This window comes from Thermobia domestica, chromosome 14 (assembly GCF_964235325.1).
Source record: "Thermobia domestica chromosome 14, izTheDome1.hap1.1, whole genome shotgun sequence".
Classification (NCBI taxonomy): domain Eukaryota; kingdom Metazoa; phylum Arthropoda; class Insecta; order Zygentoma; family Lepismatidae; genus Thermobia; species Thermobia domestica.
This window is the reverse complement of record NC_137467.1, coordinates 53,781,769-53,853,857: the sequence shown is the minus strand read 5'-3', so window position 1 is coordinate 53,853,857 and position 72,089 is coordinate 53,781,769.

The window sequence follows — 72,089 nt, the reverse complement described above, 5'->3', positions numbered from 1 at the left end:
TTACACGATTTTGAAATACGTTTAAAATCATGTTTTAAACTGTTCAAAATGTTTAAAACCAGTTTTTTTAGTGTGTGTGTTTTAAAACATATTTAAAACATTTTGAACATCTTTTTCATGTTTTAAAAACATGTTTTGTTCTTTTTTTTTTAAACTGTTCTTTTCAACACTGGTAAATAGTTAACATTCAGAAAATATAGTGTGTCCACAAAATAAAGTACTGAAATGAAAATGAAATGCAATCTCTCTTTACCGACAAACGATTATATGATCTTTAAGTGAAAGGACACAGAAGATTAATGAAAGTGAATTATCATTAAAGAATAAGAATATGAGAGGGGAAGGGATAACTTTTAAAGAAACTTGCGGAATTGATGTTATCTACCACAATAACTCATGTGACCTGGGAACGAAATAGGGACCCTTCATACTCTAGTGAGCACTTTACCGTGCTCGCTAAATAAAATGTACAGTTTATACCTTGGCCGGTGAACGATGATTTCTGACAGCTTTGCACAAGGCCACGGCGAGCAAGCAGAAGACAGCAGGTCAACCAACCTTAGGCTCAGAACCTGTCGCGTCTCCACGGTAACCACCGCACATTGCCAAAATTTCACTCACCCCCTCCCGTCCTCAACGAGGAAGCAGACGATTCTCCCCCTGCACGAAAAGCACATGGCAACACCGCACTTCTCAGTCGTCCTCACAAGCTTAGCTGTCAGAAATCATCGTTCGCCGGCCAGGGTATAGGTTGTTTGATAGATAAAGTTACAATATGGAATAAACAACTTTTATTCCTATAACATACAAAACGCTGTTATTACACTCAGTATGCCTTGACATACGCACCTTGGTTGCTTGTAGATGTCCTCACGATGCAGAATGTTGTGTGTTTGACACTACTAAGTGAATTCTCGAAGATCATTGTGTCTTGCAAATAATGCTTGATATTGTGTGATACAAGGAAACTACACGAAATTGTATCAGGCAAACAAATTAGCTATATCGGACTATCGTATGAAACAATACAATGGCGAAATACTATTCTAAATGTTTTACGTTTATTGATTCCTTCATCGGAGTTCTAACAGTGGGAGATCTAGAAGGTAAAAACTGGCGGGGACCAGTTTCACAGTCCTAATGGATGCACTATTATAGCCCAGGCCTGTAGCCAGCCCAAAAATGTAGGGGGGGCGCTGAAGTTAGAGGAGGGCCCGATGCAACCATATTCTGGTTCATCACCATATTATAGTTCATTTGCCAGTCTACCGTGAAACTTTTAGGGGGACCAGCCAAAATTTAGGGGGCCGCCCCCTAGACCCCCCCTGGATACGGGCCTGTGATAGCCCCCAGTCCAGACTAGATAGGTATATCATGCGTACAATTTTTCATGGGTCCTGAAGAAATCTCCAAGTTAACTCTCTCCAGACAGATATTATGAATACGTTGGACAGTGACATTATGGATTCCAAGTATTGTTTTATGCATCGCATAACAGAAAAATTGCGACTAAAACTATGTCTAATGTTTAAAAAAAATTGTAATAAAGGGTTAATAAAGGGTAAAAGGCAACTCTTACTATAAACATTCAAAAAATATATAAATAATAGCTTCAATTATTTTTGGCACTCAAAGATCTGGGGGTTCCAGGTCCCCCGGCCCCGAACTAGATCTGCCACTGACTTCTAATCTTGGAAAGCGTTAAGCAAATTTGACAGCAGTCAGTCAGTTTTTCTATCGGAGAGAAAACATACGTATAGGACTTTGAATTCTACTGGAAGAGGAAATTCTATATCTCTTATATACACACACAGCATTACTGAGTGCAATAGTGTACGTTGTTAATGTGTTCCTCATTTGCAAACAATTCATGCAGTGTTACGTCGTATTCAGAGAGGAAAGAAACTTGAAATCACGTAGCGGAACTAACGGGAGGTTCACGAAGCAGATGATGATGAACATTGTTTAGCGTTACCAGTCGAATAAGAATACACACAGATGTAAAGAAAATTCAGTTATGTACAAGATGTAAAATAGAGTTGGTTGGTTGTACAGAATGTCCCTAAAGAAATGCAACCCAAACTTTGATGGAGTATGTTTTTTGAAGTAAGAATGATAGAGACAGGATTTTTGTGACAAAAGTTAGCGTTGTCTATGGAGATATTTTGAGAATAAAACCAATGAGACAAATTGTAACGTTGAATGTTAGTAATTGTTTAAATGACCAGGAGTGTAATTCAAAAACATTGCAAATTGCTTGCGAGGAAAAGAAAAAAAAATAAATAATTGCAGTAATTCTTAATGTAAATATTTAGTACGCATCAATATTTATCGGTTAGGACAAGAACTGCATGTTGTTTTGCAGCATTGACAGTTGTAAAGACTATTTTTAAGTGTTCAGAAAAGAAACACATTTTTTTTTTTTAATTCAAAGATCGCATTCTGGCAATAATATTCAAGCAAAAATACTACCACAGGTCTAATTCACCCTGGCACATGTTGAAGAATGTGATCTATCAATAAAAGGCTTTCCCGCTGAGAATCGCACCCAGTATCCCGTGAACGGAAAGCATTGGAGCTAACTAGTGGGCAGCGGGAATTGACAAAGAGGGAAGTATTTTAAGGGGGCAGACTACTAAATATTTTCCGAAAGCTAACATTTTTTCTTTGGCCAGTTTTTCATAAATGAAAAGAGATAATGAAATGTAACTTGCCTCAATAATAGATAATGTTATTCTACACCCGAAAATACGAATCGGAAGAATTTTCAGTGTTGCCATCCATAGAAATTACCAGAATTTGAATTACCCAAAAATCTAGGTTAAGGCAACTACTAGAAAAATGAACTCAACAGTAATTGATGACTTATCATGCTGTGTGTGTTCCTTGTTAACTACTTTTTAAATAATATTTGTATTTATTCTGTAATAATTTGCATACGTTATTACAAAATAAATACACATATTATAGTTGGATAGCTACTTCTGCAGGACCCATGAAAAATTGTAAACTCATGATATATCTATCATAATCTGGGTTCTAGGTGCCCCACTCCCGCTTTTGTCTTCTAAATCCACCACTGCCAGAAAATTTCATTTTCAGAAGAAACCATAGGAAAAAATACGTAAGTTTATGTATTTCTTGACGATATAACGAACTGAACAAATGCGAAGACAATCTCAAATGCATTGATTAGTTTAATTACGTATTTACTAGTGTAGTCTTAATCAGTGGCGGATCTAGTCCAGGGCCGGGGGTCCTAGGCATCCCCAGTTTTCTTGAGTGAGAGAAGCTATTATTTATGTATTTTTGAAAGTCTATAGTACACTCATGATATACCTATCATAGTCTGGGTTCAGGCTGTCCCCCCCAGTTTTTACCTTCTAGATCCGCCACTAGTCTTAGATTATGTTCACTGGCGCAAATCCCGGGAGTGAGGGGGACATGCGCCCTCCAATTTTGGAACTGGGGGCTGTCCCCCCAAATAATCTGATTTGAGTTGTGTTTTGGGGGAGAAATGTGATGATTCGTTTCTAATTGCCACAAAGGAAAGTGAGATTAAATTGATCCCCCCTCCCCCAGAATAAGGTTCAAACTTGCCCCCTCCCAATGTTCAAGACAACTTTGCTACCCCGATCCTCCACAGCATAGTTCTTCAACTTCATAAATATTTTGAACATCTCTCTCTTTCTCTTAAAAAAAAAGTCTTACTCGTCCCCCCAATGTTGAAGACATTTGCGCCGCTGATTCTATTTCGAGTTGACCATAATTTTCGTTTAAGTGGTATAGCTTTACTAAAGACCAGAAATTATGTTAACTAATTGCATTTGTAAATTATTGTATCGAAGGGAATTTGTAACGCGATGTGAAAAATATGTTATACGATCACATATCTCTCTATGAGCTTAAGATAGCTTTGCTTACGTAATGAGTGTTCTTATTATGGAAAGCTGGCACAGACATACGTATTTCTTCCTTATTTTCTAAATTCAGAAAATTAGTTAAAATTTGCAATGGAATTCTGGAATCCAGATTCGGAATAGTCATCTTTCTGCACGTGGATTTACATAATCTCCATGTAAGGGCGCCCATATTGTGGTTTCCAAGGGGGGGCAAGTATACGCGACATTTCAAATATAGATTCAAATTTTGCTGTAACTAATGTAAAAATTCTATTGGGTTTTCGATATTCAGAAGTACAATTTCCTCTAGGGGGGGGGCGAGTTCCCCACCTTGCCCCCCTTGATGGGCGCCCTTGTCTCCATGGGCGTTTAGGTTAACAACGTCAGCAAAAGTCCTGATATAAGAACTCAGGAAATTGTAGATGGTGATTCAGTGGATAGATGGTGCACACTCGTTGCCATTCATGGGGAAAGTTAGAACAGCAGGGTTCAGTGGCTTGACGACGCGTTCCTATGATACTCATCATGCGATAGTGACAAACAAAAACCTTACTTTATGAAGACCGATATATTCCGAAAGTTGCAATTACTTAGACGAGCATGGAGCTCACGTTAAGTTCATCACCAAAGATACATAGGGTAATCTACACTGGCATAAAAATTTAGTATGAATCTTTGGCTTCTATGAATTTTTTTCGATGAATCTATAAAGTGAATACAAGGTTAACCAGCATTTTAAAGCTGTAATTCTGTTAATCACATTTCTTAGGAGAGAGATAATATAGCGCACTGACTACCCTGATCAACCACTCCCTATATTCCTAATGGAAATTCAAATTGTTCCCACAATGCAACAAAAGTGACTCTGCCACACTACGGGCTAGTGTTGTAACAAACTTCATCGTCTGCTACTGGCAGTAGCTAAGTGTATCATTGGCTAATTCTATCAGACTCACGCGCTCTGAATGATTTGATTCGTTCTTGCTTTCAGTAGTTCGTAGTACCCAACTTACTTGAGTGGCGGCGTTACAGTCTCCACAGTTTCAGTGGGAAGCAGTGTTGCCACACTTGATACAATTGTACCAAATTCAGCTCGTTTTGTTATTCATTGGCCCGTTGGTACCACGCTGCCATTTTCAGGCTCTTTTGTGAAAAAAAAAATGGTACAATTCTATCCAATTCAGCACCGTTTAACAAATCAAATAAAATGAAATCTTTAAGTTGTTACGTCCCACGGTATGCCGGTTAGACTAAAGGAGACGGTGATGATGAGAAATGAATGAAATGGTGGAATGATGATAGTGGGAGGAAACGGGAGAAGCCCGAGAACCCACGAACACGGTGTTTGTCCACCACAAAGTCCACCCGGCGCGAGCTGGGATCGAACCCGGGACCCCAAGCACCGGAGGTGAACAATCTACCACTGAGCCACCGCGCCCCCTCCCCATTTAACAAATACTTGTCACATTTTCAAAAGAGTCAGTAAGACTTTCCTTACATCTCACGTTACTCATGTTGTGTTGGACTGTTAAAAAGTACTGTTAAACATTCATTCTGTGACATTGAACCGCATAACGCTACGAACTTTGTGTGGAAAATTCGTAATTCGAACTATACCGGGAAACAAATGACGCAATAATCTATATTTTAATATTGTATTATAACTGTTCTTTACACACGAACTCGGAGATATAGGGTTTGTTTCTCGTTTTATATATTTTTTCATATATGGCCATAATACCGTTTTGGTTCATTGGTCACTTAGAAATAGAGGCATGTTTGGTTTCCTTACAATACATACCAAAAACGATAACTATTTTCCCTTTTAATTTGCGGCCTCTGTTGTATGTACTTTGACGTGCGAGAAATGTTTCGTCTACTTTCACGGTTGTTCGGGGTCCTCCTATTTGGATGTTTTAGAAAGTTATTTTTTAAAAGAGCACTTTCTTGATTTAGACTCTTGGAAGAGGGGGGCGTTCTAGAACTTTATTTATTTTACTTTCGGGTTATAGAGCCATGTATTAAAATAATGAATTCAGTCCTTTTTGTATCAATTTGGTACTATTTTTCAGCCCACTCTAGAGATAGGACTGTGGCAAAATTGGCGGGAAGAGCAGTTGAAACCTCTTGGTACAGCGGGAAGCACTTGCTGTGTACCTGATAATCTTTTCTATTGGTGCACGAGTCACAGTGTATTTTTGATCATAAGTAAAGACTAGATCAGTCTTTGACAACCACGATTTACACGCGAATGTAAGCATCGGCTTAAATCTGTCTTCAATAAGGGCGGGGTAAGACCTTTTTTTTTAAGCGATGTTCAAAATAGATATGAAGTTGAAAAACAACCCTGCGGAAGATCACAAGAGCAGAGTTGTCTTCAACATTAAGTGAGGCTTATTCTGGGAACGGAGAGGGGGAGATGAGACTGACTCTGCTTTCTGAGGTGAAGCCGTTGTATATTATATATCAGGCGATGTAGATGAAGTACTGGTATTGTGAAGTAGTGTTTCTCCCCCAGAAACACATTTCAAATCGGATTATTGGGGGAACAGTCCCCTCCAGTTCCAAGATTGGTGGGTACATGTCCCCCTCATCCCTCTGAATTTGCACCACTGGATGTAAAGCAAAGTAAACAGTATTCACAGTATAGTTAGCTTTCCGACGATTTTGGATAGCCCTAGCTCTGAAAGTATTCACATTTCCCCACAGGTTCATATAAACTTTTTCTCTTATTGTTATGAAGTATCACATCATACAGTTCGTCAGTATAGTTTATTAGCGGGGGATATCGGGCTCAAGCCCCCTCCCCCGAAATAAATTTTAGTCTTTCGCATTCCACGCAATCCTTACCATTTCTAAGAATTTCATTGACTTTCCATTTTCTTATGCCCCCTGTTCAGAAATAATACTGTATTTGTCAAGTTTCGCTCCATGTAAGAACTGCGTTCTTTTTTTTCCTTCTTTTGTGCATTCTACTCTTCTGTTTCTTTTTCTTAGTTGTTACTTTCTTTCGTTTCCCCTATCATACCTTCGACCGTTGTTAGTTGTGATTCAAATCGGCCGTTTTTTGTCACACCGAAACTAACAGGAGCTGATATGCGAAACTGGTGTTCCACACCAACTTGCACGGGTATCAACATAACGGAACCTTAGTTATTATTTTAAAGGAATATTTACCATGTTTAGTTATAAAGAAAGGTAAATGTTTGAATTAAAGAAAATCGAGAGGGGGAAATAAGTAGCCCGGGAAGTTAGGTAGGCCAAGAGGATGCTTCCTTTTTTCTTCTCTAAATAGAATAAAAGATTAAATTCACTTCTAAATTTTCGTATGATATCAGATAAGATTCACCAGTCTACAATTCTTGGCATTAAAACTCAAATCATGCATAAATTAAAATACATTTAATTCTCAATCTCAGGTGAGCAATTGCCCCCTGCTTCCCTGTGTTTTGCATAGCCCCAGAAACAAAATCCTAAATACGACACTGATATATATATATATATATATATATATATATATATATATATATATATATATATATATATAGAATATAAATAAAATAAAGAGTTTGTTTGTGTGTCTATCTGTGTGTATGTGGCCTGGGGATCATTCGAGTATACCCAGAGTTACCAAATTTTGGTCACGATACCTTTGTTCAGGTCGCAGACCAAGACGAAGCGCTTTTTTCAAAATTTGAACCAGGGTGGTCTCAGGGAGGGCGTTTACCGGGATATGTAAAAGTAGTAGAAAATGACCGATATTAGTTCGAATTCATAGTTTTTGCGGTCACTGAGAGCAATTGTGAAACTCCGATCGCATTAACTTCCAAATGCATCCCATTCGAGTGCGGGCTGGAGGTCATCTTGAGGGGATACCGAGACATGTAAAAATAATCCAAAATGACCGATGTTAGTGTCAAATCGATAGTTTTCGCGGTCGCTGAGATGAATGGTGATACTCCCCAGCCATTGACTTCCAAATATAGCCCCCATCGGTTGCGACCCAGAGGCGTTTCTTTTCCAAAATTCGAACCAGAGTGTCTCAGGGGACGTTTACCGCAATATGTAAAGGTAGTAGAAACTAATCGATATTTTTATCCTTTCGTTGTTCAGTTTGTTTACGTGGATATTTTATTTGACCCATGAGAATAATGTGTATTTCAGCTATATTTTTATAATTGCGTAAATGGGTAATAAATGCTTTTAAGCAAATAATTAATACCATCTTAACGTTTAGACCTTAAGATAATTAAATTTCATAACTTTCTTCGAGTAACTTCCTTTAACTTTACTAGTACCAGCACAATACATGATCCATCGTCTTGTTAAGCTACAAGACATTGCAGAAGAATGTTACCCACTTGAAATGCATGAGTTGTTAAGGGAATATTGATGTCACTTCCTTGTACTCCATCTTAAGGAAGATTTAATTGAGTGTGGAGGCGATGGTTGCGAAGAGAAATTGGAAAATCCTACTTCTGCTAGTAGGTTCAAAATGAGAGAACGGAATTAACCCTGATCTCCAATTAATGGTGCAAACGTGTGTTGAGGATTATAGAATGCGAATACAGCGAAACAAGGGAAGAATTTAATTGCTATACGAATTAAAATGGAAGACGATAAATTCACTTCTTTGCGATAGTAAGTCGAAGCAGTATTTCCAAGTAAGTACTGTTTTCACTAAACGTAGTTTCTTTTTTTTATCAAACTTTCTAGCAATTATAAAGGGGAAGAAATTACAGTAATCGAAAAGAGAAACGAATTAAAGATTTTACAAGATTTATATATATATCATGCACCCTTCATGAAGAAAGAGCGACTTACAAGGAGTTTGGTTAACGAAAAATTCCTTTACATATCGTATTTACTCTTCCGTTGGAGAGAGAGAAAATATCAAGAGCTATTTGATAGATTACAATTAATTTTAGTTCTTGCGCCTAGGTCGTGCAGTCTTGCCAATATAAATGATATCGAAGTAACACACAAACCCCAATCATTAGTAACTGAAGATACTCATTACTAGAGACCGAATGTTAGGCAAAATGTCTATTCTTTAATATTAAAGATATGATCGAAAATAACGTTCTTAACTTTATATTGGTGGGGGGTGTAGTTTCAATTTATGCCAATTTTATTTTGTCTGTTTTGCCTATTTCTCCTCTTCCCGCCTAAATAATTACTTCAGTGCCTAATATTTCCTACTCTATGCATTTTTTTTTCAAAAGAGGAGTTTATTGAGAAAAAGTTCGCTGTTTTAAGAAGAATTCTGCCTTTTTCGAGAAATATAAGTGTTATTTGTGGTGATAAGATGCCGTAAAACAATGGACTGCTATGTACACTGATAAAGTGCTGTGAAACTTTGAACTGTTGTGTGTACTGATAAAGTGTATAAAATTTCGACTGTTGTGTGTACTGATAAGGTGCTATACATGAAATACATGTGAAGCTTCGTTTTTTACATATACAGTAAAAGAAGAAATTAACAATCAGGTATATTTCTATATTCTTTGAGCTTTATCTGTGACTTGAATTTAATTTTCAATTGTATTGAGTATTTACCTTGATTATTTCGAGTTACATTTTAGTGCCTATTTTACTACCTACATTTTTAAATTTCAAGTGCCTATTTGCCTGCTATTTTTCAGATTTTTTAATGCCTAAACATCCGGCCTCTAGTCATTACCGTATTTTGCTTGTTGGCTTTCGATACTCTAATTGTAAGAGAATTCTCACTAAAATTGAACATAATAAATCAGATTGTGATTTCTATAAAGCTCATTTGGAGTACAGGGAGACTAACCTTTGGTCAGCTGAGGGCTTCGCCGCCAGCCCCCACGTTAGCTCGGCTTACCGCCTCGCATCTCATATGTAACAGTAACTGCCATAATGATAACATAAAATAACAATAACCGTGTAGATTAAGGATGTGGTAACGACACAAAACATCTGTAACAGACACGTTCCGTTATACGGGTTTTGCTTCGTCCTGCCGCCTCGTATCTTTTAAACCCACAACTCTACCGAATTTCAAATTTTTATTCTAAGTACCTAAAACATGAGATTGTAAGTCCGAAAAAGGCCTATTTAAATAACATTAGGAATTTCTTCATCGCCTCTTTAGACCCATCCTATAGACTTTCCTATAGGATAGACCTGAAAGGTTACAATCTTGCTAAATTTAATCATTGTGTAGCCCTACAAGAAGTGCCCAATAATTTTGAGGCGTAGGTATTCCATATAAATAAGATGGGAAAGATTTTTCAATTACCCATAAGATTAGTCTTGGTAAAATTGGTCTTATTCTAACGGTAAGACACGTTTTCCTAAAAGTGACAACACACACACACACACACTATATATATATATATATATATATATATATATATATATATATATATATATATATATATATATATATATATATATATATATATATATACTTAACATTGATGCTAACTACTTTAAATAAACATCTACGTTCATTTTTGCATGACGTCTACTGTATAGAAAATATAAAAACATAGAGCATCATGGTTCCAACACGGCCGATCACCTACTTATAACCATAAATATAAACTCCCTTCTGCCTTCCGTATTTTCTCGTTATCGAACCCATCTTTAACTAGAGAGTTCTAGTCTATTTTCCTCAGAACGAGAAAACTACAGGTTTAATATCACCACTTCCTGTTTTCATACAATTCCTGAACAATATCCTTTATACTTTTGGTTGAGTAGAGCGTAAAAAGGGGTGTGTGTGCTGCTGGTTTTCCATTTTGATTGAACACCAAATCTAATTTCCCCTCTGGCATTTGGTTGTCTGTCCAATTTCTCTCCTGTGTTTTAGGCATAAAACACAAAGGGCTGTGCAGACACGTAGGTAGTTTCCGTGCCATTGGATGACATACGTTCTACTGCAGCCAAAGGGGTATCGTGATCAATTCATCTGTTATGAACACGCAATGCTGCTGTTTTCTTTCATGTTTCTTCATATACTTTTTTTAAATCTTTAGAATATAACTTTAATACATTCCTTTCTTTGATAATTCAACAGGAGTTCAGTGGTTGAAATTGTTCCTTAGTTTTTCAAATAACCATGACTAGAAAAAAAAAAGCACTTCATTTGTGATATAGACATGTAACTAAAACAGAAGTGAATGTCATCTTTCTTTCACGCTTTCAAACTAGTATTGTGCACAAGAAGAGAAATTTCTCGTCCCATCCAGAAAACTAAGCAAACACATCTTCAAATTCGAGACGAGACAAGGGAAAGTTTCTCGAATCTTGTGGACGACACTAGTTCACCCAGGTCTCAAACCTCAAACACTGTTTTAGTGTTAGTGGCTCCGGCCGGTGTAGTTACTAACGCTTTCGCCTTTGGTGCGAGTGGTTCCGGGTTCGATTCCTCTATCAGGACACTCCTTGGTCGAAAAGGTGTCACAGCTTCGTCAGGCCAGCCTTCCTGAGTGATGCTTCTTCTGTGTTTTTCTCGTTCCTACCAGGCATATGCCGAGAAGGTTCCTAACTTAACATTTCCATGTCGCTTCCTTCCTTCCCCATTCCTTTCTTCGTATCCAGTTTCCCGGGCAGTGTGATCACCGAGGGACGTCATCCCTCATATATGTGCGTGTGCAGTGGCGTATTTACGATTTTGTTTCGTAGAGACTTTGCTAACTTTCGGGGGGCTTTGCCTGATAATGTGAAAATTCTGCAAAATATTTCATATACTTTACTATAATAAAGAACATTTCGGGCGGGGCTTAAGCCCGGAACCCCCCCTAAATACGCCACTGTGCGTGTGTGATGGGCTAACATGGCCATAGATGCCGAAACTTCAGAAATCTAATTCCTAACTGCCTTAGTGTTTGATGATTCACAACTTAAATATTATAAATTGATAAATTTATTGTTCGAACCTAATGAAGAACACTTATAAACTTTTAAAAATACGCAAGTCACTACACAATATATTCCAATAATAAATATAGTTTAAATATTATTGATTCACACCCTTCGTGTATTTCTCATGACGCGGAAAGATTATGACAAATTCTAGATGAAATTAAAGAAAGAAAATCGTCAGGGCACAAATTTCGTACGTAAATTTACAGAATGAAACACAATGAAACTTACAGCAAACTTACAAGAAGACGAAGCGAGAAAACTTTATTACTTTTTTTGCCTAGTTTTGTGAGCAACACTATCTGTCTCTCTATCATAACCGGGATTCGAATAAATCACTTCTAGTCTCAATATAAATATTCATAGAGCAAACAATTGAGAAATATATAAAAGATTTTTCATTTTTTTAAAATGTGGATTCAGTTTTCCAATGACAATTTCAACCCTCACCAGTGTTCCTTCCTCGTTAGGAAACGTTAATTTGAGAGATTGTTACAAACTGGAAGCAATGTAGAGCAACCGTCAAATCATAACTGGACGAAACAACCTATTACAACGAAAAGTGGTTTTTGTTTTTTCATTATCGGTTTCATTACTGATTTTAATGAATGTTTTCTCCGAATAATATATATATATATATATATATATATATATATATATATAATAGAGAGAGAGAGATATTTCGTTTTTGCAACCAGATTTTCTCAGAAAAATCTCACAGCAAAAACTGACTGTGCTAATTTAGCACAATGGCTCTGTTACACTTGTTACATTTTAGCATAAGCCTAACACTACTTCAGCTCTATCACACTTTGGAGTAAAGTTTTGAAAATGTAGTTACTTAATTTAAATCAACTGTCTGACATGGTGAGAAAATTTTTTGAAACAATTTGTATATAGTTCTGAAACAACTAATTTTACAAAAAAATCTTATTATACGAAGAAGACCTTACGAAAGATAATACAGTGTAACACAATTTATTTACTAGGAGCTCCTTCGTGGCTAAGCGGCGAGCGTACCCGCCTTTGCCGTGAGAGACCCGGGTTCGATTCCCGGCGGGAGCTCATGTAGTTCGGATTGCACGTTAATCAGTAGGTCCCGTCTCATACAGCCTCGCTGCTGAAAGGGACGTTAAACTTAAAATTAACTCAACAAGTTATTTACAAGTGGTTACGGGGAATGAAATATACTTGGAGATGATGAAGAATATAGTGAACACGAAACAACAGATGGCAGCACTTCTTTTCATTTAAATATTGTCAGACTTTGTACATCTACAAAACTGTTTGCTTAAAAGATTATAGGAAGTATAACACGTTACTTGTTGCTTTGTACAAAGGTCAAATTATATCTTTCCTTATATCAAAAATGGAACTAATAATACAAATTTTAAATGTGAGTTGCAAGATATTTAGGATATTCTTAAAGGGTACTGTGCAGGTTTAAATTTACAATATATATTAATCTATCTGATAACCAGAATTTTGAGGCGATTCTGTCATACATTTACCTATCTGGTTCTTTCAGTCAGGAAGTATGGTTGCCAAATCGTAACATAAAATTCCACAATATTACTTTTTCTTAGACGACTATATTTTGTTCCTTGCAATCACTTTCAAATCATTTACGCCACATGCTTTATTATCCAACATAAATTATTTGTGTTTAATGAGAAATAAAGTATTGTGTAGTAGTTGTTTGGTAACCATACACAAAACAATATCAGTAATTTTGTACTACTAAAACAATTCAGTACTTAGTCATCCTGTCAGGTAGGTGACATTACCACTACCATTGTAAGAATTTACTCCAAAAGTCTGATGGAGTTGAATTAGTACAAGGCGTGTGTCAATATTTAATGCAACTCAACTAACACAAAGCTACTGTGCTAACAGTCATTATACAGGGTGTTTCAGAACAACACGGACAACGTTTGGAAGGTGATTCCTGACATCAAGATAAGACAAAAAGTATAGACCAACCTGGGTGCACAAATGATTCTTTTCGGAGTTATAGGCTTCCAAAAACATGGAAAAAATGAACTTTAAAGGTCCATAGCTCCAATACTATGGAATTTACCGTAGTCGAGTCAAGGCTTCACTTAGAAACTATTATGTGGCTACCCAAATATCCAAGTTTCAGAATCCTGTTCACTTCCGCAACAATTTGTATACAGGTAGTTGGAGAGTACTTCAAATTATATGCCCATAGTCAAACTTCCTCTGTAAAATTGCTTCGTGAGTACCTTAGAATTGTGAAACATGGATTTCTGGATAGTGCACATGTTAGTTCCTAAGCGAAGTCTTGACCCGACTACGGTAAGTCCCATACTATTGGAACTATGGACCTTTAAATTTCATTTTTTTTTCATGTTTTCGGCAGCCTATAACTCCGAAAGGAAGCATTTCGGAAACCCGGTTGGTCTATACTTTTTGTCTTATCTTGGTATCAGGAATCATCTTCCAAACGTTGCTGATGTTGTTTAGAAACATCCTATATATACTTACTTATAAATATATTTTTCAGGAATAACTGTATTAGCGGTTATAAACAAAATAATGTGAAAATTAAGAGTGCGACATATTTTTCGTGAAACTTCAAACCTACCCAGTATGCTATGAGAGAACTATGTAAGGATCGATATTATGCTTTACGGAAAAGAGTGAGGTATCTGATGGTACCAAGTTTAAGAGAAAGCTGAAGTTTCAAAAGTCCTTTTAGATCTCAGTTAATCGTTCCTTGCGGAGTAGTTATCTCAAACATACTTCTTTACTGAAATTTAATGAATCTTCACTCTCTGGTAACTTAGGTCAAACGGAAACTACGGACCTTCTATCCTAGGTTAAGTTGTTCTGATGATTTTTCCCGTAAAGCAGAAAAATAACTATTGTAACGTAGAATATACCATATTATAATATGTGAGTTTACTCTGAAACTTTGAAATTCTCCTATAAGTAAGTATGAGGAAGTCGTATGAATAGATATGCTATCCGTCATTCTGTCTGTCTAATTATTCGTCTCTTCATCGCTTCTCTTTCGACAGATTATATATATATATATATATATATATATATATATATATATATATATATATATATATATATATATATATATATATACAGGGTGGTAGGTAATTCCATCGACAAACTTTGGGAGGTGATTCCATATATGAAATGAAAGAAAAAAGTTCCGGTAAACATAGGTCGCACAACGTCTCCTTTCAGAGTTATGAACCGCCGAAAATTCGAAAAATCATGTTTCGAAACGCCCTGCCTTAGAAACTATAGGACCTATCCGAAGCGGTTTAAGGAATTACACAGGAACTAGTATGCGATCTATGTAAATATCCATGTTTTAACATCCTCCGCCATTAGTACGCGCCATTAGTACTTAAAGGAGTATTCCTTTACCTCAACTTCCTATTTACAGTTCGTTTCGCCGATATCGGACCACGGTAGTACATGGATATTTAGATAGAGCGCATACTAGTTCCTTTGTAATTCCTTAAACCGCTTGGGATCGGTCCTGTAGTTTCTAAGGCAGAGCGTTCCGAAACATGAATTTTCGAATTTTCGGCGGTTCATAACTCTGAAAGGAGACGTTGTGCGACCTATGTTTACCGGAACTTTTTTCTTTCATTTCATATATGGAATCACCTCCCAAAGTTTGTCGATGGAATTACCTACCACCCTGTATATATATATATATATATATATATATATATATATATATATATATATATATATATATATATATATATATATATAATATGTTATCCCAGAAAATAAGCAAACATTTTTAGGAAGATATTGAGCTAAGTAACAATTCTGTTGAAAATATTCATATGAACTATAATAATTACAACTATATGTACATTATCTGTGTCTTTGTGTCAGGTAATGACTTTACATGTTTCGACATGTGAGTATCAACATCTCTGCACAACTTCTAAGTATCCTTCGTTGCACGCAACGCACTTCGCAAATGGGATTATGTGCTCAGGAATACCGCATGAAAATTCCGAACTTTGAAGAACTCCATGCAGAATATGTAGACATGTATTTAAAAAAAAATCAGCCCCACACTATAAATCTAATGTAATAAGATAAAGTGATTGGGCTACTCATGATTTAGTGTTTTCCTGTCGTACTCGTCAGTTTGGAAACGACTCAAATAATCCCATACTACTACAGCATGATATGAGTCCCTCATACTGTTGAAACTAGGGATGGGCAAAACATTTTTTATAGAAACCAGAAACCGGTTTCTAGAAAAACCGAAATCCAAAACAGACATTTCGGTTTTCTCCGAAACCGGTTTTGGTTTTCACCGGAACTGATTTCAGTGAAATCTTTTTGACATTACATAAAACTATATTTGTAGAAACGGAATCTTTTCCGAACAACGAAACACTATTCTGGTCAAAAATAGAAAAAATATTTTGGAAAAAACCGGAACCGGTTTTGAAGAAAACCGAAACTGGATCCAGTGAAAAATCGAGCCAGTTTTGGAGAAAACCTATAACCGATTTTGGAGAAAACAGATAATCGGTTTCGGTGAAAATCGAACCGGTTTTGAAGAAAACCGGAACCAGTTTTGAAGAAGACTGAAACTGGTTTCGGTGGAAAAACGAACCGGTTTTTGGAGAAAAGCGAAACTGGTTTTGGAGAAAAGTTAAGCCGGTTTTGGTGAAAACCGTTTTTTGAATTTTTTTGAAAACCGGTTCCGGTTTTCCTAAAAACCGAAAAACTGTTTTTTGTGCCCACCACTACTTCAAACAAAACTGTGTCGAAAATAGCAGATGAGTAAGTTGAAACAGAGGGTTTAGGGTTTAGATTTCTGGGGTTTCGGCATCTTAAAACCATTTAACCTTTCACGGCTTGAGGGATGACGTTCCTCGGCGAGCACACAATCCGGGTAAAGGGAAGGAAGAAAGGATAGGGGAAGGAAGGAAGCGGTCTGGGACCTATAAGTTAGGTACCAGCTCTGCCTGTGAATGAGGGAAACTCAGGAATACCTCATTCAGGGTAGCTAGCTTGGAAAAACGTTTTACACTTTTTCGATCAAGTGCTCCCACCGGGAACCGAACACGTAAGTTGAAACAGAATCCAATTACTCAGTATATTATTTGATGTTTCTCCTAACGACGCAAACAGGACGCGAAAATGCTCTTTTTTTTTGCCAGCACAGTCACCAGTGCGTGGGTTTCCTCGGGGTTCTCCCGTTTCCTCCCACTTTCTTTATTCCACCATTTCATTCATTACTCATCATCACCGTCTCCATTAATCGAACCGGCATAATCCTGGGACGTAAAACTCAAAGATTTCATTTCATTTTCATTTTAAATCTAGAGTTCCCACAGCCTAAGTAGTAAATGAATCAATCTCAACAGTAGATAACACATTATCAAATTACATACAAATCACTAAGTTTATCCAGCGTTTTCCTGAATATTGTTAATTAAAAAAAAACTATAAAGATTAAAGCGACTATCCAGGTTCTACGGTGATTATAGAGTAATTGTGGAGTAAATATTTGAGTAATGCTTCAGGGACTATAAACTAACATAAAAAAGCAGTGTTGGTTTTGTGATTTTAGTGTTGAATGAGGTCTGAAGAAACTGCTACTACGATATGTCCAAAAATTAAAGCTTAACTAAATTGTTAACACAGCTGTTTTCACCAGTACTTTTTCCCTTAGCAGCGCATCGATAAATGAATCTTTCCTCCTATTAAACACTCATATGCACACATTCCCATATCCTCGGTGTTACCCATACTAAAGGACATCAAATGAATAAGAGAATAGAGTTTTTTTTTTTTTTTAAAAAAAAGTCTTTATTGAAATCACAGTGGTCATTAGTGATCTCTTTTCAATAATTCCAGTGGAGAATTGTGATTAATGGGAAATCGAAAAGCCTTTTTAATTGTGCTGAAATAACATTGTGTGCTAGAGTGCTTTTTGTATCCCAGCATCAAGCAGGCTTTCATAGTAAATGAAATTTATCGTTTTGATAATTGTCCAAAGCTAAATTCTCTGGACACTGAAAAAAAAAGGGGAGAGAAATCTGCTGTGTCATCAGATATTAAATTTCCTGTTTCACAATTGAATAATTCATAGAATAGAAAGATAAAGCAAGTTTTTTTTTTTATAATCTTCTAGAAATGAAACGTTAGGAATACATTGCTGGAAACTGGAATTGAAGAAAATAAGTTATCTTCTTATAAACGTAATGTTCAACTATTTTCTCACGCTTATATTTGCTTGTTTACTTTGCTATCCATTTGGTGTAAATTTAAGAATTAGTTTCCCAACAATCTTTTAAGCAATCAATTTCTCTTTTACAAATCTTTTCATAAATAAATTAGCTTCAGTAATTGTCACCAATTGCGATCCACACTCTGAAGGTTAATTATTTCAAAATTATGTTCCTTGTTGGATTGTGCTGCACATATGCACATAACACAACATGTCACTATCAGTTAATTTGTAATACCCCTGGTATGAGGACAGTTCATATTCTGTCTTTCTAATCGGAATGTTAATTTTTGACTACTTAGCAGAGATCTGAGAGATATCCGATAACCAAAAAGATTTTTAAGCGATAAAATTTTATTTGAAAAAGACATTAAAAATTATCCAACAAAGTACAAAATGGATTTGAATATAATTTTATTATTTTTAAAAAATTGCATGAAGTATTAATTGAAGCATAAAAATATTTTCCAAGTTACAAAATTTTGTTTAAGAAATGCTTTACGAAATATCTTACTCAGAATAAAAAAAACTTTTCATATGATTTTTTTTTTTTTTTTGAAAATTGAATTAAGAACTACCAATTAAAGCACAAAAAGATTTTTCAAGTGATAAAATTTTATTGGTAAAATACGAATACATTAAGAAGTATCAGACAAAGTTGAAAAAAACTTTTCATATTACAGGGTGGCCCAAAAGTAGGTATACACACTTGATCAAGTATAACATTCTAGTTTATGGGTTTATTTTCTTCGGCTCTTCCGAGTTTCAAACGTAAGTAAAAACACATAAGTACAAATAATAAAGAAACCAAGTCTACCTGATGGATAAGAAATGATATAAAATGCAATGAACTGATTTATTTTGCAATAACTTCTGTAAGTTTTTACAAAATAAATACTAATATTATTCAAAAAGTACTTAACAAGGAACCAAGACAACATAAGCCATCAACTACCGTTGAGTTCATTTCTCTAGTCGCTGTCTTAACCTAGATTTTTGGGTAATTCAAATTCTGGACACTGTTTCTATGGATGACAACACTGATAATTCTTCCAATTCGTATTTTCGAGTGTAGAAGAACATTATCTATTACTGTGGTAAGTTACATTTCATTACGTCTTTTCACTTATGAAAGACGAACAAAAGAAAACTTGTTAGCTTTTGAAAAATATTTAGTAATCTGCCCCCTTAAATGGCTACCTCCAACAAACTGGTGCAGTTATATAGTTAAAATTGATAATATTACTTCTTCCATTGATGCCACTATATGACACGAACGACTAATTATCAGTAACTCGATATTTCAGTGACATGCCAGAAACTATACTCTCGTATGTACGTATGTTTTACACACAACTAAACTTACACTTTATAACGAGATACTTTGTATCGGTTGATAATTACTTGTATCTTGGGCAGAAAGTGCTTCTACACAAGCACTATACCTGATATAATGTTAACTAAAAATAACAAAAGAAGAATGTTTTAATATATGTAAGAAATATACATTATTATTGTATAGTTGGTTGCTATGTAGTTGTTTATGGATATATAATTAACATGTACGATTGCAAGTCAGTTTATGTGAATATACGTTAAAAGAGAATCAACGAATGAATTATCTAATACTTATCATGGACTTGTAATTTCAGTATAAAAGGTGATAATACTAGTGACTATAATTACGGAAGATATTTTAAGGTGTAAACAATTATTGCCACTAAAGATTTACTTATATTATTAGCCGAACCAGGGTTGACGACTACCTTTGGTGAGTCGTTGTAACTTGACATTGTTCTCTGTGATACTCAAGTCTAGGCGTACGGAAACTTCTCGGACATTCTGTATTAGTACGCAATATTTATGATCGATTAAGTTTCTATTATAAAATTAAATAACAGACTAGAGGGCGGAGAGTTGGACGCTGCTGGCTTAATATATACATGCACTTTTGCCAACGATGAACCAGAGCTTGCATGCCGTGCTTGTAAAAATCGGAACCAGCTTAGACTAACCACTTCCTTAGAGCTTTGACAACAGCTTTCAAGTCTTGAAAATGTTCGCCACATTCAGCTTTGTACATAATTCTCGGGTCGTTATCCGGCGATCAGCACTGATGAGTTGATCAAAACGCTCCTCATTGCGAGGAATGACAGCTGTGCAGGGTCGACTGGGCTGTGGCTTGTCATGAACACCCTTTTCACCACCTTGAAAATGCCGTACCCACCACCTCACACTGCTCACGTCTATTATATCGTCTCTATAAACTTTTACAAAGCGTCGATGGATTTCAATCAGCGCAATTCCTTCAGCAGTGAGAGGAATTCAATCACACTTCGTTGTTTTATATGCACGTCCATATCAGGCTCCATTTTGGAACACTCATATGCTGGTGCCAACTACCGGAGAACAATGGGGCCAGCTGCAAATAAAAGAGGAAGGTTCAAGCATTAGCACTATACCAACGACATCTGGCAGGGATATACCAAGTCGACACAAAAAATAGGAGGTATTGATTTCGGAACGACCCTCGTAAATTGCATCTCATTTTTTAGTCCTTTTTTTCGGGTTATCCACGATTTTCGCTATCCACATGCCCTTGCTACACAATTCCACGGATAGGGGAGTGGTAGGCCAATGATAGAGCGTTCACCTCTGGTACATGAGTTCTTGTTTCGATTTCAGTTCGCGCCAAGTAAATTTTGTGGTGGAAAAACACCGTGTGCATGAGTTTTCTCGGGATTCTTCCGTTACCTCCCACTTTCTTCATTTCACCATTTCCTTCATTTCTCATCCTCGTTTCCTCTAGCCTAGCCGACATAATCGTAGGTCGTAAAACTTAAAGATTTCATTTCGCAATTCCGAGGTTAATGTTGGCTTTACTGTATTTTTCATTCAGCATGATACCTCAAACAGGTGAAACGTATTTTTTTTTATATAGGAATAAATTCAATTTTTATATTGTAACATTTGAAAACATTGTAAGACACATGTCTCGTGAACATATAAAAACAAGGATAAAAATAAGAGTGCTTCTCTTACAGCAGAATGCACTCAAAGAAATTAACATTTACACATTTCTTATCTTGTTAACTGTAGAGACATCAACCTCTTTGTAAATTCCAAAACAATCCTTTTTAATCTCGTCTCTCGTTTTTCACTCTTTCCATTTTCTCCGCTGTAACCATTCGTCACTTTCAAAACTGCTCCCTACATCTACAATCTGCTTGTCACTTCTTTATTTTTGTTTTGCAGTTCGTGTCCACGTTATAACTTGAGGGAGATACTGTAAAAGTTGGCTCGTGTAATAATATATCTAGAGTGTTGGATTTGACTCACGTATATTGTCTACTCTTTGTCTTTGCTGCACCAAATAAATTGCTTGAAACTTGAGCCGCGTCGGTTGCGGAGAGCTTATACAGTAGAAATGATGACTGCAATTTGTTAGTAAATATCCCGAGTGACTCTCTTTTATTTAATGATATCCCGTCATGGCTTGATTTCCCTAAGTATACAGAGAGAATATTCTTGGTAATTGTACGCTATATATATATTAGTTTGTAGACTCACTTTTTTAGCTTATTTTTATTGCTGAAAAAATATGTATAACTTTAATTTAGTAACGTTATTTTTAATTTTCTTTGGATTGAAATCAAGTGTCATGTTAAGCATTGAAGCTATATGAGACTTGAGTCTACATTTTAAAAGTGGAACCCGAACATCCCTTTATAGAGTTTTCAGATTAATATATATTGACAGGAGCGGACCAACGTCCTGGAAACCCGGACAACTGACCGGGACGCCACAGGCAAGGGGGCGCCAAACGAGCCTCAAAAAGTAAATTTTCTAACGTGTTTTCTGCTGACATTTTGTTTTATATTCTTGTAAAATAGTCAATTTCAGCATATTTTTTCCATTCCACCATAGATAAAGAAAGTTCCATAGTACTAGGGGATGTTGCGTTTAGTCGAAAAATACAAATATGTAAAATGTTTGTTAATAAAATCTCAGTTTTAAAATGGCAATAGGTTCGTGAGATACTCGTAACCGGGTAATTTTCAGTAGCTAACCTTAGTCATTCATATTGGGTAGAGAATTCCTATATTATTTAACGTTTCGATAAGAATACTTTATTGCGTTTAAAGTGGGGATTTTATATCTAAAGATTCGAGTGTTAAACAAATCCTTGAAAAAAAATCGTCCCGTGTTGTGTTACTTTTCACATTGGATGTTATATTTGAGAATTGATTTACTTCAAAGGAGGACTTTCGTTATTATATTTCGTACATGTTATTTGTTACTGAATTACACAAAATAAAGTTTGTTAGTTGTTAGTTGAAATTGGGATTTGCAGTGATTTGGAACAGATGATAACCTATTCTACCCTTCTGTGGTAACTATCGCGCTCACTTGATGTGTGGACGTTAATTGTCAGTACTGGTTGTTTTATTTTCGGAAAATATTTTGCAGTAAAGAAATTTAATGCTATTTATATTCCTAGTGGGTAAAACAGCTAGAACTGGGAATTAGCGGATACATGGAGTTATATATGTGTATTTCACTACGCAACACAAATATAATTTAAGTAAGGTACCTAGGTGAAAATACTTGTACCAAAATAATTGGAGGGTTTTTCATGAATAGGCTATATCTCGCTGAAAGTTTCTGTATAGTAGAGTTTCTCTGTGGAAGGATGTCCTGCTTAATGCTTTTTTGCCATTTTGTTTCTTTCAATTGGTACTGTTTGTATATAGAGATAGATGATAGGTGTTAGTACCCCTTGCATTGGTTTATGGCAGGTTGCTAAATGCGTAAAACTGATAGTTATGGAAGTCGCATGCTAATGTGGGAGGAAACTTGATGGAAGTATATTACAGAAACATAATAGATATAAAATTCCCAATTTATTTTGTAGTGTTTATATGTATATATGTAATTCCTCTCTCCCCGTTATATGATTTTGTATTTAAGTGTAATATGGCGCAGTTTAATAATATGAGGGCTGGTTTTGTACACGATAATGATCAGTCTAGCTCAAGTGGCGATGAGTTTGTGGGGTATCAATATGAAAATCCCTTATTTGAAAATGACCTGAGCGGAAGACAAATTCCTAATTATAATAGTGCTTCTCCTAATATGGGAAGGGGAGCCTCTAATATGAGAGGGGTGGTCGGACCGAAATGGTACCTCCACTAACCCGTCAATTTCAATTCAATTTTTCTAGGCATGCGTCGGATAGCATGTATAAAGTCTTAATGGAGGGAATTAATAATTTGCCAGTAATTGATGGAGCAAATACAGATTTGACCTTCAAGTTTTTGCTTCGTTTAGATAGTTTTCTCAGGGGACGAGATTTCCCATTGGATTTGGTGCTAATCGCTTGTCTTTCTCGAACAAAAGGGGAAATTCAGGAGATGGTACAATCTCTGATTGGAAGTTCCCTCTCATGGGAGACTGTTTGTAGGCGAATAAGGTTGCGTTTCATCTCTACTATTGCTAGAACTCAATATATGAAGTTATATTCACTTACTTTTGATTTCTTAGAAACGACACCGCTGTACCAAACTGTCGGCCTTAGTTGAATCTAGGAGATGTTATTATTTCGCTATGCACAGTTCTTGCCAACTCATTCATTTCGTCAGTGAAATCGAATATAACACTTTGCAAAAACATGGGAAGGAGCTATTAAGCTTTAGTCTTGTAAGTGTGTTGAGCTTTTGTACGAATTTATGAGAGACGTTTTATGAATGATAAGAACTTCCATCTATTAGAACCTACATGGAAAGGATTATTTCTATTGCTGTGCAATGCCAAAACCGCGAACGTGCAAATTTTGCTATTTTCACCTACGTGCAATTTCATATCAGATTCCAACACCAAAGTTCCATTTGTGAAATATATTATTATTCATATGTGAAATATGTGAAATAATATTAGAAGTTATCGTAATTCCTAAAACATGTACCTAAGTCTATATACTAATTTTTCAGGGTAAGTTGAATAGCAAAATGCTTATAACTCAAGTCAAAATTAGCACATTCGCGATTTTGGCATTGGATCGACTCCAGGTAATTAGATTAGCCATAGCCTGGTGAATACCGTTCAACTGGAAGCCCTGGTTGCTATCTTCGATTTTCCTTGAGATATAAGGCCTACAAGAAAATATTTGAATGAAATATATTGGGTCTTTTTGATACAAAAACTATACTTCTGGTAAAATTCTTGTACATAGTATATATATATATATATATATATATATATATATATATATATATATATATATATATATATATATATATGAAATTTCAATTTGTAGAGCTCTCAAAGTATATAATATTGAATTGAGTATTGAATTAAAATAGATAAGAAGAGAGAAATAAGAATAAACTAATGTTTTTCAGTGAACCTTTGCTTCTTCTGTAATTCAATCACTAAAGGAGAAAGAAAAGATAAAATTTCAGATTGTTCCTGATAATTGAGCACATCTTTACTTAAGAAAAGATTCTTTTCCAGATATTCTGGATTTGCGGTCTATTCTAATGGATTCTCTTCAGACATGATTTGTGCTTTTATTTGTATTAAGAAGAAGGCGGGATTACCACTACTTTTCTAAGTTGAACTTCTAAATTTAAGAATATAAGAAAGAAAGAAAGGAAAGTAAAACGAAGAACAAAATATATAGATTGAGAGACAAAAGGGAACTGTTCCCTTTAAAGGAAGAATACATTTATTGTCTAGGCAGGAAACGGGATGTAGGTAACGTTAAACAACTATTGCTTTCAATGGCTGTTAACTTAGTACTTTCGTGCATTTTGTCTCTTTGACAAAGACCTCTTTCATTTCATCTCACTTTCATTAGTGGCAAAGAACTCCTTGAGCTTCATATCTAAAGTTATCTCTTGAATAGATAAACAGATTTATCACAAATGAAAACCATTATCTGTAGGGTTTCCTTAAACCTACGCCAAGATAGAGCAATACGATTAAAAGTAATTTAACAACACACACACACACACACACACACACACACACACACACACACACACACACACAAAAAAAAAAAAGTTCGTTGGCACGTGTAGTTGTTCAATTTCTCAATCTTTGTCTTTGAAAATCAAAGTTCAAGGTGAAGTTGTCATTGCATTGAGTTTTGAAAGTGGAAGGAAATATCGCATGGAAAAATATACTCGAATCTAAGACGCCACCCTCAAGTCTAAACTTCAAAACTTGTGCCAATTTCTTGTATTCAGTTCTAAGACGCATCCTGGATATTCACTGAACCAACTCAGAATTTGACAGTACAAATTAATTCATACGTATTTATTTGTTCAAATTAAACATTTGTCAATGTTAAAAGGAGAACAAAGGTACTATCTTACAAGTGTGATGTCAGAGTCATGATCACACAGTCATGCTGTGCGTGTCCCGGGAAATAACCGGCGGCACACATTTTAGTCAGTCCCGTTGCTGGAGTGACTTTGTATGCGATTCCAAGACGCACCTCCCATTTTATAACTGAAATTTTGGCAGAAAAAGTGCGTCATAGATTCCAGTGTATATAGTATCCAAATGTTTAGAAACATTTTAGTCTTTTTTTTTGTCTGTTAAGGTGTGAAATCAATATCTTTTGTTTTTAAAATTTCCCAAGTAAAGTTTGGGACACAAACAATGGCGTGCAGGCTAGTCGAATGAAACTAAGACTATGACTCGACTTTGCCGTGCTAACAGTGATTAAAACGGAACTCAAAGCATTGCATTTAGACGCATAAACGTTGTCTCTAAGCATAGCTATTCTATATGCGCTTCGTAATGGATCTGATTAGTTAATAGTAATGAAACTAGTAACTATAAATAGGTTCTATTTTGTTTCTGTTGCAGTATCGGAACTGACTTTCCTGAAAAAGAGAACAAAACTATCCTACGGGTGGAATCGGAAGATATTTTCTTTTTAATACAAACGATCCGGAATCGAACATTTTGTCGTTTTCCTGGTTCCGGAAATGAAACCAATAATAATATGGGTGAGAAATTACAGAGAAAATGAAAATAAGTTTAGTAACGAAATCAAGAGTAAAAGTTAATCTGATAAGGTAGGGGGACGGTAGGTAGCGGCATGACGTCACATCATCCCCCTGCCTATCTTTGCCCATTGTAATATTTTAGGAACTGCAGGGACGCCGTACATACTTTTTGGGAATGGAGAGACGACATCCTCGCTTTCCCTCTCACTTTTACCCCTGAATGAAACCGGCCGTTCATTGTTGTAAATGTTTTCCTCGACTTAACATTTCACACTTGCTTAACATCGTTTGTATCTTGTTTGTAACGATATTGAATTAATGGTATTTTGCAGATGATGATGTGAATGAAGGAGTTCATCCTACATCTCTTTCAACACCACGGCAACTAGAAAGTCAGTTTGCAGCTTGATTTGTTCTCTCTCTTTAACACCAATGTATTAGAAACGTCAATTCAGAGCTTAATTTAACATCCCTTTTTAACATCAAAGCTATTGAAAACATCTATTTGCAGCTTAGTTTAACATCACTTTTTGACATCAAGGCTATTTGAAACTTCAATTTACAGCTTACGAGGAAAGGGCGCGATGTCAATCAGAGATAATTGCACCAAATTTGGTGTAGGAGTCGATAATGGGAATAGAAACAAACGTGTGGAAGCATTTGTTTCGCAGGCATTCGAAATCAGAAATAATGGGCCCTACCTTTGTGGGGAAGTATGGCCTGTACACCAGATATTGATGGGACGGAGCCTTTGCTCGCTGTTGCGGAGAATGCAGAGAAAGTTAAATAAAATAAAATGAAAACTAAAAGATGAGCTTAACAGAATTTCCGCCCTCAGTCCCATCAGCCGAATGCTGAGATACTAGATCTATTAACTGGCCTTCCCATTACCCATTGGATATGCATCACTAGTTAGTTTAACGAAATTATATTAAGAATAATAAAGAAAATATGTACAAAAATTAATCATGGGCGTCACCAGAAGTTTTCCGAGGAAGGGGTCGAAATGAAGTTGCTCTTTTTCTTCATACTATAAGACATGCTGTCGGTACGAAAATATTAAATGTTTGAACCCACCAATATTAACTGATATCTACGAAGTGGCGCCGACCAAAATTAAAGTACTACGTGTTTGTGAGGAGAATTTAAATATATATTTTGGGATTAGTGATGTTTAAAATGGGAACGACTGTGGATGACCATGACAAAAATAACCGTTTGAATACATACAAGATTGTTCCTTAACACGACTATGTTAACGCAAAAGATAAAGAAAATATTTGAATTTGGTCTATTCACCACTAGAAAATAGCAAATTGTATTACACAGAAACAGCCTCGTAACAACAACTTCGTTCTAAACGCCAAATATAACTCACGCATGTTTCACAAATAATGCACTTTAATAGTATGAACACAAAGTGGACATGAGCATTTCGTGACATCGATTTATTTCTGTGTATATATTATATTTATTTGCATAATATCATTTCATTAGGCTAACTAGTGATGCATGCCCAATGGGCAAGAGATAAGGTGGGCAGTTGATGGCAAGGGAAGTTGATAGATTTAGTATCCCGGAATTCGTGTAGTGGGACTTAGGAAGAATATTTTCGCATTCTGTTTGTGTTTAACTCATCTTTTCCCTTTTTATTCTACTTTATTTAACTTCTTCTGCAGTGACCACAACAGCGAGCAAAAGCTCTGTCCCATCAACACCTGATTGATAGTCCATACTTCTCCATAACTGTAGGGCCCATTCAGGGACGGCGCCAGGAACGCTTGATGGGGTGGGCGGAAAGAGGCGGACCTAGTTGCTGGGTGGGCGGACAACGAAAATGAGAACTGGGCAATGTAGACATTTTTTGACAATAATTAAATTTCAATTTTTATACTCTTTAGTTAGCTAAGGCTCAGACCGAAATAGGGGAGAAACAAGGATGTGGAAAACAGCTGTGTTGGCCTTATAGAAGGTGCCATTCCAGCATTCACCTGGTAAGACTGAAGAAATGCAGGACTTAGGATGGGCTGCGGGAGTTCGTGGCAATATGCTCGACCTACCGAATTTCGCGTGGCACACACACTACCTCTACTTTCAGCTTTTTAAATAATAATAACGGTGTGTTCTGTGTAGTTGAAGAAGTTCAAGACTGCTTTAACTCCTCTCCCTCCAAGAATGCACATGAATGCATAGAAATAAAAGAAGGTTCAAACAACGCAGACTAACAGATAATACTCTACTTTTCGTTAATAACATAAAATACACAATAAGTAGGTGAAGTAAAACAAGGATAAAATAGGCTGCTGCAAACATTTTTATCTTTGAAGTATTTATTACAAGAAAGCAAGAGACAAAAAATATAAATGAGTAACTTCAGAAGCAATGCTGTCGTCTTCGCTCTCTCCAACATCTAGTTCATTTTCACTTTCCTCGAAATCGAACACTTCAAATTGCGAATCCTGGTTGTCACATGTATTTGTATTTTTTGTCTTTTTCCCCATTGAAGAAGAAGGATTATCACTAACATCAACGGATTGAAAATCGCGCTTCTTTGAACACGAGAAAGACACCGAGCCTGAGAAGAAATCGCTAAATTTTTTCGACATATTAGCTGAACAAGCACCGACCGCTAAGACTTCTGAATGCAACAGAGATCAACTCAACAATGCTATAATAAGGGTTTTTTCAAATCTGTTTAATGCCACACGGGTAAGACATGTGGTACATTGCTGTAAACAATTGCAAGTTGGAACCCTCTTATAAGAAGCTATCGCGCCAACACAAAGCAAGGGCGCCGATTTCTCTGTAAATTTGGGGGGGGGGGGACATTCAGATGCAGAAGGCATGCATGAGGATTTTAAGACAAATTGAATTCAAATTATGCCAAATATTGTATATTCATAAATAAAATGCGGGGGCGCACATAGGCTTTGGGGGAGCCTGGGCCCCCAGGATCGGCGCCCTTGACACAAAGCACTACTCTCCTCCCTCTCTTTCTCAAAATGAGACAATAGATAATACTGGCCAGCTCTGTCCATTATTTAGTTGGCTTTTTAGAAAGCACTTTTTTTTCAGTGCAGCACATACAAACACTGGCGTTTCAATAGCACGATTGTGCGTGTGTGTTAAATTTCAATTCATTAATCACGACTTTTGGCATCATTATATTACTACAAGTATCTGTCTTAAAATCATTGTCCATTGCAGAGTTAAACAGAGTCATAGAACCTATTACATTACAATCGAAAGTAATACCTATTGCTTGTGAAGTACAGGATGTCACCTTCAGTGCCGGATTTGCGTATAAGCTAAACAAGCTATAGCTCTCTTGGGGGCCCCAAAAATTTTAAAGAAAAAGTGGCTGTAATGTCATTTCCAAATAATAAGAAAAAGCAAATAAGATAAAACGCACATACAACAACGGTGTTCTGTACTGTTATGTATTAAGCTCTCATGAAGCAAGTAATAGGGCCCTGTTTTCCAACCCGCCTGCAATGGGATTTCTGTTGCCCAGCCCCGCTTATAATGGAACCCTCGTTTCCCAGCTCTGCTTGTAATGGGGATTTTGTTTCAGAGCCCCATTTGTAATCGGGACCCTGTTTTCCAGCCATTACACTTAGCTACTTTGATAAGACTTCACAGCATAAGTGATACAGTATCTTGTATGCGGATAGAACTCTAGTGCTACCCTTTCTTGTACTATTTGGAATTCGACAAGAAATTGAGTCTGGTAACAGTGGATGCTTAAGAAGAAGGCATAAAACGACAAGCTCGCGAAATAATAGTAAAATATAAAGGAATTACAGCCCTAAGCGGCAATAATCTTTACATCGCGAAATTATAGCTATTTTATTTCGCTGTACGTAAGTATGAAAAGTAGTTTGCAGAAGTATTTTCATAACTTTCAGAACTTGGCACTGATTTTCATAGTGATCTATAGAGTTGAGTTGATTTTGAGTTTAACGTCCCTTTCAGCAGCGAGGCTACATGAGACGGGACCTACTGATTAACGTGGAATCCGAACCACATGAGCTCCCACCGGGAATCGAACCCGGGTCTCCCACGCCAAAGGTGCGTACGCTAACCGCTTAGCCACGGAGGAGCTCATATAGTGATCTATAGAGTGCAATAATAGATCACTAAAGGCAGGGGCGGATCCAGGGGGCGATCGCCCCCCAGAATTGAATATGTTTTTATTTTAAAAATAAAACCTATCCTAAGAATTTTCACCTTTGTATTATAAACGTAAAATAAAACCTATTGACTTCGAACGACTGCCCCCCCCCCTAAACATTCAGAATGGATCCGCCCCTGACTAAAGGAAAGAATAGGAGCACGAATCGTAGTGATTTCATCCATTCGTTCTAGGCATGAGTCGTTCGTTTGTATATATTAACAGTATTTTATGTATTGTTACGTTCAGAACTGCCCGAATTTACCTTGTGTAAGTTAGTATGCAACAGGCTGAATCCATTAGGTTATCGGCACTATTTACTACCAGTGGCGTATTTACGATTTTGTTTCGGGAGGGGCTTTGCTAACTTTCGGGGGGGGCTTTGCCTGGAAATGTGAAAATTCTGCAAGATATTTCATTTACTTTATATACTAAGTGATTTCGGGGGGGCTTAAGTCCGGAAGCCACCCCCCTAAATACGCCACTGGTTACTACATAGCAAGGCAAGGTGCCAACATCTTTTCACGTCGGAGTAAAAAAAAAAGCTACCTACATTTATAGGTCTTATAATAATTTTAGTGCAACAGTTAGGTTTTTTAACGATGTTTTTATGATTTTCAGCCAGAGACGTATCTAGCCAGGGGCCGGAGAGGTCTACGATCCCAGTTTTTTGAGCGACAAAAATAATTGAAGCCATTACTTACATATTTTTGAAAGTTTAGAGTAAACTCACGATATATCTATCATAATCTGGGTTTTAGTTGCCCCTTCTCCAGTTTTACCCTTGTGTAATTTTCGAGGGTTGCATTCCATTTTGAGTTACTCCAGTAACCTGACCTCGAAAAAGCTCACACGATTAGTTGAGCTTCAGGCAGTAATTACCAACCCTGGATGATATTTAGACTGTATTTACTTACACGGATCCCTGGAAACGTTTCAAACTTTACCCAACTGAATAGAAACAATTTGAAATGAGAAATGATGCGGTCTCCACATATTGTAGAAGCATGGCGTGGAGCGTTGATCATAGTTGGTGCAAAAAGATGGGCAAGGGACTTTATTGGTACCAAATTAAACTACCGCTAATTTTACAAATTTTACAGTTTTTCTGTAATGTATTCAAAACAGTAAGTTAACGAAATATACACGAAAACGTATTTACTTAATAGATATGTATTAGGTCCATAAATTACCATATAGCATATATTCAAACAGAAAAGGCGAAATTTCGTCGCTGAAAAAGAATGCTAGAAATAAATTGGCCCCATTATCTTCAATAGCTTAGGGCCCCATCAAACCTAAATCCGGCACTGGTCACCTTTATTATTCTCCTTCTGTTGCAGGGGTGTCATTTCAGACTTCGCTTGAGGGGGCAAGAACACCAACAACATAAGACTTTCACAGTTTGCACTAGTATATGAGTACACAATCGATAAAGTATATGTATTCCTCAAAATCTTGAGGGGGGCAATTGCCCCCTCCTGTCCCCCCTTAATGACACCCCTGTTCTGTTGGGGTGGGCGGATGGGTGGGCGAGGCCATCCATCGGGTGGGTGGTTGCCCACCCCCGCCCACCCTTAGCGCCGTCCCTGGGCCCATTATTCCTGATTCTGAACGCCGGTGAAACGAAGGCCCATTATTTCTATTCTCATTACCTACTCATACCAAATTTGGTACAATTATCTCTGAAGGACATCGCCGTCTTCCCTTGTTAGTTTAATATCAATTGACAGCTTCGTTTAATATTTCTTTTTAACACCACGGCTATTAGAAACTTCAGTTTATAGCATTGTTTATTATCTTTTTTTAACACCAAGGCTATAGGAAACGTCGATTTGCAACTTAGTTTTAACATTCGTTTCTTACATCAAGACTATTGGAAACGTCAATTTACAGCTTAGTTTAACTTAAAGGCTATTGAAAACGTAATCTTACAGCTTAATTTATCATCTCTTTTTAACAGCATGAGTATTAAAAGCCTCAATTTACAGCTTAGTTTAACTTAAAGGCTATTGAAAACGTAATTTTAGAGCTTAATTTATGATATCATCCCTTTATAAGGGCATGAGTATTAAAAGCCTCAATTTACAGCTTCGAACTCAATTTTGAACTTAAAGGCTATTCAAAACGTAATTTTACAGCTTCATTTATCATCCCTTTTTAACAGCATTAGTATTAGAAACCTCAATTTACAGCTTAGTTGAACATTTCTTTTTCATATCAAGGCTATTGAAAACGTCAATTTACAGCTTGGTTTAATATGCCTTTTTAACATCAAGACTTGGAAACGTAAATTATGAGCTTAACGTGGGGTAACTGTGTGTACTGCTATCACGAATCAAACTTAAGACTTGTAGTAAAAACAAAAATCTTTCAAGCCTTTGGTCACAATGGTATTAACTTCTAAAATAGTTTAAACTTTTCATTTGCTTATTCTTTTAGTGCTACTGAAGTAGTAAAAAAAAAAAAAAAAAAAACTATTCTCTAATTGGAAAATTTTCACAAACAAGGAAAAGATAAAGGGAATTCTAATACGTATTTTTCATTAAGTTTTTTCTTAAAAAAAAAAAGAGCCTTCGTTTCCTTAATTCACTCTTTCTGAATACAATACCATTAATCTTTGGGAAAATGTGTAGTTCTATCTGCAGAGTTTTAATTTGCAAATGAAACTGCAGTTTTATTGTTAGCTTTTTTTTTTCTGTGTCTCTGAACCTTTTGTAATTAAATCAAATGAATAAGAACGCTTTTATCTTATTTAACGGATAAATTGAAACGGTACGAAAGTTTAGTAATTAACCAACTAGTCCACGGTATTTGTTTTAAAAAAAAAGAAAGAAATAGACTTGAATAGACAGTTTCATGATAAATGGTGCTCATTATATTGGAAAGACTTTTAGCAAGGAGCGGAAAGATCACGCAAAAATCTTGTTATTATCACCTAAAGTAAAAATCACATTATTTTAACGTTCATCTCAGTTTGTTAAACGTACATCTACTCTGTAAATGTTGTTGATTCAAGGTGAGGTGACTTTACGTTTCGTAACTCAGTAGTATAGTTCTCATTTCTAGCAAGAACTTGTAGTGAAGCACATCGTGTCTGTGTATTGTCTAAGAGATATCTTTCTTTCTTTCTTTCGTTCTCTTTTTCTCTTTCTCCCTTTTCTTTTTTCTCTTTCTTTCTTTCGCTCTTTTTCTCTCTTTCTCTATTTTCTTTTTCTTCTCCTTTCTTTTCTTTCTTTCTTTCTCTACTCTTTCTTACTTTTCTTTGTTTCTTTCTCCTCTTTTTCTCTCTTTTTCGCCCTTTTCTCTCCATTTCTCTCCTTTCTTTCCTCTCTCTTTCTTTCCCTCTCTCTTTTTCTCTCTGATTTTCTCTCTCCTTTCTATCTTTTCTTCTCCCTTCCTTTTTTTGTTTCTGTGTCCCTCGCTCTTTGTCTCTCGATCTGCCTTTCTATCTGTCCCACAGTTTCAATCCCCTAGTTACCTTATAATTATTCACCTTCAATAATCATCCGCCTTTAACCTTCAGCGTTCAGGGCATTGTCGTGGTACGTAAAATTTATATATATATATATATAATTGTCTTTTAGAAGGAATGCTTCTAAAGTGTAAAATAAATTTTTGGAAAATCTCTCAAATGGATTTGAAGTCTCCTTAAAGGTGTTCCTTCTCAAGCTATAGCCCTTTACTATGTTTAACAACACAAAAGTTTTACCTGAATAAAAATTCAGCTCGTTAATCCAGACCATGGTAAAATTATGAGATTAAATTTCTCAAATTACACACCCTCGTCACATTAGCCTTAATTTATCTATTCTCTTTTCCTAGACCTTGGACCCCATGCCTATAAAATAATAATAAGGAAATGGAAATAAGTGAGGATTAAGGGGGGGAAAGAAGTGAAAGGTTAATGTAGTGGATAAATGGACTTCAAATACATGAATTATGGGATTTGGAACGAATTAAATGATAAAAATCACGGATATGAGAAATTATTAATAGAAACAATAGAAATAAAATTGTATGATTGAACATTGAATGAAGAGGAAATTTCAAAATTAACTGGTATTTGGAATAATTCTTTAATAATAATAAAAGAGGAAAAGTGATAATTAATAATTAAAATAATAATAAATTTCAATAACACACAAATAATATAGAAGATATAATTGTCAGACACAAATCAAATTATTTTTCTTCAAGCAGAAAAAAATAGGTAACATAGTGGAAGGTGTTTTAAAGCAGGAAACTATCGTCTAGCTTTTTACCTGGTGATATGGTTCCCAATATAGAGACTACATTACCTCTTTGTACTGCCATACTTATTCTTTGTATTAGGAAGATGCTTTTTCTATCATTACCGGTTAAATGGGTGATGCGTTTACCTACTTCCTTTATAAAGTTCAGACTTTCTTTGATCCACGATCCACTGGATTCAATTGCAATGGTTACAAATTAGTACTTCTCTGTTAGGTACTTCTCTGGTATTTTTTCCTTTGTCTGTTTCTTTTCGACTGGCTACATTGCCCGCTTGGAGCAAGGAAAAACGAAGATTGGAAAGGGCTCAAGTGTCTGTGCATGTAAAATCCGAAATCAATGATTTGTCTCTCTTCTAAGGTATTAAGATCATCCCATCTGGTCTTGTATCATCTGCTCTACAACATTCATTTGGCTCTCTTATTGCTGGTATGCCTCTTGAAATGAGTGCTCTCATTATAATGTTATTTACACTTGTGTGTCGGGTATATCTTCCTGTTCTTTTTATGCAAGAGAGCTCATACAGCCCCTTTTTATCTACTGGATTCTTACATGCCTGACATTTATGAGGTTCACAAATATTTGCTCCCAACTGTAACGCAACTGCTATTCGAAAACTCTCGAATGAAGATCTAGAGGGAACAAAGGTAAAGCTTTGAGCCAAGCTCTTACTTCTATGGATAAATGAAACAGTAAATTATAACAATACCTGATTGTTTCATATTAAAAATATAATATTATGAAATTCAGCAATTAAAATGATATAACAATAATAATTTAATGTTATGGAGATCTCTCTTCCAGTTAACGTCTGATGAAGACAACGTTAAGTTATTGAAACTGTTACGCCTTATTTTAATTTGAATAAGTAAGAACATACTTTGCTTAGAAAATTTTAAATTATTTCTGTACTAGTTCCAGATTCGAGATGGATGAAGTAACACAGCAGACATATAAAAAAGTTCTGGCCCATAGGTAAAGTTATGAGTAAGTCCACGGTAATCCATGGTTTTCATCAATCCCCATGTTCACCTTGTTTCAAACCACGGGCGATATTTATGTGTGGTAGACACCTAAAAAAGCGTATGACCGTGGTGTCCAAATATTAGCAGCGGCTTTGTAATGTTGTGGGAAGCAATGTTCTGGTTTTCAGTGAGTTCTATGCTGACGCTTACCGGCCGCTCCATTGCCCATAATTAGGTCACAATTTTAGGAGGCCATATGCATTCTATGATTCAGATATTGTTAGTAGTAAGGACGTGACCTGATCGCGTTTTGGACTTTGACCCCGAGGTTTGTGACGTCATAGGTCAAAGGTCAATGACCTTGGCTCGGGTCAATGACCTAGGAGTACTTAGGACCATCCCCTCTAGATTTTGGCAGGGATACCTTGGCTCACTCCCTAAATTTTGGCAAGGATACCTAGGACCACCCCCCTTAAATTTTGGAAATTGCCAAATTTAAAAATTTGATGTGTTAGCCTAGAACCATGGTATATACTTCTATAATATCAGTATTGGGGGTCTATCTTGTTCCCTTTCATGGGTAAAAAATTGCCAAAAAGTCAAATTTCGGGGGTTTTGACCTAATTTATCCCCATTGATGAGGTTTAATTACCCTATATGGTTATATGGGCGTATACATGGGTCCATTCCCTTTCACAAAACATGGGTATATTGATGCACCTCTTTAAAAATTTGGGAGGGGTACCTTGGCCCACCTCTTAAATTTTGGAAATTGCCAAATTTAAACATTTGGTATCATAGCATAGAACCCTAATATAAATCACTATAAATTTAGATGGTCCACCTCGTTCCCTTTTAAAGGTAAAAAATTGTCAAAATATAAACGTAAGCAATACGTTCTGCCACGTGTTTCGTTTTGGCCCAATTGATTCCCTTTGATGAGGTACTATTACCTTATATTGTTATATGGCCATGTATAGGGGTCCATTCCCTATCATAAGATTTAGGTACATTGGTGCACACCTTTAAAATTTTAGGAGGGGTGTATTGACCCACCCCTTCAATTTCGGAAATTGTCCAATTTAAGCATTCAGTATCATAAGCACAGGACCTCAATATGTATCATGATAAATTTCGGTGGCCCATTTCGTTCCTTTTCATACGTACAAAATTGCCAAATTTTAGTACAACCACGTGTTCGGTTATTGACTCAATTTATCCTCGGGGGCCGCGGTGACTCAGTGGTAGAGCGTTCACCTCTGGCGCTTGGGGCTCCGGGTTCAAACCCTGCTCCCGCCAAGTGAACTTTGTAGTGGACAAACACCGTGTGCGTGGGTTTTCTCGAGGTTCTCCCGTTTCCTCCCACTTTCTTCATTCCACCATTTCATTCATCCCTCATCATCACCGTCTCCTTTAACCTAACCGGTATAACCGTGGGACGTAAAACTTAAAAGATTTCAATTTATCCTCTTTGATGAGATCATATAGGTGTGGATGAGATCATATAGGGTTATAAGGTGTGGACGGGTATCCCCTTTCAATTTGGTAGGACCCTTAGGGTGTCAAATGCCAGAACGGTTAAGTGGTCGATGATTTGGTTTTGATGAGCGAGTCTTTGATACGACGACGGTTCCCTGGTCAATGTTCTCTATGAGTTAGGTGTATATTTTGAACAAGATTCATGGCATTTAAAAATGTATTAAACTTTCAAATTAAAAAAAATCAAACTAAAGTTTTCAAAACAAAAAAAGTTTGAAAATAAAACTTTTAAACAAATTTTTTCAAACAAAATTTTTAAAACACAAAATTTCAAACAAGAGTTTGAAAAAAAGAATTGTCAGACAAAAAAGTTTCGAACCAAAATTTCAAACGAAAAATTTTCAAACAAAAAGTTTCAAAAAATTTAAACGAAACGTTTTCAAACAAAATTTTCAAAACAAAAAATTTGAAACGAAAACTTTCAAACAAAAATTTCAAACTAAGAAATTTTCAATACAAATAGGTTTAAACAAGATTTTTGAAACAGAAATTTGAAACAAAATTTTCTAACGAAAAAAATTAAAACAAAATTTCGAAACAAAAAAATTTAAACAAAATTTTGAAACAAAAATTTCAAATCAAAAAAATCAAACAAGTGTCAATTTTTGATAGGTAACCTTATTGAATCTTATGACTCATAGACTAAAGGCAATACATGCGACAACATTTTGAAATTTTATCACAGCTCACTGTCTAAGGTGACGTAATTTGATTGGATAATTACTAGCAAAGTTATTGTTCATGCAATTTGATTGGCTGGTCACTATCTTTCATGCAATCTGATTGGTTGATCGCTATCTTTCGTGCAATCTGATTGGCTGATGATTTTTAAATCTTTGCTCCATTCAGTTTTAAGTTTTCTTTAACTTTTATCGATTACTGTTTAAAAACTTTGGTTTGAACATTTTCGTTCAACATTTGGCACTCACTAATAAATATGATCAAACCATTTATTTGTTAATCGAATAGTTAAAAACCGGATAAAGTTTGACGGTTAACCGTGAAACGTAATTTTTTAAGTTTATAAATTTTCATAAATTTTAGTTTGAAAAATTTTTGTTTCAAATTTTTGTTTGACAATTTTTGTTTCAAAATTTTGTTTGAAATTTTTGTTTGTAATTTTTTGCTTGAAACTTTTTGTGCCAAAATTTAGGGGCTGGGGCAAGGTACCCCTGCCAAAATCTATAGGGGATGATCCTAAGTACCCCTAGGTCATTGGCTCCCGGCCAATTTCATTGACCTTTGACGTCACTATGGTCGGAGTCAAATTCCAAACTTCGGCAAGTGGGGCAAGTACTACTTTGTTTCATGGCAATGACTTCATATTCAGGATTATAATACGACTATTTCACATCTGGAGCTTCTGCGGCATGGTTTGAAAAATATCCAGATAAAGTTGAACATCTCCCCTGGTCCGCGTAATCCGTGGACCTGAATCTAATTTAAAATCAGTGGTCCGTTTTCGAGACACGAATCCGGAGCAAGGTTCCGACTCCATTCTTTTTCATAGAACTAAGTGATTTATTGCACGCGGAATGGAGTAATATTACACTTGTTCTTATTCGGTTTTTTTTTTTTGACTATATTTGACTTCGCATCAAAGCTGTTCTGAAGGAGAAAGATGATCCAAACCATAAATCTGGGTAATATTATTTTGATAATTGTCTGTATATAAAACGAGGGTAGGAATATTTGTTAGAGACGTCTCCTCTTTACTGGAGTTTTGCGTTATGTTCATACTGAGTGTAAAGATTCTAAAATCTCATTTTAAACCGTAATTTCAGTAGTATACAATAAACTCTCAGTGTTAGGAAAGCACATTTCGAAAAGTTCACTTCTTAATAGAATTGCAAGTGCTTCCAAATGTCAAGTAAAGATTTAGGAGCCGCGGTGTGTCAGTGGTAGAGCAATCACCTCTAGTGCATAAGGTTCGTGGTCCGATCTCAGCTCGCACCAAGTGGGCTTTTTGGTGAACAAACACCATTTGCATGAGTTTTCTCGTGGTTTTTCCACTTTTCTCCCACTTTCTTCATTTCTCCATTTCATTCATTTCTCATCATTACCGTTTCCTTTAGTGTACTCAGCATAAACGTGGGACGTAAAACTGAAATATTTCTTTTTCGGCAAACGAATACCAAAAGGATCTTGGCTTCATCATCAATAAAACTTCGGGTTAAGTTTAGATTTACCCTTCCGTTTTTTTATAAAAATTTGGAAAATTTACAGGAGAAATGAGGTCAGGAACAATGATTTGGAGTTCTTATGTAATGTTTAGGTGTGTAAGTCTGGCAGTAAAGTTACGTTTAATACGGGAAAAGATATGTAGAAATGGGTACTATTTGCAACATGCGGAAGGTTTCGATGATTCAGCAGCATGGTAGACATACAGGATAGCGAATCGGTGCGTTCAATGTGATATTTCCGCATTGAGTTTTATAGAATTATATAAGAATAATGAAAAGAATCTATTAAATTTTCATTAGAACCACGGATTACTGAATTTAAGCGATAATTTAAGCTTCTATGAGAATCTGTACAGTCACTGTTATAGCCTAACTAAAGTCTTACCGGGTAACCTAACCTAACTTAAACTAACCAAATCTAACCTAAACTAACCTAACCTAACCTAACAACGTTTAATATTTTACTTGCTTTTTTGTAGGTTTGATACTGGAGGGGTAACTCTAAACTTAAGCCAAAACCTCTCACAAGTATTAAACTAGACTCGTTCCAAATACAAAAGAACACAACCAAAATCTACAGATAGAAGTTTGTGCGTATATACCAACAGATGTTCATCTCAATAAAAAGTTTCGGAAGAAGAAAATGAAGAAAGTTAAGAGGAGCAGTGAGAACTTGTCCAAGTCAGAAGAAGAGTCACCAGAATGGTTTAGTTCTTCCAAAAGAAGAGAAAAAGGGAATAAAATCACAACTCCTTAAAAAGAAGCTTTGCCGTGCTGACTGATAAAAAAAGGGACAAAAGCAGAACGTATTCTGTGCGTACAAGGGATACGAGAGTTGAAAGTAAAAAAGAGAGAGAGAGAGAGAGAGAGAAAGAAAAATGACAGCCGTGTGTTTGTGATATGTCGTTTCTTCTTTTCTACCCACTTTTTTTTATTTGGTATTTTCTTTTCATTCTCGAGACTAAAAGTAAAGGAGGTATAGGAAAACCATACCAGAAGGTTTCAACTTTGAATGGATGAGTGAACTTTTCCTCCCTTTTGTATTATAGACTACTTCGGTAGAATGAGCTGCTACTGACATCTGGGCACGAAGAATGTTCATTCAGGAAATGCAGTCTCTCTTCCATTGTTTGTCTTAGGAACATGGTTCTTGGCTCTAACCCAGTATTGAGAGTTCGTGTCTTCGTATTCAGATAGATACAGGAGGAAAAAAAAACATGCTGTATCTTTTTTTTAGGTGGGGGGACAGGGGGGTGAGTATGAAAGCATGTCCAGGAAGTAAGATACGACAAAGAATCCATTCAAGGAAGATGCATCAAGACTGTTTGTAGAGGGAGCGTAAAAGAGATAGCGTCCAAAATTTATTCCATGTTGTGTTAGGTGGCAAAATACCCATATACATGATTTTAAAAAGTCAACTGTACGCTTGGACTGTTTCTCAGTGCTTCTTTATACTTCATTTAATCCTACTGCTACAAAGAGAATTTGAATATTTACAATTTACTAAGAAGCAGATTATGCATTTACACTCATGAGTTGGATTAAATTCATTTTGAATTATAGACTAGTATCTAGGCCAATAGCTAGGGGATTGCTAGGGAGGGCTAAACTTCCCCTGTAACTTCCAGTTGTTTGTTTCGGTAAATATACGAGGGTAATTCGAAAAAGAAACCGCCGTTTGGTTATCAATAACATACATTCGCGAATACAGAACTTTTATTATACACATTAGAAAGTACAACATTACATTACTTTTCAACATATTCATCATTCAAACTGAGGCACTTATCATAACGTTTTACAAGGTTTGAAATTTCTTCTGCAAAAAACTCTCCCGCCTGGTATCCCAACTTCTCTGTCACCACCTCGTACAAAACAGTCGGAGAAATTTGGAAAAAACGAACAAAGTTCAGATGATATGAACCGACGGACTTTACGAAGAGGTTTTTTTTTTTTTTTTCAATTTCCAGCATGAGTTCATTGCTAACTATAGATGAGCGTTCACTTCTTGCCGCATCCTCACGTCGGCGTTGTCGTTCGTCCATTGTCAAATATGCGACACCATTCACGTACAACACCTTCACTTATCATGTTTGATCCGTTCGCCATGAATCGCAGCTGCCGAAAGTTTTTTCTTCGCACTCAGAAATCGTATTACCGCACGCACTTCACGTTTGGCGGATTTTTCAATTGGTGTGTTTATTTTCAATTGCTATAGCGGACAAGTGAACTGCAACACAACCTTCTGCTTAAACTGCTCACTGTCTACTGAATTACTGCACACAGAGCCACAAGACTGATGTTCTCTTCCCAGCCATTTTTCGCGCATGTGCAAACGGAGTTTTTCACGAATTGCCCTTGTACCTATATTCAAAGATAGTATTCATTAAAAAAAAATATATATAACTTATTTCGTTACAAAAAGAATGTTGTGGGACAAAATGGAAAACCAAGTCTCGACAAATAAAAGAAGTATCAACTGAGTAATCAATGGCGTATTTACGATTTTGTATCGGGGGGCTTTGCTAACTTTCGGTGGGGGCTTTGCCTGAAAATATGAAAGTTCTGCAAGATACTTCATATACTTTACTATAGTAAGTAAGATTTCGGGGAGGCTTAAGCCCGGAAGCCCCCCTAAATACGCCACTGTGAGTAATCGTCACCTACATCAAACTGCTTTAACTAAAAGCTTGAAATTTGGTAACTACTGTTACGAGACTAGATGTCTATTCCCAAATTCCTGCCCCCTAAGTACCAACGGAAAGATTCGATCCTAAGACTTACAGTACAGACTGAGAAGTCATCGGATGTTGCCCTGGTCCAGGACATTAAACTTGATGAAAATGTTGTGTAGCTTAGTATCTTCGTCAGCAAAAAAGAATGTCAACAAATTGATTGTAGTTTGAAGCATGAATCGATGTTTATTATAATTTTTCGTCTTTTGACATTGACATTTGTAGATTTAATGAATCAATTACTTGCCTCCTCTTGAATATCCCTGTCTTCCTGAATTTGTCGTCAATCTAATGTCAACTACTGATATCTAAGATATTTTTGAGTTCATCGCTTTTCATTCGCTTGGTTTTCTTTCTCTTTTTGTCTACTAAGTAAAAGATAGGTCACTAAGGTTAATACAGACGCTCTGAATGATCTATACAATCAGAAAGTGCATTAACATTATATGATGTTGTCTGAGTCAATATTCTGCAGTCTATTTGAAGATTTGGAGTATCAAGATGCCATGTTGTATGGAAGATTTCGGGAATCCACGAGTGTTTACATGAGAGTAAACTGAAACTGCTTCTCTTATAGAAAGTAACCAAGAAGCCTCCTTTTGACAATAAAATCTACAAATTTCTTTCAACCTGGATCTGACCCCTGATGCTGTGGTTCGAGTTTGCGATAGGCCCCTACATCCTCTTCCGTTAGAGTCAGTCTTTGCAGAACACAGTGAAACTAATAATTATTGAACATTACTTTTACAATTTTCTCCCCACCTCTAATTATTACTAGCTACATTCATATTTTATATATACGTATTATTTTTTTTAAATAAAAATGTGTTTCTCCTATGTTTCTAAATGAATTACCGTATTTACGCGTGTATGCCGCGCCCCCGTGTAAGCCGCTTCATCCTACTTTTAATTATTAAAATCGTTATACACAGAGACAATCGAACAATACTGTGATTATTAACAGAAATCACTCCCGTGCCTAGCTTTCTTCGTCGTCATCGCCTCCCGAGGAGCTGGAGCACGTATCACCATCGGACTGAATAAAGTCTTCGCTCCCATCGCTGGCATTGGAAATGCAGCATTTTTTAAAGCTGCGGACGACAAGATCCTCTGGAATTGAATTCCATGCTTTAATAATCCATTCGCACAAAAGGCGAAGTGCAGGTTTCTTAATTCGGCCAGTTGGCATAGTTTCGTGTACTGCAGTCGCCGCAAGTGGTTCTTGAAACGCCGGTTGATGCAAAGAGGAAAGATGAGCTGTAACTTGTCATTTTATATTAAAACTTTTCTACTCTTGTAAAATTACTCACAATATTCCAGTATTAGGTTAATAAAAACTCCCCGTGATTTTAAATGCTTGGTGGCTCGGTCAATTCTATATTTCCTCGTGTATGCCGCGCACCCTGTTTTTTGACGTCGTTTTTGGACAGAAAAGGTGCGCGGTATACACGGATAAATACGGTAGATGCTATAAATATCTTATTTGTAAGTTCATGTTCTAGGTTCCACTCCCAGGCGCATGAGTTATTACAATGTAAAGGTGTGCATTTATGGCGCAGTACTGATATGCATCTTTTTGTTGCTTTTAAGCAATTTCATATGACACTACATAGTTTTTGGGAACTGAACTACCGATAAGGAAGGATTTTTGGAAATTCGATGGAAGGAAATATTGGTTATAGTTATCATAATAAGATGTTAATATCTGAAAATCCATTAAGGTAATAGGCATATAATTTGGTATTTGGACTTTTCATTTAAAATAATTTAACATGTGTTTGTGCGTTTCTGAATATACGACGTAACAAGAAAGAAAGAAAGATGTGGTGGAAGCACCGAGCTTGCGCCGCCATGTTCAATCTCTCGGCCCGGAACAAGTTCTCCGATAACGCACCATGTGCAATGTGTACCATATCGCGAATAACTCGACGTAAGTTCTCGAATTTAAATTTCTAAAAATCATCAAATACAAGTATATAATTTAATCATTATAGGTGGAAATATTGTATTGATCGAGTCGAATAGTAGGTTCTGATATGATAATATTAAATCTTTGCGGATGGACGTTGCGCCTTTCTCTCTCAGTAGGAGGAGGATATTTTAGTGTTCTTAAATTCGTAGACAACAATTCGTGTAATATTTTAAAATGTATTTTAATGGCATTTGTAAACTACACAGCTTTCTATTTTTTTTAAAAAAAAAAAAGATATATAACTTGTTACGCTGACGATAATTGTTCTAACATTTGGAAAGTTTTGTACTAACACTTTCTGGAAAAATTGTATTAGAACATATTGTAGAGTTACTGACAGTATATAATATAGAAAATTCAGTGAAATTTGGAAATTATATCTTTTGCTGTCTATTAGAGAATTATTAGAACCTAAATCTTCTTGAACTTTCATCATAATCAAAATTACTCGATTCTGTTCTCAAGAACACGACCTTTTACGTGACATACAGTATATGTATTCAAGTAAGCTTCCCTTGTGACAAAAGAATGTATACCTGCTATCTAACGACTCAAATTTCAACAAAGAGGTGCCAATAAAAGTTCACAGGAGACACACTATGAGTATAGCAAGTAGTTCATTCGTAATAAAAAAATGTAAAGCAATGGTCGGGCTATGCTCATCGTTCGTCTTCCTGTACATTAATCCCACAACGGGTATTGCTCATCATCCGTTTTCTTACACATTAGTTCCACGACAGACATTGCCCATCGTTCGTCTTTCTGCACATTAGTTCCACGATGGGCATTGTCCATCGTTCGTCTCCCTGCAAATTAGTTCCACTACGTGCATTGCGCATCCTTCGTCTTCCTGCACCCCATGACGTAAACATCGCCAACACCTAGCGGCCCACTTGACGAAACCCTACCGCCAGCGACAATCCTTCGACGCGTCGTTATATCGACGATCAACATTTATCGGCAAGTCGAAACAGATATCTAGAGTCGAGGTGTTGAAGTTACCATCGTGTAGTAGGGAGGACTTCATTTTGGTACGCGTTCCTTCAATTCGTCGCGGAGAATCGCGAAGGTACCAACACGAACTATCGTTAGTCATATGCATGCGGTTATTATTATATATTATTTTTCCTGATGAATTGTTCTGCGAGTGAGCTCCGGATGTCAAGAGTAACCCCTGCCTCTACACCACGATGTGAAAAATCTTGAGATGAGTGCGTATAATCGTATGAATTTAGATAGCAACTATCGCCGATCATTAGAAAGTGAATATGGAGAACTATGAAATAAAATAAACGCGGGTCATATTATAAAATTACATGGCGAACGGTTATCGTCGAATATACACTGTTAAAGAGGAGCATGATTAGCCAAATTAAAAAGATTAACAATTTATCCCTCTACAATCGATGTTCCCCTCAGTGCCTCCGTAGTGAAGTCGGTAGAATGAGGGGGTAGTAATCATAAGGTTAGTGGTTCGAGCATACCTCAGTGTACCTTTTTCACTTTTTGTAGTGTTTTTTGTAGACTCGCCTTAATGTAAACAAATCACGCATATAGGCGATGTAACATATTTTGGAGGAGTAATTTTGTGGTTCATTGGCATTTGGTCACGTATCTGCCACTGGTGGGCCTCTGGTGGTATAATTTTCAAAACGGAAATGGGGTTACTGCGGATCGTCGATGCGGGACAGAATTTTTTTGACGAGATGTCGCTAGTAGCCCATCGATGGCCCACTGAAGCTTACGACATGGGGACATTAGTTTCGCGACGGTCATTGCATACCTCATTGCATTGCATTGCATATTGCCCATCGTTCGTCTTCCTGCACATTAGCTCCACGATTGGCATTGACCACCGTTCCTCTTCCGGCACATTAGTTTCACGACGGTTATTGCCCATCGTTCGTGTTCCTGCAACTTAGCTCCACGACTGGCATTGCCCATCGTTCATATCTCTGCACATTAGTCCTACTACGGGTATTTCCCATCGTTCGTCTTCCTGCACATTAGTTGCACGACGGGTATTGTCCATCATTCGTCTTCCTGCAACTTAGCTCCACAACTGGCATTGCCCATCGTTCATCTCTCTGCACATTAGTTCCACGACGAATATTGTCCATCGTTCGTCTTCCTGCACATTAGTTCCACGACGGGTATTGTCCATCATTCGTCTTCCTGCAACTTAGCTCCACGACTGGCATTGCCCATCGTTCATCTCTCTGCACATTAGTTCCACGACGAATATTGTCCATCATTCGTCCTCCTGCACATTAGTTCCACGACGGGTATTGTTCGTCGTTTGTCTTCCGACACATTAGTTCCACGAGGGATATTTCTTATTATTAGTTCAGAAAGCGCTAACTGAATACAACTGAATACAACTGAACGAATACAACTGAAGAATTAGGTATACGGAGACAGTGGTACATTGTTTCACTTTTGGGTTAATTATAGGCAATGTTGGTTTCAGTGGACAAGATTGTATGTGTTTCTAATAGACTATTATTCCAACAATAGTTTTATTAATCAGTTATTTTCATTTATCGCCCGTCCCTTAGACATAAACGTGGGATGTAAAACTGAAAGATTTCGTCTTTAATTTAAGTAGAATTGGAGAAATACATATTTCATTTTTTTCTTCCTTTTACAACTTCTATATGTTTAAAGTGGTTTCCTGTAAGGCGCCATCGAATCTAAGGCACACCTGAATTTTGGACGTCTAAAAGCTGACAGAAAGGTGCGCTTTATATTCAAATAAATACGGTATATATTTATAGTGAAACTTCTCCTAATGGACACGGAAACCTATCCATGACAGCCACTTTGCAATTTCCCTGCAGAATATCATTTGGTACAATGGAAAAGTTACTTCTGAATAGCTGACACTCTCAATAACGAACGCGGACACTGGAAACTATTCCCAAGTGTCTACGTAGAACTTCCGAACAACGGACAGTGAGGAATATAACTCTACTATTTTCTGGAATATCAAACAATAACTGCCAGGATTTTTAATATTATCGGTCATTGTTGAGTAAGGTATTGTATTTCTTTTGCATTCCGTTCAGTTATTTTTTAAGTGCATATTTTTTAGCAATTTTCGGCATTTTTAACAATGGAATGACGTCTCCTGCATTTTATCTTCATCTGGCTACAAGCGATCCATTTACAAGACACAGGTATCGAGTACAGTACAGTACAAAGGAAGGACCTGTACTGAAATTTCTTTTTACTGTACTTGGAAAACTGCATTAGTGTCCATTACATATGAAAATAAATATCAAGGTAATGCCTAAATTTCTGTGTAAATTGCAGTAATTTTTCTTGTGTTTCCTAAGCTTTTTCTGAATGCCAGACACTTCCGTACACTAACGTACAGTTTTTTACGTTCCCCATTACTGTCCGCTATATAGAAGTTTCGCTTTATATATATTTCATATATATATATATATATATATATATATATATATATATATATATATATATATATATATATATATATATATATATATATATATATAATCCAGTTTTTAAACAGGTTTGTTATTTTCATTTTAAGCAATGAGAAATATAGTTTTGCATAGCGTGTACGTTTGTCGAAAACAAATAAGCGCGTTATGTAAGGAAATTCCTATTTGAGAGGTTGGATGAGTATATTACTTGTATAATATTTTAAATGTAGTTAATGAAGAAAACGAAAAGCCTACAAGAAGGACAGAGAGAAATGCATAATATGCGAATAGAACGAGAATGATTATAAAACTTTTTTTTTTTTTTTTTTAAAAAAAAACTTATCCGGCTTCAGATACGTAACCCACTTTTTGAAAATGTTACATAATGTAATATGAAAGTATTCTGAAACTTCGCAAGACATTCCCTTTGCTATTATGCAACCATAATAACGTCATTTTCTTTTAAATTTGTTTTCCGATGTGTCCGAGGGAATATCTTATCAAATTTGTGTTTTAGAATTCAACAACGATTTTTAAGTTTATAACTTCCCTTTATTATTGTAGCGTAAATTTGAGGCATTATTTTAACTATTTTGACTACTTGTTACTTTTCCTGTGATTCTGATTATATGGTGTTCAGTAGAACACCAACGGTGGTGGCGACAAGGTTTATCGTAAGGTGAATATTCTTTAAAATGAGATCGATACAGGCCTAAATCGATTCAGTTTTGCTCCCGAATATTAGTGCCAACGTCATTGTACATAAACTCATATATAATCATCAAATTCAATCCATTACTACTCGACAGATGCAGTGTCAAAATGACGAACTACCACAATATATGCTGTACCTTATTCCAGGAGGTCCGCCCATGTGTGGATTCGATTCCCGGTGGGAGCAATTCGTCGAACATGTAAAAAGCGTTTTGAGGCCAGCCGTCCTGAGTGAGTTTTTTTTTCTGGTTTGTTCTCATTCACCCTAGGAAAATACAGGGATGGTATTTAACATAAAGTTTTCACGCCGCTTTCTTCCTTCTCCAAGTCTCTAGATAATGTGATCGCCAAGGAACGTCTTCCCTAATACATGATGGGCTTTAAAAATCCATAGATGCCGAATGCCCAGAAATATATACTTCTCTTCCTAATCCAAGAGAGCCACCATCATCGATTCTAGACAATTACTAACTTCAAGTACTATTAAGTTATACAAGGTATACACTAATATAATCTTACCACACTAATATACGTATATTCAATAAGGTCAGTGCTTATAAGCATTTTCTGCAATGTGGGGAAATTTCATTTTCTCCATTGGGATAATTGAAGCGCTTGGAGGATAAAGGTGTTATGTAAAAAATTGAATATGACGGGAAAATTGACTTTCACAACTCTATCCCTTAACATATTGCCTTCATCCTACCTAAATACCTGCACTCAGACGAGGACTCACTAAATAAGGTGTTACGTGGCATGATTAACATATATAACACGTGCATGAACCACCAGAATGCAACGTTTCAAAAAAAAATGTAACATAACACCTTTATCCTCCAAGCGCTTCAATTTATTTCGGACTATCCTTGACTTGGCATTTTACAAACTCAGGTAAATATTTTAAGAGAATCAAACTGTTAATCAATTACAATATATATATATATATATATATATATATATATATATATATATATATATATATATATATATATATATATATATATAATATGATGATTTTGCTACTAAATGATTGATTTCTAATTGGTTCTCTCTTTTTCTTTTCAGGTGAGTAGTTGCCTTAACCAGAACGTATGAAAATTACAACTGAGGTAAAGTATTCCTTCATATACAAATGTGTGTTAGGTATTCAGCTGTAACACACACATTTAGAAAACTTATGTTTTGCTTTCCACAATTGGTGATATTTTTATAATTGTTTCTATGTTTTCTCTCTGTACAACCGTTGGCAATTCATTACGTTACAGTGGGAAAGCAGCCATTAGATATGAATAATATTTCAAAATTAATCAACATCCTTTTTCATTTATTATAGGCAAAATAAAACTGTTATATGCGTTTTTGTAATGCATTGTTAATTAGTAGTCATTTAATTCTTTACTAGTTTACATATGTTGCATATCCGAGTAAAGAATGAGATTACTCACACTTTTGTTATATGTAGAATATGAGAGATGGGTAATACATGTGAATAATGATTAATGAGCTAGTAAAATGAAAATAAAATGGAGAAAAATAAAATAATTGAGATAAAGCTTGAGTGTGGGATTTGTATAGTGGAAACTCATTTTTCCTAGATCGGATAAACAACATTATACAGATTGTTGTTTGGTTTATATCGAACCGAATTACGAACACCATTGCCATTTGCAGAATGACACTTGAACGATGTGTCTCCTGTAGTGGGCAATAGTGTATCGGGAGCTGTTAGTGGGTGTGTTTTGTCCATGAGCGTTGTCAATTGACATCTATATTAAACCGTTACTGAGAAGAGTATGTAATGGCCCTTTTCCAATTTGTTTTTTTTCTACATATACAAAGTGAAATAGTGTCGGAGGAATGAAGCTGCAATCTAAGTGACTATTGTCAGAGCTATTGTTGGTAATTACTCAAACCTAGAGCCCGTGCCTGAACAGTCGCTCACGAATAGTACCAGGGAGAGGCCATAATAGTCCAGTAACTTGAAGCCAAAAAAGGCTTGAATTGGAAAAAAATAAGATAGTGATGAAACCTTTTGCAATAATCTCAGTTTCATGTCCTAGTTAACATACTAAAAGTCCCCGAACCTCCGGGCTGTGGAATCGGAGTATTGACGTCATTAATATGGCCGCCGTAAAAATTTCTAGAGTAATTTTTAAATGCCTATAAACTCTCAGAATTAACGTAGAAAGGTAAATTTTGTACAAAATTACAGAGAAATAGCTGAAACATTCTTATGTTTCAATATATTACAAATATCTAACATTTCTTCTGAGTTATATTAATCGAAAGTGAGAGAATGTCATTAATATCATTTTTTTCAATCTTTTCTTGAAGCTTCTCTATAAATAACTAGGTAGTTATGGAACAAAATGACATTTTTTTCATTGGATACGTAATACATTCTTACAGATGTAAAACATTTGTTCTACCATTGACAGTAAGAGAGTTATATGAATTTATTTACCGTAAGGCATGATTATTCACTAGCCCGGCTGCACAATGGTAATACAACTTTCTTATGTTAGAATTATAAGGAAATGTATTTTTAAACCCTGGTCAATACTTGTTAGTACATATTCTCAAGGGATTGTAAAATGTCTGTTCTTTTAATCACGGCACACATCTCAACGTTTATTTTTTTTTTTTTAAATAAGTTTAGTATATTTAAATAATACGAAGTCCTAATTTGTATTTTAAAAATGATAGGGACAGGGCCGGATTTAGGGAAGAGGTGCAAAGGTGCACATGACCCCCTCCCTTCCTTGTAAATATACACTATCTAAAATGAGAGGCTAGCAGCAACACTTTCAAAACCTTTCTGCCATCCTGGTTCCGTTTGGAGCTTAAAAGAAAGCAAATATTTGCAAAAGCAATAGGTTAAGTCGATTTTCTAAAGGTTGAATTAAAAGGATTCACCAAGCAAAATAATATAACGTTTGTCAAGAAGGGAAGAGAACAGAAGTCAAGAGGAGAAAACTTTTTTTCTGCATAACACTTGCGACCCTCTTTAAAATACTTTCTTCTGTTCTATGCATCAGTATTGTCAGAGGTAAAGAATATTTCACATTAAACTTTGAAGAGTTTGTGTGATTCGTTATTTAGATATATATTGGTGCATTCCCCTCAGACAATCCTAGATCCGGCCCTGGATAGACATATACATATTATTTTGTCATATCAACTTTTCTCCCTTACAATCTTATTTTTTTTATTAAATCTCCTAATAATGGTGCATTGTAACCAACAATAATTAATGCACCACGCAAATAAACGAACAAAAGCACTGAACGCCAATGTGGAGCGCCACAAACGATTAGATTTGTTACACGATGAATAACTAAATGTCTTCTCAAATTTGCTATTAAAAACATGCATTACATCTTACATATCGGAAATATCTTTTCTCGCAAACAGATAACGGAGACTCCTGCAAGGTTCATCATAATCATTGAAATCTGGAACATTGCAGTTGTTACACCCACTACCATTGCAATATCCACACAAAGCAAAACATTGTAAACTATCACTACGACGACGACAACCTTTTTCACATGCAGTTTCAAACTTGATGATATTAACTTTAAGAAGAATTCGGGAACTGAGGTTCTTGAGTTAAAACTGGCTTCAGGGAACCGTTTTTGAAGACCCTTCCCCATAAAGAAGGTAGCAAGTCGTTGCTTCTCCAATGTTGCACCTGAAGATAAACACGTTTTCAATGGTCCCCACAGATCCTCGAAGCAGGCTAGGCAGAATGGCGAAAGAAACCACAATGCTCTGAAGCAAGCAGTGAGGCGGTTATAAGTCACAGGGTCTCGAAGCAGACTAAACCAAGAGGAAAGGAATAACCACGAGTTCCCAAGCAGACTTGAGGCTTTCGGGGGTAGGTAACTCCTAATGCTCCAAGGCAAGCAGTAAAAGGGATACCAGAGAACTGGTACTTGTCCACTGGTACCGAATTTATAGGTGTTCAGAGGGGCAGTGGTGATGCTGCTGTCCTGTCGTCATGTTCTTCGTAGGAAGTGCCAGTGTTTCGTTGTCTGCTGCTCGTAGTAATCCCACGTGGTGTGTAGTAAATACATGTGGCGATGTTTACAAACAAGAGTAGAAGGCATTGTTTGTATACAGTAGCACTCGGTACATTACAATATCTACAGGATGGCGAGACTCAACATGTCTGTATACGTATACGGTCAATTCTAATTGAATGGATGAAAGGAAAGTTCTCGGTTTGGCACATGACATAATACCGTGACATATAACATTAACTTGGTTTTTCACAATATCTTCCTCACTATATCGTCTCTTGCATATATCAGAAATAAGTGTTGAGTGTTTCTGGGATTACTTCCGTGCCGTTCAGAAACGTCGTATCTGCTGGTGGGTATGTATCAAATCTGTTATATCATCGAACGTGTGTATTCTTTTACGATGGCAGCAGCTATTTTCACTATTCTCATACGTTCTACTACAGGATCGTCCTCTTTTTGTGTATACCAAGCATCTGTAAGAACGCTGTGACCAGTACTGCGAAAGCACAAATTTGCAGGTGTTTTTCCTGGCATGTTAGTGATGATGATGTTACTCCCAAAATGATCCTAAAGCTTCTTCGCAGTTTTTTTTTTCTCCGAGCACGTTTCACTTTTTGAAGGTAGATAATCACGCAATCATTGGAGTAATTCATTCAAAGAGTGTTGGCATTCGTCACAGTCCTCGAACCAAGAAAAAAGTTTCTGAAGTGCTTCAGCCATTTCTTCATTCTCTAGCCGTCCATTCTTCTGAGATGATAGCATTTTGTGAATAAACTTTTGATAGCAGCTGTTGTGGTATCTGGCTTCTGCAGCAACTAAATCAATAACACTTTCGACTCGAACTGTCGCATTTCGACCCCACTCATCATTACGAGAATTGGCGGCACTGAAAATTAACTGTTTACTCTTTCTGGATCGCACTTCGTACATGTTCCGGCACTCCAGAGGCAAGTTTTTATCAAAGTTTGTCACATCCCTCTGCACAAAAGAGGCAATGCTGCTGTTTGAAGTCAAAGGTAGGGACAAGGAATCTCAGCTTCGGAATTTTTGAAGGAAAATGTCGAACGAAAAATGTAATACTGCTTGGACATGTGTCGTTCCTACGACAGCTGACACGTACCCGAACTGCTGCAACACTTCCTAGTTTTTCGTATAATCCATCTTTTAGTTAAAGACTTCTTTTCACTAGAGTATCGACCGCACGAGTAACTGTTACTGTTTTATCTTGTGACAGCAAGGTCTTGTTGCAAATAAGACACACTTCTTCCATCTCCGCAACGCAAAAATATTTTATTAATTACTCAGAAATCAGAAAAATACTAAAGATACGGACATTAATTTCATTATGGTATCGAACAACATTGAAAGTGTACATAGAAACATATCAACACGAAGAAATGGTTCACATATTTCTATTTTATTTGTAGTTTAACAAGTTCGAAAATTTAAAATAAAATTTACAATAATAAAATATCTTTGACATTTTCGCTCATAAATGTTCTGTTAGTCTGGTAAATACACACAACAAAAAGGAAAATCCGAAGTGTCAGTTTCAGTATGACGTTCCAATTATTTGCTCTAGGAATTAATTCGTGCGGTTGGTACGCACACATTGAGGCTGTAGTACAAACACAAAATACATAAATACCTTAAGAAAAATATTGTCCATCGCTAGCCACCACTTTCGCCCATCTGTCAGGCAATGTACGGATTCCGTGGCGAAAGAAGTCCTCATCCTTGGAAGCGATCCAGTCAGAGACCCATGTTTCGATATCTTCTGAAGAAGTAAACCGCTGTCCAATCAAATCGTTGTTCATGCAATCGAACAAGTAGTAGTCCGAAGGAGCAACGTCTGGTGAATACGGCGGGTGGGGTAAAACTTCCCATCCGACATTTTCTAAATAGGTTTTGACCGGTTTTGCGACATGTGGGCGAGCGTTATCATGTTGAACAATAAGTTTATCATGTCTGTTCTCCCATTCTGGTCGTGTTCTGGCCAGAGCTTGCTTCAAACGCATTAATTGTCGTCGATAACGTTCTCCATTCATAGTTTCACCCTGTTGCAGCAGCTCATAGTACACCACACCTTTCATATCCCACCATATGCACAGCATAACCTTTGCACAGTGAATATCTCGTTTTGGTTGTGATGGACCTGGTTCACCTGGTTTCACCCAGGCCTTTTTTCGTTTAGGGTTCTCGTAATGGATCCACTTCTCATCACCCGTAATAATTCGATGCAGAAACCCCTTTCTCCTCTGTCTTTGAAGCAGCAATTCGCAAATGGTTTTTCGTCTTTCAACGTCTCTGTCTTTCAATTCATGAGGAACCCAATGTGACATCTTTTGAATCATTCCCATGGCTTTCAAGCGTTTGGAGACTGTTGTTTGATCAACGCCTAATGCTGCTGCAAGTTGTTCCTGCGTTTGACACGAATCCTGCTCGAGCAATGCTGTTAATTCTTCTTGAAATTTTTTTGGCTGTCCAGCTCGCTCTTGGTCTGCCAAGCCGAAATCACCACTTCTAAACCGTGCAAACCACTTCTGACACGTTCGCTCAGCTAGAGCATGGTCACCATACACTTCCACCAAAATACGATGACTTTCAGTCGCACTTTTCTGCATGTTAAAGTAATGCAGCAGGACACCCCGCAAAAACACTTTATCAGGCACAAATTGCGCCATGTTCACTTAACTACAAACTGGTGTTGTTGACGCTTTAATCCACTGCCCTATACTACGAACGATACGCGATGACAGGGGTTTGCAACACATGTGTGGACACACGGAACTGTGGGACGCTCCGTTCGTTGCGCCATCTCTTGTCCACCCGCACGAATTAATTCCTAGACCAAATAATTTAAAGTCTCCCAAAATTCTTAAAGCTATAAAGCTTTTAACTCAAATTTATTGAATAATTTTACTGTTGTTTAAGGTATTCATACTGCTTCTTTGTGAGACGAGGCCAATAGTTTGAGGAACACTCGTATGGCGAACTAAATATACGTTTTACTTTCCTTGGAGAATATTCATATGTACTGGATACTCTTGAGATAAGATCTAAAAATATCTGCTTGAGAAATTCTAAGAAAATTGTATTACAGAACGTTCTGATTAGTGAATTATCACACTTTACAGTAAGCAAATTATTATTATTAAGTATTCTGCCTTTCGGCAGATCCTGGGACCAATGAGGATTTTTTTTTTCAATTTCAGATTTGAGCCTGGAAATGTTTCTTCACTCTTCTCGATCTTCAGCTTTCTCTTTTAACTCCCACTATTTTCTCCTATCGTTCAAATCATCAATCATCTGTGTTCTTCCTATTCCTCGTTTCCCTTCCATCTTTCCTTCTATGGCGGTGTGAAGAAGACAATTTCTTCGCAAGATGTGTCCAATCCAATTGGCCTTTCTATGAAGGATGGTGGCTAGAAGTGTCCTCTCCTATCCGTCTTAAAACATCTTCGAAACACTCTAAATATTTCTTCTCTAACTTCCGTAATGTCCAAGTCTCTGAACCATACAGTTCAGTGCTCCATATATAGCATTTGATCAACTTCTTCTCAAGTCCAATATTGAGCCTGTAGTTAAGAGTGATCTGTTCATATAACTCCCTTATTATTAACGGTAGAGGAAACCTATTGGTACCCTTTTACAGCTCTAAGAATGTATTACGTAAGTAATGAAGAGAAAATTGTCATTTTGTTCCATAACTACTTAGTTATTTATAGAGAAGCTTAAAGAAAAAATTGGAAAAATGACATTTTGTCACCATCGATTAATATAACTCAGAGAAAATATTAGATATATGTAATATATTGCTACATAAACATTTTTCAGCTATTTTTCTGTAATTTGGTACAAAATGACCTTTCTACGTTAATTCTGTGAGCGTTTATAGGCATTTAAAATTTACCGTAGAAATTCATACGGCGGCCATATTGATGACGTCATAACTCCGATTCCACAGCCCGGAGATTCGGCGAATTTTAGTATGTTAACTAGAACATTAAGCTGAGACTATTGCAAAAAGTTTCATCACTCCCTTATTTTTTCCCAATTCATTGTATCAAGGTCCTGGACTAATAAAGAAAACTGACATTCGCAAGCTGGAGATCCGCCTGTTGACATCAAGAAAATCCATCGACCCAACGGAACTGGACAATGTCTCAATTTGACACCTTCAACTGTGAACATAGCTATTCGTTAGGAGTTGAAGCTAAGGACTGTCCGTTCAGACTGGTGTAAATCAACCGCGTTGCAGAATAGAGAAGGAATTGCAGACAGTGTGGGTTTATGCTTCTTAAGAGCCTGCCTTACTAAAAATAATACAAAATTTACCATTTTTCTTTTGCTTGTTTATTCATCAGTGTAAGAAGATAATGAAATGCAAGTCACCACAATCATAGATAATGCTATTCAATAACAGAAAATATGAAACTGAGGAATGTTCAGTGTTGCCATCCATAGAAATTAGTATTGCCCTAAAAACAATTTCCCTAAAATCTAAGTTAAGACAGCGAGTAGAGGAACAAACTCAACTGCATTTGGTTACGCATCATATTGTTTTGGTTTCCTGTGAACTACTTTTTAAATAATAGTTGTATTTAATTTGTAATAAACAAAATAGTTTTAACATACAGTTATTAAAACTAAATAATAATGTTAATTTAAAAGTAGTTCACAAGAAACCAAAACAACACGATACGTAATCAAATGCGGTTGAGTTCATTTCTCTACTCGCTGTCTTAACTTAGATTTTAGGGAAATTGTTTTTCTGGCAACACTGTAATTTCTATGGATGGCAACACTGAACATTCTTCAGTTTCATATTTTCTGTTATTGAATAGCATTATCTATGATTGTGGTAACTTGCATATCATTATCTCCTTTCACTGATGAATAATCAAGCAAAATTAAAATGGTAAATGTTTTATCATTTTTAGTAAGGCAGGCTTTTAAGGGATGTATATGTGCTGGGAAGTTGGTGATATGCAAGGTTGATATAACGTACAGGTAAATACAAGAGACTACCATCAGAGAGAGACTCCTTGTCCATTTGAATGCCAACCATATGAACATTCAAATGGACAAGGAGTCAAGTTATACCGCCAGAACATCTTTATATTTTATGAAGAAATGAAATGGAACTCAGGAATCCGTTAAATTACGTTTTAAGATATACCTGCGAAAGGCACTGATGCCAGTCATGCAGATTTCTGTGCCCTTAGCCTGTTGAAAAGACGTTATTAGCATGAGTGCTTGTGCATCCTGTCTTGTGTCACAAAAGCTTGCAAGAAGGAATATGATCAGTGACGTAAGTAAAGGCTTGGGGGCCCTCCCGCAGACAGCGTGGTGTGGGGCCCCTTTTTACGTTCCACTTCACGATTTATGGGCCCCCTGATGGCTTGGGGCGCCCCGGAATGCGGGGTCTGCGGGGCCCTTATTTACGACCCTGAATATGACCGAATTCCTTTGATCGTACTTTCCCAGCTATCTTTTCTTATTTGAAAACTTCGAAACAGAAAATGATTACCCTGTACATCCATTAAGAAAAGGAAATTAAACACTATATGAAAGCAAATAGAATGTTGATGTTCACCAAATAAATAAGTTATACAGAATGTTTGTTGAACTGAATATTTCTATAGAATTTTAATTCAACTAACAATGTAACAATTCTCTCTCTCTCTCTCTGTCTCTCTCTTTCTCTCTCTCTAAAAAAAAAAAGATAGTCACAATTTTAATTTAGTTACAGATAACAGTGGTGTAACACAGCGGTAAATTTGAAAATGCGTTTGAATAGCCATGCCATGCGAAATAGTTCAAGTGGTTAAGCGTTCGCTTCGCATTCGGGAGGTCGCGAGTTCGATTCCAGCTGCCGACCATCCTGATTGGAGTTTTCCAGGGTTTCTTTCAGTCCTACCAGGCAAATGCCGGAATGGTACCTACTAAACTGGCCCTGGCCGATACTTTCCCAAAGCCTTTCCATTGTTGTTGTTTACAACGACTTATCAAAAAGATAGTCGTAAACCTGGTTCGTTTGCTGAGATAAAAATCTGAAGTGGTAGTATTTCTTTGGCATGAAAATATTAGCTTCGATATTTAAATACCATTAATCTCACCTTTTTAACAAGAATGACAAAGTCTATGAACGGTGCTAAACTGATTTATTATTTGATATAACTTATAATATCATTTTCTTAACTTTTCAAGCACACAAACTCACTGACTAGGTAACCATAAAACATGTCCATAGCAACAACTATCCCATAATAATCACTTACATATATTAAAAACATTCTTCTTTTGTTAATATGAAATGAACATTCTACTAAGTATAGTGCACATGTATGAGTACTTTCTGCCCAAGGTACAGGTAAATATTACTCAAACTAAAGTATTTTGTTATATGTTGTTGTTAGATATCCAATATAAAATGGCCTATGAGGTATATCTGGAGATTAAGTAAATAAAATAAATAAATAATATTTCAATTAATCACCCAGCATATACTTAAAAAAAAATGCGTTCTTAAAACTGGTATACTAGTATATCGTCCCATCATATGATTGCCAATTTCATGTCTGTAAGTTTAATAGGTATTTAAAAGAATTCATATTAATTATCTTTTAAAGGACGCATATATTTTTCGTTTGGTGTATTGGTGGTTTGTATATGACTTTTGATGACATCTTCGTAGTTCTAGAATTTCTCTCTCTCTCACGCACACACACACCATTATTTTTCTAACTTTTTCTCTTTAGTTGGTTACATATGACCATGAATCATAATGTGCCAATAGCTTCTGGCTTTTTTGCACCAGACTCATTATTTCAGAAACAATTCCCAGTGATTTATGTACGAGTTTGTTTTAATGTGATGACTTTTAAAAATTCTGTTTAAAGGGCAACGTTCATGACCGTTCGACATAAATCTTTCAATCTGCTCATGGAAAAGAAAGAAATAGAAAGAAAGCTCTTAGTTATCAAATCTTTTTTTTAAAATTAACGTTAACCAAAGATTTGTTTGTCAGAATCCATTAGACGAACTTGAACATTAATAGGACAATAGAAAAATTTTAGCAGCTATACAGAATTTGGGATATGAACGAAGATGTAGAGCCAGACAGGGGCAAACAGGGGTCTGCCTCCCAAAGAGAGCTCATTTGTCATATATTCATATTATTTTTCAGCAGTCCAAAAATCTTTTGTCATCGCGAAATCTGTCGAAAAGTTTGAAGCCTAAGATATGTAAAGTGACAATTAATCATATTGTACTGTACGGTTGCGGAATATGATCGTTTACTGCCAGGGAAGACCACAGAATGAAAGTATTTGAAAATGAGATCTTAAGGAGAATATTCGGACCCAAGAGGAACTTAACGGGAATAGAGAATGGCGGAAACTTTATAACAAAGAACTACGATACATAATTTATGCTGTTTATCCAACATTGTTAGAAATGAAATGAAATGAAATCTTTGAGTTTTACCTCCCATACTCTTGCCGGCTAGGATAGAGAAGACAGTGATGTTGAGAAATGAAGGAAATGGTGAAAGAAAAAGTGGGAGGAAACGGGAGAGCCCCGAGAAACCCCCCCACACACACGGTGTTCGTCCACCACGAAGTTCACGTGGCGCGTGTTGGGATTGAGCCAAGGACTCCATGCACCAGAGTAGGGGCCGCGATAGCTCAGTGGTAGAGCGCTCACCCCTGGTGCTTGGGGTTCTGGGTTCGATCCCAGTCCCCGCCAAGTAAGCTTTGTGGTGGACAAACACCGTGTGCGTGGGTTTTCTCGGGGTTCTCCCGTTTCCACCCACTTTCTTCATTCCACCATTTCATTCATTACTCATCACCGTCTCCTTTAGCCTAACCGGCATAACCGCGGGACGTAAGATTTCATTTCATTTCCATGCACCAGAGTTGAACGCTCTACTAATGAGCCACCGCAGCCCCTAACATTGTAAGAGACATCAAGTCTAGGAGACGTGGGTGGTTGAGTAGTATGGTCAGAACCTTACAAAGAAGAAACGATTTCAAAATTCTTGTTTGAAAGTTCTTGGTTTAAGATTTTTGTTTCTAGCAAAACGTAGTGCATAATCGGTGGTGTTTGGACGAGGGAAATGAATAAAAAAAAGAAAAGAAAAGATGTGACGCGACGTTGCCGTGTAACAAATGGGTGTAGCTATGTAGATGCACTAAAGGTACGAGTAGGTGAACTGGTGGGACATACATTTCGTTCTCTGTTTTAACAAAGGCAGAGATGTGGCAACACTGCATCTCTTTTATTTGGTAACAGCGTTGATAGGGAGCTAGGAATGTCGCTTTCAAATTCTATAAACGCTATCCCTTAGTATACTATGTATGTAACTGATAGAAGGAGATCAACAGTAGATAGAATCTGCTTCTCAACACTGCGTTTGTTTTACATATACATATAGTACAGAAATAAATAAGCAGTCTGTTCTCGCAGAATAAGAACTATCAAACAAAAGTGGCATAAATTTTAGCGTCATTAAAAAAAAACGTTTTTTCGATTATCTCGAAAATTATGCGTGATACACTAGTTAACAAAGGTTTTGTTACATAAAAGGAAATAGCTATTCTTAAAGGAACTTTTTGCGCTGAATTCGAATATGCACTCGGTTTTTCTCCATCACGTACGATTTTCCCGTAACAGAGGGATTTTCGGGAAAAATCCCTCAAAAATTTCCCTTTTCGTTTATTTTACACCCCAAGATCTTGTCCCCTTGCATATACTAACATAGAAATTATACCTAAGTATACTTTGATTCATATTTAACAAACCCTCGAAGTTTCGTAATAATCGCTTTATTCTTTCTAGAGAAATAAATATGTTTGTATGTATACTGTGTGTACTGTTTATTGCACCTTATAGTAATGCTTTCAGATCTCTTAAGTTGAGGTAAAACGTTTTGCTTTATTACCACAAACACATATATAAAATATAATACAATATAATTTACAAGTGTGACAATTTACAATAAACAATAATACAAATGTACCAAAAGGTCATGAAAAGACAATCAAAACTATCACAATATATGAAACTTCCATTGGATTACAAAAACGTACACTACTTCCTTCTTTTGTAAGAAATGTTGCATTCTCTAACAAGACCCCAACAATAGTCCCCCATCATTGAAGGATCCCATCGTCCCTGGTACCTTTTCTCCATTGCCATTATATCTTGGTGGAATCTTTCCCCCTGTTCGTCGCTGAGAGCACCTAGGTTAGCAGGAAAGAAGCTGAGGTGGGAGTGCAAAAAGTGGATTTTTAAAGACATCCTACAACCCAACTCTTTGTACTTCTGTATCATGTCCTGTATGATTTCTGTGTAACTCTCAGCTTTGTTATTGCCCAGAAAGTTGCGCACAACACATTTAAATGCTGTCCAGGCAGCTAGCTCAGCACTGTTTAACTTGCTGTCAAAGCTATCATCAAGCATTAATTTCCTAATTTGGGGACCAATAAACACTCCCGCTGAAATCTTAGCATCACTCAGGTTAGGGAACTTATCTCGCAAATACTTGAAACCTTCACCAGATGTGTCCATGGCTTTGACAAAGTTTTTCATAAGTCCTAACTTGATATGAAGTGGCGGTAGTAATATCTTATTAGGATCTACCAAAGGAGCGTATTTGACGTTGCATTCTCCAGGTACGTAATTCACTCTAGGTTCCCATTCCTTCACTTCATAATGTTTGTCATCAGCTCGGCTATCCCATAAACATAAAAAACATTGGTACTTCGTGTAACCGCACTGCAGTCCTAATAAAATACCAACTACCTTGAGATCACAACATATTTGCCAACAATGGTCCTTGTAATTTATAAGATTTAGCAATGTTGACATGGTGTCATAGGATTCCTTAATCTTCACTGAGTGCGCAAGTGGTATAGAAGGTTTTTATTTCCATTATGTAAAAGGACAGCTTTAAGGCTGACCTTTGACGCGTCGATAAATAACCTCCATTCTTCTGGAACGTAAGGAATTCCTAGCTCCGCCATCAACCCATTTATATCCGTACATACGCACACATTATCTTGCATTGAGAAATAGCTTGAAAATTGAACATGCCTTTTCCTGTACACTGATATGTTCGTTTCTGCATCCAATAAGTTCCACTGCTGGAGCCTTGATCCCAGAAGTTCCGCCTCTTGTTTTGTCAGGTGCAAATCACGGACTAGGTCAGGACAAAACGAAAAAACTTGGAGAATTGTATATATATGTATTAAGATATACATATACTGTACGTTTAAAAAAATATACGTTGGAAGTACATTCTATTTTTATACACGTTTCTAATTTACAGAGAGCAATACAAGTGTGTTGTTGACTATTGTAAATATTCATTTTTATGTCTGTGTTTGTAGTAATAAAGCAAATCGTTTTTACCCCAACTCAGGAGATCTGAAAGCATTACTATCAGGTGCAGTAAACAGTGCACACAGTATACATACAAATATATTTATTTCTCTAGAAAGAACAAAGCGATTTTTACGAAACTTTTAGGGTTTATTAAATATAAATCAAGGTATACTTAGGTATAATTTCTATGTTACTATATGTAAGGGGACAGGAGCTAGGGGAATAAAATATCTGAAAAAGGGAAATTTTTGAGGGAATTTCCCGAAAATTCCTCTGTTACGGGAAAACTGTACGTGATGGAGAGAAACCGAGTGCATATTCGAAATCAGCGCAAAAAGTTCCTTTAAGATCAAGTGATTTTTCTCATGTAACAAACAAAAAGTTTAAATTTGTTAACTAGTGACCCACATGCTTGTCATATTCTCTATAGATTAATATGCCTCACCTTTTGAAATTATTATAATTAATCAAAATAAAGCAACTCATAATTTTTGATTATACGAGGAGTATTCAGAAAGTAAGGTTACCAAACGTGAAGTGAAACATACATATATTATTGCACACAACTAATAAAGTCAAAAGATTACGTTAGGTTATTTTTCTACATAGTCCCCATGTCGGTTGAGGCATTTATCACATCATGAGATGAGTTTGAACATTCTCTCCTGGTAAAAAATCCTACCTTTGCGTGTTCAGCCATGTTGTCACGAAGTGTTTATCTCCTCGCCTGAAGCGAAGCGACGACCTCCTAGGTGCTCCTTCAAGTGCAGGAACAGGTGAAAGTCTCTTGGAGCGAGGTCGGGGATATACGGATGGAGGGTCGATGATGTCCCAACGAAATTGCTTCAACAGCGTCTCTTGTCGTTAATGCCGTTTTCCGTACCAGCCACAAACTTTAAACACCATTTTGCGACATGCTGACGAGACCATTACACTCTTTCCGTAAATGTCTGAAAGCTTCCGGTGAATTTCAACTGTGATTACATGTTTCGCCCACATAAATCAAATAACTGAGCGGATTTCTTGATGAGACCAGTTTTCTAAACGAGTTGCTATTTGTGTTTACATACAACTAGCGCTATAGGTGGTGGATGAATGAAACTCTGCACAGTTGCCAACTCCATGTATTAAAATTACCACACACTCCTTGTTCCTTTATAACAGGCGAAACTTAAGAAATATCAACCTTCTAATCTCAGTTTCTAATTCTCCCTTGTACATCAGTAAGTGGTCAACCTTCTAATCTCAGTTTCTAATTCTCCCTTGTACATCAGTAAGTGTTCAACCTTCTAATCTCAGTTTCGTATTCTCCCTTGTACATCAGTAAGTGTTCAACCTTTTAATCTCAATTTCTAATTCTCCCTTGTATATCAGTAAGTGTTCAACCTTCTAATCTCAGTTTCTAATTCTCCCTTGTACATCAGTAAGGTTCAACCTTCTAATCTGTTTCTAATTCTCCCTTGTACATCAGTAAGTGTTCAACCTTCTAATCTCAGTTTCTAATTCTCTCTTGTACATCAGTAAGTGTTCAACCTTCTAATCTGTTTCTAATTCTCCCTTGTACATCAGTAAGTGTTCAACCTTCTAATCTCAGTTTCTAATTCTCCCTTGTACATCAGTAAGTGTTCAACCTTCTAATCTGTTTCTAATTCTCCCTTGTACATCAGTAAGGTTCAACCTTCTAATCTCAGTTTCTAATTTTCCCTTGTACATCAGTAAGGTTCAACCTTCTAATCTCAGTTTCTAATTCTCCCTTGTACATCAGTAAATGTTCAACCTTCTAATCTCAGTTTCTAATTCCCCCTTGTACATCAGTAAGTGTTCAACCTTCTAATCTCAGTTTCTAATTCTCCCTTGTACATCAGAAAGTGTACTTCCCTCTTGCTAGTATCGTAATGAAAGGCTTGAAATGTATACACTTGAGTATTAGTTTCTGCATAGTAGATGTCGTAATTATTGTATTTCACCAATATTTAGGTTTACATAACAAATATAGCTTTCCTCTAGAAATAAGTATGATCAATTACAATCTACATATCGTTTAATTAAGCTCAATCGACAATATAATTGTAAACCTACTACATAGATAAAAAAACGAACTGTGTGGAAAAAATTACTTGCATTTCAAATCAATTATTTGACTATAGTATGACAACATTTTTGCTAGACATAAACAAATTTAAATGGGATTGTCTATTTCCCGAGACCGAAAATAAATTTCCTCCGTCAATTATTTGTGAATGTATATACGTACAGTGTAAGTTTTTTTTTTTTTTTTGTGTATGTTCGTAATTTGAGAACTATTTTACTGACTTTTGTTTCTACGGTAATTTGGTCTAGAACAGGGTTTCTCAACCTGGTGGTCGCGAGAGGATTTCACTTGGTTCCCGAAGATAACCGGAAGAGATAAATATAATTAGAATCTAATACCGGGAAATATTTTTAAATATTATTTTAAATTTTGTCCTGATATATTTTCTAGTTGAGATCAACAAAAAATATATCTACTAAACATTTTCAACAGTTTCAGAATTGTTTAAAAATCAATTTAAATTAAAGATGTACGAAATGAAAGTAATGAACACTGCGTGTTGAAATACCAAAAAAATACAAATGAAATGAAACCAGCGTATTGAAATACAATTAAAATAAAATAAAATAAATAATGATATACCTGAGTATGGTGTGGTTTTACTGGTGCGGCAATGTCCGGTTCAACCTTAACGCACATTATTAAGTCATTTAAACAGCGCCGTCAACTTAGATTTTTTCTGGGAGGGGGGGGGGAAGCATTAATACCTGTATTTGGGCCCCTAGAAAAAGTTGTTTTTCTAATTCTTGGGCCTCCTCTTTCCATCTTTTTCTTATTTTTTATGGGCCCCGGAGCTTGTGGGCCCGTTCCATACATGACATATTCATTAAGGGGACAATATTAACAAATCTCAAAGCCATACGAATAAATATTATTTCTAGGGCTCCTAATAGTAGACGCTTTTTACTGAAATAAGCCAACGACTCATTCTTGTTTTATTTATGTACCTTTTGTGTGCTGTTTCGTTTATGTAATGTAGTGAAGCTGTTTGAGGCTTCATTTATAATTTCATGTTCGTATCGTATATAGAGTAAGGAAATTTTATCTTAAAATGGGCCCCCTCGAATGACAGGGAGCTTCTTTGGGGAGGGGGCAATTGCCCCTACTGCCCTCCACAAGTTGCGGCCCTGCATTTAAAAATAATATGTTTAAGAATTTTCCAAGTTTGTAAATCAGAATTAGAAATCACTTTATTTTTTTATCATATGACCCGAAATTAAGGGATTTGGAAGTTTTAAAATTTTCAAACGGCCTAAATTTTGAAACAGAATGACAGATCGGATTCGGCATTTGTAATACTGTATGAATGAACTGACCGAATTTAGTTTTAAACCGTTCGCTTTTAGGGAAGAAACTGTAGCTGCAATATACAAGAAATAGATTCTACTATTATAGAAACAGATGGATATCGCGAGATCTCCGCAATAGGTATATTAAAAATTCCACACGAGCTTGTTACAAACCAAAAACTATAAGAGGGTCGCTGGGAAGTGGATGTGATAAAATAGGGGTCGTGATAAGAATAAGGTTGAGAACCACTGGTCTGGGGAAATAAATTTTGAGTATGATAGAAGACAATTGAAGCACGCCGCCGAACAATGATACATGTGATATCTTGGACTATTTTCAGTTATCAGTGGAATTAACCCCTAGCAAACATGTCGGATTCCTATATTTGTTTATATTGAAAGTTTGGTGGGACCCTTGACCACGAGATGGCACTGGTGTGCTGCTAAAGTGGTTTCTGACCATAACAACGATACTACTAAAAGTTTTTCTCCAAATCACTAAAATGTATCATGTATCATTGTTCGGCGGGGTGCTTCAATTGTTAATAGTTGAATTTCCTGTTTGTTTCCTCGTTTGAAAGGCTTTAGACTTTTCTAAAATGGATTTGTTATTTCTTGTGATTACTGCAGCGTAATTGATTGAAGCCTTTCAGGGGCATCTCCGGGTGCCTATCTGGAAGTAAACAAAGACAAACAATAGAGTGCATTTCAACCAATCAGAACAGACTTTGGTCTTTATTCCAAATTTGATAAGAAAAATAAGGCAATCTATACATACTCCTCGAGTCTCTTTGTTTTTATATCATATTTCAAACATTTTGGTTATTTTTTTCTCGTCTTTGATGAGGTAAAGAACTGGTTCCCTACCTCCCTGCTATCTGGTCTCAAAACTTTCGTTTTCAGTATAGGTTAAAACTGTAGAGGCTAGTCCTTCAACTTAAACCTTGTCTTAAACTAGAGGTGGGTCTAGAAGGTGAAAACTGAAGGGAGGGTCCACCAGAATCCAGAGTATGGTAAATATACAGGGTGTTTCAAAACAACACCGACAACGTTTATGAGGTGATTCCTGACACCAAAATAAGACGAAAAGTATAGACCAACATAGGGGCACAAATGCTTCCTTTCGGAGTTATAGGCTGCCGAAAATAGGGATGCGCACGAGACAAGATTTGAGGCTGTCTCGTCTCGAAAATGTTCTGTAAAAGTGATGTCTAGACTCGAAAAATGTATTCTTTTCTATTGGAAGAGCTGTCTCGACTCGAATTTTGTCAGGAAAATTCTGTCTCGACTCGTCTCGTGCGCATCCCTAGCCGAAAACATGAAAAAACGAACTTTAGAGGTCCATAGCTCCAAAACTATGCGACCTACCGTAGTCGGGTCAAGACTTTACGTAGGAACTAATATGTGCGCTATCCAAAAATACATGTTTCAGAATCCTAAGGTACTCACGCAACAATTTTTGTACAGTCAATTTGGTTACGGGCATATAATCTGAAGTACTCACTAACTACCTCTATAAAAATTGTTGCGGAAGTACTGCAGCATTCTGAAACATCTATTTTTGGATAGAGAACATATTAGTTCCTTAGTAAAGTCTTGATCCAACTACGGGAGACCCCATAGTTTTGGAACTATGGGCCTTTAATTTTAATTTTTTTTTCATGTTTTCGGGAGCCTATAACTCCGAAAGGAAGCATTTGCGCACCCAGGTTGATCTATACTTTCTATCTCATCGTGATATCAGGAATCACCTCCCAAACGTTATCGGTGTTGGTTTGAAACACCCTGTATATCATGAGATTACTATAAATTTCCAAAAAATATATAAATAAGAGCTCAAATTAGTTTTGTCAGTATAAAAACTGGGGGCCTGAGCTCCCTCGACACCAGGCTAGATCTGCCACTGTAGCTAAAGTATGAGTTCCTGTTTTCGAAAATGTGTCCCAAAATTTGACCATACCTAAGTCGGGAACCCGAAGTCAGAACAATGCAATACTTTATACTCTTATATAGTTGGTCAAGATCTAATTGTATACAAAGTTTGTTCGCTATCGAATCATCTCATGTGAAATTGTGTGACATATATCATTTTTAGGGAAAAATGAAGTGAAGACCTCGTATAATAATTATTTTTCATATAAATCATCTCGCTGAAGAAACAAGGATTACATAGGTACTCACATGGAATGGACATGAACGTTTCGTAGGTACATCCGAATCAAACATAGCCCATTCGATAAACATAACAAAGATATGTTAATGCACAAAAAATTAGGTGCAATGGACAACGGAATAAGCCCCTGGGGCCCATTAACCCTGTTAGTATATAGAAAATCGTAGATCTGCAGTGAAATAGCTATTGCATCAACACTGTTAAATTGAAAACTCATGGTTAATAGTTTATTCTCTTCAGCATGAAACAAGCTTATCAGAGATGCTATGTATTGGGGCCCATAATGTACTTGAACAGAAAAAATGGAATATTGATGGGAAAATTCCCTCCAGAAATCCCCTCCCATCAACTTTGGACCCCTCTGGAGTGGCCTCGGGTGAAAGCATACAATCCAATTGTATCTAAAAATTGTATAGGGGATAAGAACTGTGTATACCAAGTTTTGCATTGCTAGACAGAATAGGCATGAGCCAAAGAGTGAATTGGTATGCAAGCTTCTTCCTCATATCTATTTCGCCTATCAATACAAAACTTGGTATATACATTTCTATACTATTTTTTAGATACATTTAGATTGTATGCTTTCACCCGGGGCCACTCTGGATGGGTCCAAAGTTCATGGTAGGGATTTCTGGTGAGAATTTTCCCGACATTCTCCCAATCTTCCCTGTTGAGATACGTTATGGGCCCCAATATATAGCACCTCTGGAAAGCTTGTTTCATGCTAAAGAGAATGAACTATAAACCATTTCTTTCCAATAAACAATGCAATAGTTATTTCACTACAAGCCTACGATTTTCTTTATACTAACAAGGTTAATGGACCCCAGGGATTTGCTCCGTTGTCCATGGCACTTAATTGTTTGTACATGAACATATTTTTGTTATGTTTATCGAATGGACTTGGTTTGATTCGGATGTCCCGATGGTAAGTTCATTTTCGTTCCTTGTCAGGACCTTAGCCTTACTTTTAGTCATTTAAAAAATAGCACCGAAGGCTTCAGAAGAATTTAGGTATACTGATTATTATTTACGCTCTACAACTTTTAATACTTGAGTGATTACGTGCTCGTAACTATTTATGTAGTGGTAGCATAATGATATGATTTTTTTTGTCATTAGTTGTTATCCATTAATGTACCACAGGGATATTAAATTCCGCTACATCTAATATTGCGATGAGTGTTCACGTAATTATTCGCCATTTCATTTCATCTCAAGTGCCTACCTTATTACTAACGTGCATAACTTGCCATAACTTTTCAAGTGGTACTTAACCCACTTCGGATATATTATTGTAACAATCAAGGCTGCTAAAACAGAACCTAAAAAGAAAAAAATAGTTTGTTAGCAATCGATTGTTGGTGAAACTATATTTTCCTGGTTTGTTATGAATGTTGGTTTCTAGAATAGTTGAATGTTTGTAAACACGTTTAAATTGTTCATTTTTAAACATTGGGAAAAACAGGTATGGTTATAATTGAGACTCGGATTCTATGATAAATCATAATTTTATCCTACCATCTTTCTACATTCGAATTACGTATGAAGATACTATGTAGTTCTGGCTTTTTTGAACCGAAAATGCATCTTTCTTAAATTGATCTTGTAATTGTATATACATTTGAACCATATGTTAGCTTTAGACCATATTGGGCCCAAAATGATATTATTATTATTATTATTATTATTATTATTATTATTATTATTATTATTATTATTATTGGCAGGTCACTTGCCGCAGCTGACATGTTTCCATGCTCCTCGGTCTTCAGGTAACCTCTTAGACTTCACGTACGATTTTTCTTTGTTTTGAATGAGCTGAGTTGATTTGAGTTGATTTTGAGTTTAGCGTCCCGTTCAGCAGCGAGGCTATATGAGACGTGGACCTACTGATTAACGTGAAATCCGAACCACATGAGCTCCTGCCGGGAATCGAACCCGGGCCTCCCACGCCAAAGGCGCGTACGCTAACCGCTTAGCCACGGAGGGAGCTCTTTCTTTGTTTTGATATATCCTCCATTAGTTTTCCTCCGCCCTCTCCCTCTCTTTCCTGCCAGCATACCCTCTAGCACGTCCTTTATGAAACAGTTCCTTCTTAGCCAATGTCCCAATTAGTCTCTTCCTCTTCTTAATAATATTTAAAATTGTTATTTTCTCTCCGACCATTTTTAAAACTCATTCGTTTTCCGCTCGACTCACCTAGTTATCTCAATTCTTTTCCACAGCCACATTTCGAAAGCTTCTAGTCGTTTTCCATCATGTTTGCGTAATGTCCCTGTTTTCAGCTCATACAGAACAATACTCCCGACACGAAACATTTTAGAAGTCTTTTTCTCTACTCTTTACTTAAGGTCCCACAAAATAGCATTTTCTTTCCCCTAAAGGCTTCTTTTACCATTCCTATCCTTGCTTTTATTTCACTTTCACACTTCATATCATTACTAATAATATTACTCAGGCATCGACAACTAGTTACCTATTCTATTTTCTCCCCTCCTACTTCTATAATTGGCACCGACTACTTCGTTCCAATCACCGCGGCTTTTGTCTTTACATATTTTTGGTTATATTTTATGTGAAATATGAATTTCACTTCTCATCAATTCAATGCCAGCATTGCCCACGAGTATAATTCCGACTTTTCCTTTAAAATACATGCGCATGCGTAACAGCATTTAAAGAAATCAGTGCCGAGAGTCAAAAGTGGTTGATCGGGCGTGGCATCAATGGAAAGAGAAATCACCACCTCAGCTTCTTTTTCTTTCTTTCTTTCTTTCTTTCTTTATACCTCCTCTGCCCTGAAAAAAAACTGAAGTCCAGTTTGTTTACTGCATATTGATAGAAAATATATCCATCTCCACCCGGGGGAGACTTTAAATACGCGCTGGTGACAGTACTGCTGGAAAGTATTGGCAATCACATAGAACACAATTGTAGATATTCCCCGTTGAGTCACCTCCTAAAATCATCGCCAAACTCTAGAATTGGTTTTCTCTTTTTGACAATCATCACATTTTCTTCACTTCTAACCTCTCTCGTTCACCTCTGGTGAATGAGTTCCTTGGTTCGAACCCCAAGCTCGTGCCAAGTGAGCATTGTGGTGGACAAACACAGTCTTCGTGGTTTTTTCTGGGGTTCTCTCTTTCTTCTCAGTTTCTTCATTCCACCATTTCATTCATTCCTCATCACCATCTTCTCTTTTATAGCCTAGCCAGCATAACTGTGGGATTCAAAACTGAAAAATTTCACAGATAATTTCTGATGAAAGATCATTTGAAATTTGAACACTTTACTGCGATTCGGATTTCACCTTAAGCTTTAGGTTCAGTTTCATATAGTCTTAGTGCTGAAAACGGACACGGAATTTCTTTCTTTAAAAAGTCAATGATAGAGACAATCGTTTTGAGAAAGGCCATTAATGAATCCGTGATTACTTGTTCATAGCCAATAATTCTCTTCTCGTTTCGCTTGCTCGTTTCAATACTCCCCGGCTCTTGTTATTTCTTGGTTTCATTTCTCCAAGCACAAAGACTTCTAATAACGTAATAAATGACCACTATTTTGTATTTCTGGTTAAACAATCTATTATGTTTTAAATTACTGTTTCCCGTTTCCATAATTCACCCCTTTAGGCGATCTGCTCCCTCAAACATTTCTGGATCCGCTATTGATCCCATTAGGCAAGCAACTTCCGAAACAACCTTTCTTGCTCCGTTGTTCAACCCATTAGGTGTGTTATACCCAAACAAACTTTCTTGATCCGCTGTTGGGTCCTTTAGGCAATCTACCCTCAAACAACCTTTCTCAATCCGCTGTTGAGCGCTGTTACGCTGTGCTCATGTGACCTTACCGAATTAAGCATGGACAGTAGCATAGGGTAAGGCGATCCTAGTCGAGAAATCACCCCACGTTTTGTTTGATTAAATTGTGAAACTGATGCAGAGAGAAACAAGTAATAGCTCACTAAATTCATCAGAATATTCCAGAGACCATATAACATAAAACTTTCTTTCACTCGGAAAATTACTTGCTTGCCGCAAAAT